Source organism: Mustela nivalis (assembly GCF_964662115.1).
Source record: "Mustela nivalis genome assembly, chromosome: 10".
NCBI classification, from domain to species: Eukaryota; Metazoa; Chordata; class Mammalia; order Carnivora; family Mustelidae; genus Mustela; species Mustela nivalis.
In genome coordinates this window covers 42,161,452-42,224,161 of record NC_139029.1, presented here as the reverse complement: position 1 = coordinate 42,224,161, position 62,710 = coordinate 42,161,452, and the positions used below count along the sequence as shown (strand labels likewise).

The 62,710-nt window shown below is 51.2% G+C and overlaps 2 protein-coding genes and 1 long non-coding RNA gene across 12 annotated transcripts; 1 reads left to right on the top strand and 2 right to left on the bottom strand.

The window, feature by feature from the left end:
* Positions 1–4,197: 4,197 nt before the first annotated feature.
* Positions 4,198–32,048, bottom strand: CIMAP2 (ciliary microtubule associated protein 2). 8 transcript variants are annotated; one of them, XM_082686138.1, is made up of 10 exons: positions 31,894–32,043; positions 29,455–29,542; positions 28,801–28,965; positions 28,555–28,677; positions 23,570–23,707; positions 23,237–23,392; positions 21,617–21,778; positions 20,486–20,611; positions 18,787–18,920; positions 4,198–6,248 (listed from the first exon to the last, which is right to left on the bottom strand). In XM_082686138.1, exons 1-10 carry the CDS (start codon positions 31,962–31,964, stop codon positions 6,176–6,178), a joined length of 1,236 nt encoding a protein of 411 aa, XP_082542264.1. In that variant the 5' UTR covers positions 31,965–32,043; the 3' UTR covers positions 4,198–6,175. The 8 variants fall into 8 exon arrangements, with proteins under 8 accessions (XP_082542264.1, XP_082542265.1, XP_082542266.1 ...); XM_082686139.1 differs by having other exon boundaries at positions 23,249–23,392; positions 31,894–32,042; XM_082686140.1 differs by lacking the exon at positions 31,894–32,043 and adding an exon at positions 30,303–30,452 and having other exon boundaries at positions 23,249–23,392.
* A 3,214-nt stretch (positions 32,049–35,262) lies between these two features.
* TTC22 (tetratricopeptide repeat domain 22) lies at positions 35,263–54,949 on the top strand. Its single transcript, XM_082686132.1, has 7 exons — positions 35,263–35,984; positions 48,593–48,648; positions 48,844–48,959; positions 49,245–49,363; positions 50,656–50,817; positions 52,417–52,569; positions 53,123–54,949. Exons 1-7 carry the CDS (start codon positions 35,418–35,420, stop codon positions 53,657–53,659), a joined length of 1,710 nt encoding a protein of 569 aa, XP_082542258.1. The 5' UTR covers positions 35,263–35,417; the 3' UTR covers positions 53,660–54,949.
* On the bottom strand, positions 37,158–40,382 carry LOC309842182. Of its 3 annotated transcripts, none has more exons than XR_014299540.1 (3): positions 39,672–40,382; positions 38,569–38,722; positions 37,158–37,796 (listed from the first exon to the last, which is right to left on the bottom strand). It is a non-coding gene; the product is annotated as an uncharacterized lncRNA (long non-coding RNA). The 3 variants fall into 3 exon arrangements; XR_014299541.1 differs by having other exon boundaries at positions 37,158–37,542; XR_014299542.1 differs by having other exon boundaries at positions 37,158–37,542; positions 38,575–38,722.
* Positions 54,950–62,710: the final 7,761 nt, after the last annotated feature.

The window sequence follows — 62,710 nt, the reverse complement described above, 5'->3', positions numbered from 1 at the left end:
CATTGGTTTTCCACACTTGACTTAGTAGTGTGAAAACTCACACTATGCAAGGGAAATGTAGATTGATTTTTAAACTAGGTTTCCTAATTCTGTCCTGATGATTAAATGGTCTACAGGTTTCATCTTGCTTGACTACTCGAATCATTCAGGGGCTCTGAGAAAGAGCAGTGAGGCTCTGTGGAGTTCTAGGGATCTAGGGAGGGGCATTTCGGTGGTGCTAGAGGCGTGTGTGCGGAAGCCCTGATGTCATGGTATTGGCAGGTGGGGCCTTCTGGAAGTAAGCAGGTCATGAGAGTGGACTCCCTGTGATGGAATCAGTGTCCTCAGAAGAAGAGACTCGGAGACATAGGCCTCTCTTTGATTGTTGCCATGTGAGGATAGATGTCCATCCCCAAACCAGGAGGAGGGCTCCTACCAGACACGGGATCCACCTGCACCTTGATCTTAAACTTGCCAGGCTCGGACTGTGACATGTAAATAGTTTAATTCACCCAGTCTATGGTAAGTTGTTCTAGCAGCTTGAACAGCTGAAGACAGGTAGTGTGAAGATCGTTGACCCAACGGACCCCAAAATAGCTGAATCCTGCTCTGTCCATCACCTCTCCTCCCCTACGAGGTTTCCTAGGGAGCAGTCCCAGGGAATGAGTTTCTTAGTGGGACACTGCAAGGTAATAGAAAAAACATATAATGGTCTCTATCCCTAGTTCTTGGCAGGGGGCTCCTGAAAAAAATCCTTTGTAATCTCCTAAGTGATAAGAGCACGAGGAACAACTTTGATTCTAATATTTGGCCTTTGACCTTGATTCCCGACTCTGAGCTCCTAAATCCCTTGGAATTTCCTGGGTGATAGGAGCATCTTTATGTCCCAATGAGGCAACTCTGGGTGGGCTCCTAGTGGGTTCAGGGATGGAGTGCCAAGGGTCAAGTTAGAGAAGGTGAAACCCTTTTGGGGCCAAAGGACCATGGCAGGGCCAACAGCAAGGGCCAGGCTTGCTGAGCCCCAGGGCAGGCAGTGAGGAGCCCGTTATCACAAGGATTCAGGATGTGAGCTCTGAACATGAGAGGCTTCCCCTCTCATCTGGCCTGGCTGCTTTCCCTGGGGTCACTGTGAACTCGAGGTACAAGGCACTGGATAGGATTCCTGATGGAATCCTATCACCCTCACTCTCGGTTACAGAGAGCCTAACAAAGCCAAGAAAATCCTCCTCCTATGAACTCTGCTAGCTAAAGCGAACATGCTGTGCAACCTGGGGAAACTCGTCCCTTCTCTGAGCCTGTTTTCTCTTGCAAAAAGCCAGCTGGGCTTGATCCTGCAGGGGTGTTAGACGACCAGCTACCTAGCTGCAACGAGACTGCCCAGGGGAGATGCCCACTCACTGTTATGTCACCTGAGATCCAGGTTGCAGGATGGGGCTGGAGTCCCAGGTCTGGTGACATGGCTTAGGAAAGGCAGTTTTTGCCCTGCTCAGGGCCAGTTGCTGGGACTTCATATTCAACTGGAAGAAACTGCTACCCTCCTAAGCAACCAGGGAGATGTCAGGTCCTGAGGTGACTTTTATAAGATGTACGTGTCAGAGGGCTTACCCCAGTCTCTTGGGGACTGCTGCAAGAGTTGGAACTGGAATTGAAGGTGGGCAAACCTTTCCCCTGCTGTGGACCTCTCTTTCTCCCAAGTTTTTAGTCTGACATAGCAAACAGGGTTTGCACTTTGGTTCAAGAAGGACAAAGCTAAGAGCCCCGACCTCCTGTCCCCCTTCCCCAGAGGTTCCTCAGCGAGCAAACCTCAGCTCTCTGTCTCTTATAGCCCTGCCCAGACAAAAGGGCAAAGGTCACAGGGAAAACGGATTTCAGCTGGGAGTCATCCCTAGGACCCTTCTGCAGGCATGGCCGCCCTGGGCTGGACGGGGCTGTCTTGCATGTGTGTAAGAAGCTGGACAGACAGGAGGAAAGCAGTAGTCTCCGAAGTGAGATGCCCAAGCCAGCGGTCTGGCAAGGTGACACAGTGAGATGCTGGAAAAATACATTAGTTAGTGCTTGTATGGGTCTGGGTCAGAAGCAGACCCCGAGACGAGGACTGGAGCGCAAGCTGTTCGTTTGAGTGGTGAAGAAAACAAAACAGTAGGTGGAGAAAAGGGGACAGCCAAAAAAGTGTGTGCTGTCACCGGGTTACCATTGTGGGCCGCGGGAATTAAATCGTGTGGGAGAAACTCTCAAAGCCAGAGTAAAACATACACGTCAGAGTTCTGGCCTGCAAGGAGCGAGTTTGCCAATGCCACTGGTCAGATTGAGGACAGGTCCTGGGGGCGTTCAGTGCCACAGGAATGTGGCACTTCCAACCTTCCCTAGAAAGGAAGCCTTCCATGGCAGCCAGAGAAACTTCCACTCCGTTATGGCTGGGCGCCCCTTCTTAGCATGCCTGACTTTTGTAACTCAGAGGAGGGCATGGGTATCTCAAGACAAAGGACTTACAGGAATCGCCTCATTTAAAGTCACACAGGTTTCTCTTCCCAAAAGGCAAGCATTCCAAAATTGCTAACCTGCTCTATGCTGACAGTGATTGTCAATAATGGGACAGCTCACAATTGTATTTGAAAAAATGTATTTATTCTATAAGGTTAAGCAATCTTTTTCTTTCTTCTCTTTTCTTTTCTTTTCTTTTTTTTTGAGAGAGAGAGAGAGTGCACATGTGTGGATGCCTGCAGGCAGGGGATGGAGAGGGGCAGAAGGAGATGGGAAGAGAGAGAATCTTAAGCCAGTTCCACACCCAATGCAGAACCTGACCTGGGGCTCAATTCCACAACCCGGAAATCAGGAGTCGGATGCTTAACCCACTGAGCCACCCAGGTGCCCCAAAGGTAAAGCAATCTTTTAAAAAGGTTTTATTATGTATATTTTTCTTCACTATTTTAAAATTTTGAATTACAGACTTACGGAAAAGTTGCAATGACCAAATAGAGTTCCTGTGCCCGCCTCACCCATCTCCCACCAACATTAGCGTTTTCCACATAACCACAGCAGAATATTCAAAACCAAGAAACTAACATCAGCACCCTGTTATTAACTAAACCACAGACCTTATTTGGATCTCACCCGTTTTTACACAAATGTTCCTTTTCTTTCCAGAATCCCATCTAGGATTCTGTATTGCACTTAATTGTTAATTATTTTCTTCCAAACTCTAATCTGGTCAACGGCACATAGTTCCACTGCAGAATTGGGTCAGGCTCGAAATTTGCGTGGACACATCACCATTGTTCATTCGTTCTCCTGTTGTTGGATATTTGGGCTCTTTCTAGTTTGCGGCCAAAACAAATAAAGTGGTTGGGAACATTTCAGTCTTTGTATGGATTTACACGCTCGTTTCTCTGGGGTAAATACCCAGGAGAGGAGGGACTGGATTAGGTGGCAGGTGTGCAGTTAGTTTTTTGCCGAACTCTTTTCCAAAGTAGTTGGATCACTTTATATTTTCCACCAGCAACGTATGAGAGTTCCAGGTTCTCCACATCCTCACCAACACAGGGCATGGTCAGTCTTTTTAATTTTAGCTTTTTAAATAGGCGGGTAGTGGTATCTCATTGTGGTTTTAATTTGCATTTCCTTAATGACTAATATATGTAGCCTGGAGATAAGTCCTGTATCAGATCTATGATTTGCAAATATTTCCTCCCAGCCTATGGCTTGTCTTTCCATTCTTTTAATAGTGTCTTTGAAAAAAACAGGACTTTTCCATTGTAATTAAGTCCAATTTAAGAATTTAACGAAAAATGAAAAAGAATTTAATGATTTGTTCATACCATACCAAAGCATGATCTATAGAAAATCTATAGCAAATAGAATATAGTTATATTGATATAGCAAATAGTTATATTGATATCTAAGAAAGATATAAGATATCTATAGAAAATCTATAGCAAATAGTTATATTGATATCTAAGAAATTGCTGCCTGATCCAAAGTCCAAAGATTTTCCTCCTAAGCTTCCTTTTTTTTTTTTTTTTTTAAAGATTTTATTTATTTATTTGACAGGTAGAGATCACAAGTAGGCAGAGAGGCAGGCAGAGAGAGAGAGAGAGGAGGAAGCAGGCTCCCCGCTGAGCAGAGAGCCCGATGCAGGGCTCGATCCCAGGACCCTGGGATCATGACCTGAGCCGAAGGCAGAGGCTTTAACCCACTGAGCCACCCAGGCGCCCCCCTCCTAAGCTTTCTTAATTTAGGTTTTATGTTTTGGGTTATGGCTCATTTTGAGTTAATTTTTGTATGATTTGAGTCATTGGTCACAGTTCATTTTTTTGCATACTAATGTTCAATAATTCTAGCACTATCTGTTGAAGGATTATTCTTTTTCCAATGAAACTGTTGAAAATCAGTTTCTGATTTCCTGTGCGTCTGTTTCTACCGTTTCTATTCTCTTGCTCTAATCTGCGGCTCTTGACATCAGTTTCATGCTGTGGAATAAAGTAATGCTATTCCTCCAGCTTTGTTCCTGTTTTGGCTATTTTATGTCTTTTATATTTCCTTGTGTTTTAGGATCAGTTTGTCGACATAAAAACAATTATTGGCTGGGGCGCCAGGGTGGCTCAGTGGGTAAAGCCTCTGCCTTCCGCTCGGGTCATGATCTCAGGGTCCTGGGATTGAGTCCCGCATTGGGCTCTCTGCTCAGCGGGGAGCCTGCTTCCTCCTCTCTCTCTCTGCCTGCTTCTCTGTCTACTTGTGATCTCTGTCTGTCAGATAAATAAATAAATAAATAAATAAATAAAATCTTTTTAAAAAAACCCACAATTATGGGGGTTTTGATTGATATTGCACTGAGTTTACAGATTTGGGGGGAACTGATATCTTAGCAACACTGAGTCTTTTGATCCTGGGTGTGGTATACCTCTCCTTCAAGTTTTCTTTAATGTATCTCTGCAGTATTTTGTAGTTTTCAGTGTAAACATCTTGTACATCTTTTTTCAAATTTACACCTAAATAAGGGGCACCTGGGTGGCTCAGTGGGTTAAGCCTCTGCCTTCAGCTCAGGTCATGATCCCAGGGTCCTGGGATCAAGCCCCACATTAGTCTCTCTGCTCAGCAGGGAGTCTGCTTCCCTCTCTCTCTCTCTCCTGCCTCTCAGCCTACTTGTGATCTCTGTCTGCCAAATAAATAAATAAAAATATTTAATTAAAAAAATTTACACCTAAATATTTCCTAGTTTTGCTATCATAAGTGGTATTTTAGATTTTCAATTTTTATTATCACTAATATATAGAAACATTTGATTTTGATATTTTGATCTTATTTCCTGAAAATTTGCTAAACTGATTTATTAGATCTAGTTTGGACCTGTTTTGGCTTATCAGCTTTTTTGAGGATTCACAGGAGTTTTTTTCACATAGGCGATATGTCTGACAATAAAGACAGTTTTACTTCCTCTAAAACAGTCATTTTGACATGAGTGAGAAAGTAACGATTTCATAAGGCACGCACGCTCTGAAGAGTATTTTACACCATTATTGGAGTTTTGGGGCTGAGGCTGTGGTGTCCCAGCCTCCTTTATGTCTAGGGACAACACAATCCTGCCACCTTACACAATCTCTTACCAACAAAAAACAGTGAAGGAAGTAGCTCGGGACATTGTGACCAACCCCACAGACCCATTTTTTTGGGCTAGACCTGTGTGCCCACAAGCCCCAACTCCAAGGATGAAACTGATTGCATCCAATGGCTGCACATGGCCTGGGGGCCAGTAACCTCCTCATAATAATGTTAGGCCCTGCTGGGCTTCCAGAAGCATCCTAGATGGAGATGGGGCCTACAGCTGTCTTCTGACATATGTTACACTTTTCTGCCTCTTTTTGGATTTTAATGATCAGGGAGTCAAGCAATTTGGCTTTAGAATAGAAGAAGTTCCATTAGTCCATCTGCTCCCATGTTTGTGCCACTGGCAAATCTGAATTCTAAAGATAGTTGATCTTCCTTATCAAAAGATAAGTGGCCCCAGCTGTCCTAGCAGACATCATGACCTCCAGGTGGATGTCGCCAGCAAAAGTATCCCTCCCCTCTCCCAGGCATTCCCATGGGTCCTTTCTCTAAGACCTTCCCCACCCTCCTGATTCCCACTTCTACCTCCCATCCCAAATTCGTCTTCAGGCCTTCGGGCCCTCTGGTCACCACAGGCTGTCCTTCATATGCAGCTTTAAGGAGTAGGATCTGAATTGTAATCCACTGTTGGAGGGCACCTCCCCTTAGTAAAAGGTGTAATCCTTTCCCTTTAAAAAGACAGAAAGAGAAAATGAAACTGGTCCCTTGGAAGGACTGAGCCCCCATCCCTGGAGAGGCACTCGGGGTTGGGGGGTGCGAGGAACAGGTACCTGCTGGCTGTGCTTCCCAAGAGATCCTCTATGGGTAAGAGGACAAAATGGCTGACCACCGGCAACAAAACAGCCTGATTCTAAAAAGATTTCCTTTCCTTTGCACCTACTTTGGTTCATCAGAGCCTCTAATTTGGTTTATAAGAACTTCAAGTACAAAATCCTAGCACTTGAAAGATCATCTAGGGGCACCTGGGTGGCTCAGTAGGTTAAGCATCTGCCTTCGGTTCAGGCCATGATCCCAGGATCTTGGGATTGAGCCCCACATCAGGCTCCCAGCTCAGCAGAGACCTGCTTCTCCCTCTCCCTCTCCCTCTGCCTGCCTCTCCCCATGCTTGTGCTTTCTCTCTGTCAAGTAAATAAATAAAATCTTAAAAAAAAAAAAAAGAAAGAAAGATCGTCTAGCTCACCCTGAGAGGGAGACTGAGGGAAACTGAGGATCTGAGAGAGGCAAGAACTGGCCTGAGGTTACCATGGTGGCCAGAATCAGGGCCAGAATTCCAGCCCAGAGCCCCTAACCTCAGTCTAGTGTCCCTTGCACTGTTCTGATTCTTTCCTCCAAAGGCAACCCCTGGAGACTCTGGCTCCATCCCAAGAGCCATCTGGAAGATGGCATTTCAAGAACCCTTTGCTTTGTGTTTCTGACTGCATTTAGCAGCCATTGCGTGATATACATTTGTGTGTTTGTTTATTGTCTGACTTCCATGTAAACTGACAAGGGTATAAAGCAAAGAGAGCCCACACACACGGCTGACAGGGGTACAGAAGAGTACAGCCACTTCGGGAAACAGTTTATCAGTTTCTTATAAAGTTATACATACCACCTGACCTTGACACACTATGGTAGATATTTGCCAAAAAGAAACCAAAGCAGGTGTCTACCCAAAGACCAGCATGTGACTGTTTGGAGCAGTTTCATTCAAAATGGCCCAAACTAGAAATAATCCAGATGGCCCTCACCTTGGAAATGTATTAAAAAAACAAAACAAAACAAAACACCTGCGGTACGTCCATACAGTGGAACACAACTCCGCATTCAAAGGGAACTACTGCTACACGCAACTACACGGGTGAACTCCAAGAGCGCCACGTAAAACAAAAGAAAAGATACACAAGTGTGAACCTATGGCACGATTCCACTTACACAACATTCTGGAAAAGGCAAAACTCCAGGAAAGGAGTCCTGGTAGTAGTTGCCAGAGGCTGGGGTTGGGGAGGAGACTGACTACGAATGGCACAAGGAAGCCCTTCGGGGCGACGGTAATATTCTACATCTCGCCCACCTTGGTCATTACGTGATCACAGGCATTTGTCAAAACTCATGGAATTATATTCCTATAAAGGGTGAATTTTACTGTACGCGGTTATACTATTGTAAATCTACTTTTAAAGAAATCCTCCTGTGGCTCTTTGCAGGCAGGATAAAATCCAAGCAGCTTAGCTATGCATTCCAAGTCCCTGAGGACTGACCTAGCCAGTCCCATCTGCCCTCTTCTCGGCTGTTCTGCCTGTACACACTCCACGCATCATCCAAAATGAACCATCTCGTCTTTTCCAGACGTCCTGAGCTTTTTTGCTTCCTGTCCTTTGCTCCGGCTCTTCTCTCTGTCCTAAACATGTTCTCCTCCCTGAAAAAAGTGAGCCCTCCTGGAAAGAACACGGCCGGGACCAGCTGGGCTGGAGATGCAGTCCTGTTCGGCTCCTGGCGTAGACAGAAGGCGAAAGGAATCCCAGTCTCCACTTCTCCATGTATCATAGCCCTTTGCATTGTGACTCGGCAGTTTCCCCAACCAGAGGTAGAGTCAGCTTCCCCTTGCCCTTGAATCTGGGCTGGACTTACAGCTTGCCTAGGCCAACAGAATATGGAAGAAGTCAGGATGTGTTACTCTGAGCCTAGGCTGCCACAGGCCTTGAACATGTCCTCTCTCAAAACTCTGCCTCTTCAGCGAGAACCAGCCCGGGCTAGACTGCTGAGGGGTGAGTCCCTGTGGAAGAGCATCTAGTTGTCCCATCCAAGACCATCCCAGACCAGCCAGCCCCAGCCAACCAACAGACCCATCTCCTCCCCTGACCCAGAGCCCATTTTTTTAGGGTCTACCACAAAGTATCATCACCCCTTAAGGTCCCTTCATTTCAGACACGAAGAAGCAAAGCCTAGTCCCACCCCCAATATTACATCTTCCCAGTGGCCCTTTCCAAAGACCTCCTTCTATGTGGACAGCACTCTGAGGACGGCTTGTGGGCTGCTTGAATCACAGGTATCTCTTTGCAAACTCCTGCATTAGAACGCCGCAATCCTGCTGTGCCTATCCATCTCGTTCCATCTCTTGCCATAGCCTCTGCTGTGCCCCACCCTCCCACTGCTCAGCCACCCCCAGCTGGCCAGGCTTGTCATCTGTCCATGCCCAGGCCAGCAGTCTGGGACACCGCCATCTTCCCATGCAGACTGTGGCTCCTCTCTCTGCACACCATGCTCGCACAGCATCTTATCGAGCCCTCTGTCATGGACCTGATTCTAAATCAATTCCTCCCCTCTGCCCCATGTGCCTAGGACTTTCTGAGCAAAAACCCCTGCCTCCTAGAAATTGTTGGCTTACTTTTAACCAGCTCATCAACCTCTATGCCTTTCCCACCTCCTGCCTTCATCCAAGGTCAACCTTTTTCTGCCCTTAGGAAACTGCCCCTCCGGCCCGAACAAGAGGTGGGTTCCACTACCTTGCAACTGAAACACCTGCTTCTTCCTTGCCCATCAGCCTGGAAGTAAGCTAAAGCCTCTATCCCCACCCACTTCTGCCAAAAATAAGGGAGGATGGAAGGAAGGAGGAAAGACAGATGGAAGATGGAAGGGTAAAAATATGACCTCCTCTCTTCTCTGCCTTCCTTTGGAGCTTAAGACCCCATATTTCCTTTGTGCCATGTTGTGTCTACAGCAGTCACCATCCTTCCACAGTAAATGTGTGGTGGAGTTGTGGAGGGAGGGGAGTCTGTGCTGAGCTTCCTAAGGGTTTCCTCTTCCAGTCCAAACTCCTAAATCTCCCACCAAAGCAGCATATACAAAGGCCCGGGAAATCAAAGGAAACTGACCTGTTGGGGGGCAGATGGGATGAGGACAGGGAGACAGTAAAGGCATTCTCTGGCTTAGCCTTCCTGGGTCAGAAGAGCCCTCCCTCCTCATCTCATCCTCCAGAAGACCATGGGGAAAGAGCAAGGGAAGTATCTGGGTTTGGAGACGGAAGTCCTGGGTCCTCTTGCCCCGATCCTCCTTCTCAACTGCCCTATCACTATAGGAAGGGGGAGTGTCTTCTGCATGAAGCTGAGCACCATTGTGGGGCAGAGCTGCTGCCTGGTTCTCTTCTGCCCTGTCCCAGCAGTCAGGATGGGGCTGGCATGCGGCAACTGCGCAGTGAGCCTCTGAGGACAGCGTGCATGAACGCCATTGACTGGCAGCGACTTTTTAGGAACTCTCGCTCCAAATTTCAGTCATCTCAACTGGAAAACATTGAGAGTGAGATCTCCCTTTTAAAGTCATCCTATGGGGGCGCCTGGATGGCTCAGTGGGTTAAGCCGCTGCCTTCGGCTCAGGTCATGATCTCAGGGTCCTGGGATCGAGTCCCGCATCGGGCTCTCTGCTCAGCAGGGAGCCTGCTTCCCTCTCTCTCTCTCTGCCTGCCTCTCCGACTACTTGTGATTTCTCTCTGTCAAATAAATAAATAAAATCTTTAAAAAAAATAAAAAAATAAAGTCATCCTATGTAGCAAATGCCTATGAAATCACTTTGTATGTCATAAACATGCTCCAAGAATAATTATCATTATTATTATTACAAAGAATGGATATTTAGGATTTCAACTTCAGATTTCTGAGCAAGGACTATGGCTTTAGTTTAAAATCCTAAAAAGGTAGTATGCATGCTGAAGTATTTAGGAGGAAATGTATTGATGTCTGCCATCTACTTGACACGTTATCAAATTATAAGGTGACTGACAGATGGACAGAAGGACGGATAGGCAGAAAGAGAGGTCATAAAGCAAGAAAAGCAAAACGTTAGTGATATAATCTAAGTGGTAGGTATGTAGATATACATGGTAAAAAATCCTTTGCATTTTTTTCTGTATGTTTGAAGTTTTTCATGATAAAAAAAAAATGTCAGGCAAAAAAGCTTAAAAAGGAAAAATAATCTACTGCCAAATCAAACTGGAAATTTCCCACATGTTCCTTTCATGGAGTCAACCAGACTCCGGACCATCTCCCCAGTTAATGCCCCGACTCCCCCTTTTACAAATACTCCTTGAGCACCTTCTGTGCAGGCCAGTGAGACACCAGAGCCCCAGAATCAAGAAGCTGAATTTGGAAGCTCTATCCGGTAGGGACCACAGCATGCGAGTAAGTAATTACAGCATAATGGGGAAAAGCCCCTCAACCTGGGGATCACAGGAGATTGAGGATAGTCACTAACCAGACAAATCAGGAAAGGCTTTGTACTTAAGCAGAGTTGTAGAGGATGAATAGGGGTTTTCCAGACAGGAACGAACAAAAGGATGTCCTAAGGACAGGTCACCGTGGCCAACCCATGGAGAGTGGTGCAAAGCATGGCCTGGCTAGAGCACAGAGTTCTCTTGTCCACACAGCAAGAGGGTGGGCCAGACAGAATAAAAAGACCTGGTGGCTGGGATCCTGGCTGGCTCAGCTGGTATTCAAGCCCCGTGTTGGGTTTAGAGCCTACTTACAGAGAAAAAAAAAAAAAAAGAGGGGCACCTGGGTGGCTCAGTCAGTTGAGCATCAGACTCTTTGTTTTGGAACAGGTCAGAATCTCAGGGTTGTGGGATCGAGCCCTGCGTTGGGTTCCGCCCTCAACGGGGAGTTTGCTGCGCATTCTGTCTCCCTCTCCTTCTGCCCCTTCCCCACTCACATGCACTCTCTCTAATAAATAAATAAGATATTTTAATAAAGAAAGAAAAATTAAAATCAAAAATCTGTTTTTCTTTTAAAAAAAAAGGCCTGGCTGTAAGCGCCAGAAAGGTGGTCAGATGGAAGCAGTGGTCATTGGTCAATCAAGCACATTTATGAAACACCTATTGCATACACAGCTCTAAAGAATGAAAACCAAAAGGCTGTCCTTTCCACACAGGAATTAAATCCCAGGCTGCTCAGCTGGAAGCCCAGAACCCTATGGTTGGGCAGGAGGAAGCAGGTGAGGGCAGAGGGTGAGAGGTGACACGAATTAGCTGTCACTCCATATCCCAGGAAGAGATTTCACAACTCTCCCACACACACCTTCCTCGCCTGGACTGCAGACAGCAAAGTGTTTGAGGACGTGTTCTGCCATCGGTGGCCTCCTTCAAAAACCAGGCCCAGGAGGAGAGGCTGAAGCCCAGGGTCAGAGTCGGGGCACTGCTTCTTCCCTGCCTATCCATGGTGGTCACTTCCTCTCCAAGCCTCACTAACTCATGCATACAACAGGGAAGATGGCACTGACATTGACCCTTTGTCTTCTATGGCTCCACAGCCCATGGACTTTGCATGCGTCTCCCCCAACGGGTGCATGTCATCACAACCAGCATGCAGGGGCCACAGGTAGGGGTCAACAAGAGCAAGTCAGCACTCAACTTAGTGAGGATCCAGTGAGAATGCCTCCATTCTCCCCGTCTCCCTTCCTTCTCACTCATTCTTGACTCTGGCTTTATTTTTATGTGTTTTGATTTTTTTTTAAACTTCTAGAGTCAAATGACTTCTTTTGCTTCTTTTGCTCTCAATCTTTCTTGTTCAATATCACAAGCAATTAAAGTTTAAATTTTGCTCCAACTGAATATAGGGTTTTAATTATAATTAATTTCTAAAGGGTGTGTAATTCCTTTTTTTATTTTTAAAAAAGATTTGACAGAGATATCACAAGCAGGCAGAGAGGCAGGCAGAGAGAGAGAGAGAGAGTGGGGGGGAAGCAGGCTCCCCACCGAGCAGAGAGCCCAATGTGGGGCTCGATCCCAGGATCCTGAGATCATGATCTGAGCTGAAAGCAGAGACTTAACCAACTAAGCCACCCAGGAGCCCCAAGAGTGTGTAATTTCAAACTTGACTCTCTCTTAGACCCGAGAGCTATTGAGAAGTGTACTTCCTAATTTCCAAATACTTGGTTTGGGGGACTGTCCTTTTATTGTTAACATCTTGTTTTATTGTACTATGTTTAGAAAATGTGACCTCAAATTTTCTATGTAGGATGTTTTAAACTTAGACATTTTTAACAAGATTTTCTTAGACGATTGACTTTTATACATATTTCATGAGTATCTGAAAATTAGATGGAGTAAAATTAGATTTCAAATCCTCCAAATAATTATTTATATAGCCTATCTGTCAAATCCTCAAACAAGTCTCTTCAGAACTCTCATTAAGATTGTGGGAGTCTGTCACTGTTATTTTGGGGTTGTAAAGGTTCAGTTATTATAACTTCTTCTTGGCTTTCATGGTTTATAATGATGAAATACCCAGTTTTGTCCCATTTAATATTTCTGCCTTGAATTCTACTTTGCTTGGTATTTGTATTACCACTTTTTCTTTCTTTATGGGTTACATTTATCTGGTATCTCATAACCAGATCTATTCTTACATATTTTGTCTTCCCCTTTCTTTGAGCTCTCCATGCTAATTCCTTTGCCATTTGATTGGAGTATATCCCCCAGTACTATTTTCAGAAAAGACACATTCAGTATATTTCCTAAATCCTTGTGCATCTCTATTTGCCTTACACATGAATGACAGTTTGCTTATATAGAGAACTCCATACACAGTGTTTTCTATCCATGTGTCAGAAGAGAAGCCCAAAACATGTCTGGTTGTCTTTTATTTAAGTTGTAGGTTATTTGTCTTTTTAGAGGTGATACAAAACTTTTCTTTTAAAGACTTTTATTTTATCTTTGAAACTCAGAAGTTCTACCACTCTTTAAGTGAGCTGAATGCATACATTAACTTATCTCCCTTGTGAAATCCCACTAAAACAAGAGTAAAGGAATAAAAGCTTTTAAAGTACATACTCACAGGGACAAAAACAATAGAAGAAACAGGTGGTAAAAAAAAAAATTGGAAGTTAAAAAACTGATGGAAGAGCGATAACTAAGCTAGCAGACCCAGGAAAGCTAAACTCTAAGCCAATAGAAGATAAATTTAGGAATTCCCTCACTCCAGAGGCTGACGAATTGGCAGCACCAGGTACCTCTGGAAGTAAGAGAGAAAGCAGAACCAAACCCAAGCTACTCATAGAGAGTCTGTGGAGTACTAGTTTCTTTCCCCACTCTCTGCAGCCAGATGAGTGCTTTCCATGAATGAAGATTGGAGAATTGATTCTTTGGAGACAGAGATGTTCTTTGTACAGGATGACACCAGGCACAGGTGATCTCATAGGTACCATATTTAAAATGGAAACAAATGGAAGTTCAGTCCCTAAATATGACCTCTAGGCTCTTCTCCACTTAGAGCTCTGGTAGCCAAGACCTCCAGAAGAGTTTTCTTCCACCAAAGTAAAAGACAAAACATCTCACAAAACTGACATTGAAAACAGTGAAAACACTCAGTTTGGTCATCCCATGTGCAGTCCATAATCAACCAGAGCTTTCAGTTGGATTTTTAGTTAGATGTGAATGCACAGCCAAGAAATACCAGACATTTGAGAAAAACCTCTGATATGGAATATTGAGGCCAAAATAAATATACAGGTAGGGAAAAAAAGCACTTGGTAAAAGGAGACAATAGTCAGGCAAACTTGTCTTAATCAACAATATCTTGAGAGTATGAGCACTGTATCCATGAAATAAGAGAATGACATTACTGAAACATTCAGAAAACAAAAAAGAGCAATTAGAAATTAAAATATGAAATTAGAGAATGAAAAAGTCAGTGAGTGAATGAGAGAACATTTCTAGTCACCTGAAAACAATCAGCAGCTCAGACATACCCAGGATGGAACCAAGCACAGAGCAGGCTTTTCAAATGAATCCGTGAAAGAGCTTATCCGGGAATCATTTTCCCACCTATGACCTCCCTACTATGCCTTGTGACACAGTTCTCCTGACCCAGGAAAGAGCCCAAGTGGGTCAGGGTTACAGGGACAATGTCAAACCAGAGCCCCAAGGCAAATCATGTCCCAGCCTGACAATTAGACACCCACAGGGATCTGCTGGTTGACTTCCCTTCAGTAACATTCATAGGCTTTGACTATGTCTCTGTCAGGTATAAATCATTCCCATTTTACAGATGGGAAAACTGAGATCTGAAAAACAAAGGGTGACTCTCGGCTGGAGTTGGGTCTAAATGGAGAACATACAATGTGTGTAATCTGTCTCAAGAGCACTTGTCCTCTATTTGCCTTATTTTTTTTCTGATTATAAAAATGTTATATGTTGGGACGCCTGGGTGGCTCAGTTGGTTAAGCAGCTGCCTTCGGCTCGGGTCATGATCCTAGCGTCCTGGGATGGAGTCCCACGTCGGGCTCCTTGCCCCGCAGGGAGCCTGCTTCTCCCTCTCCCTCTGTCTCTGCCTTCCACTCTGTCTGCCTGTGCTCGCTCTCGCTCTCTCTCTGACAAATAAATAAATAAAATCTTTAAAAAAAAATGTTATATGTTTTTCCTGAAAAATCCAAACATCTCAGAAATAAAACAAACAAAGTAGAATGCAAAAGACCCTAATAACACTCCAGAGGTAACCATGAGCAACAGTTTGGGGTCTAGTTCTCCAGAGCGTGTTGTCTATGCATATGGAAATATATTTTAATAGGTTCATTATACTTATATTTTTAATATTCATATGTATTTCATCTTTCAGATAAAGTTTATAATAAATGTATCAAGTTCCATCTACTAGCCCCTTGAAATATGCTAAAATAATATTAAATAAGTACATCAGTGGGAGAATTACTATTTTTTCCAATATCGAATCTTTCCATCCATGAACATGGTATTCCTTCCAGTTATTCAAGCCTTTTCTGACATCTTTTAGCAAAGGTTTATATTTTTCTTCATGTATGCCTTAACTACACCTTATTAAGTTTATCCCAATGCATTTTATCAATGGTGCTGCTACAAAGAATGAGATCCTTCCCTTTTTCTCAATTATGTTTTCTATTAGTTATGGCCACAGTATCAGAGGAAATTCTTCAGCTTTACAGTTTTAAAATGAGCCCTCCTGGATTGTTTTAGGTAAGCACATTATAAATTGTGACGATTTGCTCTTCCTTAAGAGTTTTATTTCCTATTTGTTTTTCTTGTCTTACTGCATTTCCTGGAACCTCCACACCAGTGTTGAACAATGCTGGTGACACAAGCATCCCTGTTTCGTCCTTGACTTCATGAGAAGCCTTTAGCATTTTACTATCATATTTAGTAGTTTGGCCTCATCTTTAAAAGCCCCCAACTTCCCTCAGGACCCAAGTGCCCTCCCATATCTCCCCCATCCCTGTCAAATTTCCTTCTTAATACTTTTCCTTCTTTGACAGCAGAGGGTGAGTTAAATTGCTGTCGTTTCTTCTCCTGGTTGATGTGCGCTCTAAAGCTCTCTAAAGAACTCAACCCTTATATAACTAAAACATAGAATTCTGCCCAGTCATAGCAGCTGCTAAGGGACAAGGAAGCTAGGACTTGCCACACACCTGCCAACCAGCATCCCCAGGCAGAGGACCTTTTCAAGCATCATCTCCTTCTGTCCTCAAAGCAGACTCTATGAAGTGGGTTGTTTCATTCACTCTCATTTTTCAGAGCAAAGTCTGTCTCCATGTGACATGTCCTAGGTCACACAGCTAAGCAGCAGACAGAATTCTAAACCAGGTTACAAAGGAAGTCCTATAACCTCACAAGACTGAGTCCTGGATATGATCACAGTGGTGAAAGGGAAGTTCAGACCCACAAGGAAGGCAGATGTTCAGGGAAGAAAGCTGAGGGTCTAATGGGGATGGGGCCTCCTTCGCTTCCCTGCAGGCGTTTGCTGAACAAACAGTATATAGACTGGAGCTTTGCTGACAGGGTGGCCAGGGAGGAGGGGCCCTGCAGGAACCCCCAAATCTTCACGTGGGCATGTGTGATGGGAAGGGCCCTGCCCTGAAAAGAAAGATAAGATACGGGTACCCACTCTATAGTTCACCAGCTGTGTGACCTTGGGCAAGATATTTCCCTCTCTGGTCCTGATGGAACACCCATAAAATAGACCCAACCACATTGGCTAGAAAGAGGAAGAAAGTGCTTTTGCACACTCACAGTGTTCCATTTGATTTTCAAGTAAACAAGGCAGATGAATACATGCATTTATCTCTACTCTCTCTGCTCCTTCTTCAGTCTCCTGAAAGGACTAGAAAGGAGTGTTTTAAAGATAGACAAATGAGAAAAGGAGACTAATATCAGGGGACCAGGAGTGTGACATGTTTTTTTTTGGAAAATGGAGCAAGCTGCTTAGAAGAGGGGAAGCCGGTGAGAAACCTGCCAGTTCCTACCACAAACTCCAGAGAGACCCAGGAATCGGAGGCACCAAAAAGCAAGACAAATGGCTGAAAACATAGGGAAAGTTAGACACACACATACACCATTCCTCGCCCACCCCGTAGAAGACTGGAGGTTTGGTATGCATAGTGACTCCAGGGGGGGAGGCTGGGCATAGTGGAAGCTAGGCAGACAGGCACTGTCATCAGAATAGAGGAAGGAGGTAGAAATCATACCCTGCTTCAGATCCCCCTGCCTCCTCCCTTAAATACCAGCAACCACATTTACCCTCCCCAGGATGTAGGATCCTTTTCTAGAGAAGCTGAACTGTCCCACAGAAAGCACCTAGGAACACCGACATGGAGGGTCTTCCAAAAGAAGGATCAGACCCCCGTCATCTCCTCACTCCAGGTGAAGCCACCAACTGACAAGCCCCACCAGCCCTGGTTAGTGCTCTTCAACAGTGCTCTCCTGGTTAGTCCTCTTCAACACGAACAAACATAGATCAAAGAAATAAGGAACTTGGAAGAACCACAGGGCATGTGGGGGACAAAAGTAAACTGAAGGGAAATTGTCATTGTTATCTTCAGATAAAAGAACATATGGCATATAAGACAATGCTCTGGGGGGCTAGGAAAAGAAAAGAGAAAAGAAAAGAAAGCAATCTACAACATTCAAGAGCTCTTGCAGACTATAAAATATGAAGCCAAAATTTCAAAAGGCAATAGCAGGGTTCAAAGATAAGGACAAGGGAAATTTACCAAAGAGTAGGATGGAAAAGGCAGAGATGGGAAATAAGAGGAAAAAGTAAAAGATAAGAAAGCTAAAACATCAAACCTTCATCTAATTAACCTTCATCTAAAAGAAGGGAGACAAAGCAGAGGGGAGGAAATCACCAAAGACACAAATGCAAGTGATTTTCCCAGAAAATTGTCCCAGATGGAAGGAACCCACTAAGTACCCACAACTGTAGGTGAAAACAAACTCACATTAGGATTATTTAAGACTAAATTTCAGCACACAAAGGACAAAGAGAAGATCCTAAAAGCTTCTAGAGAGGAAGACATATTCAAAGGACAGAAAACCAGAATGGCAAAGGAATTTTCACCACGCTTGAATTCTCAAAGGCAATGGAACAAAGTCTTCAAAATTCTGGAGGAAAAATATGTCCAACCTAACATCTTGTTTCCAAGCAAACTGTTAATCAGTTGTACAGGTAGGAAAATTTTTTTCTTAAAAAGCTCTCCCCGCTCCTCCGCAAAACAAGGGCATAAATCAAGAACAAACACACAACAGCACTATTGCTAAAAATAAGCAGTTAAAATCTGGGCTTTCCCCAAGCAATCCGGTCCTCATGCCCTCATGGATTTTCCAACAGCAGAATGATCTAGAGTGCATGTTTATTCACACTTGAACATTCTGAAATGGAGATTACATTGAACCTGATGGCCTCTTGGGTCAATAAAATATGGAGCAGCTCGCATTTACAAGCTGCTTTGTACTTAGCCGTGGCATCTCAGGCACCTTTTCTCCTTAGGCTTCACAACAGCTCCCTGAAACCAGTTTTAGCAACCCCATCACGAACACCAAGAAACTGAGATTCTGCGTGGGGAAGCCAGCCAAGGCCGCACTGAGACGGTGGGGGTTGTGGGTGGAGGCGTCAGCATTGAGCCTCTTTTCCTTAGCAGGAGCTCTAGACAGAGCCTCTCGTTTGGGGGCCCCACAGTCCTCTGCTCATCACAGTTGAAGGAAAGGAGGCTCAGAGAGGTCAATGGATGGGCCCCACCTCACACAGCCAGTAGGCAGCACAGGCGGCAGTTTGAACCCTCTCCACTGCTTCGCTGTCGGGCGGGCCCCAGGGGCTGTATAGTTGTGTTCCCATGGGAAGCAAGCACAAGCTGGTGGTAGGGAGAGAAGAGGGGAACCCCAGCCCGCCCCAGAGTAAGCCCTTGCCCCTCTGCCAGAGCTCCAGGAGCACTCACTGTAGGAGCCTGTCCCTGGCTGGGTCTGAGGGGTAGCGCTTGGATCCATCCAGGAATAGGGATCGATATCGCTGTCGATGGTCCTTGGTCTCTGCCAGCCAGATGTTGAGGTAGCGACCCACACCGACAGGGTTCTGCACAGAGGGAGAGGATGGCAGGACATTAGCAAGCCCAAGGCCTGACCTGGAGACTTGAACTCAGCCCCTCCCCCCCACCACCACACTGCTCCCTATTCCACCCGTTAGGGCTTGAACTGTGTCTTCCAAAGAGATGTGCAGAAGTCCTAACCCCTCGTATCTCAGCATGTGACCTCACTTGGGAACAGTCGCTGATATAATCAAGAGGCGCCAACAAAGACTTTCAGAGAGAAGCCACCTACCCAGAGTCACCAGGAAGGGCGGGACAATGGCGGACCAGGAACCCCAGCACCTGCGGAGCCACTGTGCCAACAGTGGCCTGGGAGATGACAGGAGCCAGACAGGGTCTGAGGTGCTGCCCACAGGGGACAGGCCAGTCTGGTTGGCAGCAAGGTCCCAGTGGCATGCCTCCCGCCTCAGATGGTGCATCTCACCTTATCCCTCCCACTCTGGAGTGGCCAGCCCCACGGTAGCAGCATCTGGCTCTTATCTAAATACCTTTTCTTGGGTCCCCAAGCAAAGACCCTCTCCTCTGCAGGAGGTGCCAGCTTGGGGTGAGAAAACAGAAGCTTGCAGAGAGCTGACTAGCAGGTCCTCCTGAGAATCAAGCAGGGCGACAGGGTGTGGGCACAGTGGCGGCCAAGCCAGCACTCCAGCGGGGTGAGCAGGTGGGGTGGAGTCGGGGTGCGAGGGGAGGCAGCGGGAGCATCATGGGAAGGTGGGTGTAGGGGTGTAGGGGTGCGAGGGGAGGTGGTGGAAGGCATCATGGAAAGAGACAGGTGAGTCCGTTCTGTGGCTGTTCATGGAGCCGTTCATGAAGCCGTTCACTTAGGATTCATGCCCCTCTCTGTGTGACTATTAGAACCCAATTAAAGGTGCACTTAAAGACTGAAGGGCAGGAGTAAGAAACAGAATGAGCTCAATGCCCAGTGCCATTTGTGTAAATGAAGAAGGCACGTACACGCAACCCGAGAGCTTAGCCGTTTTTACAAGAACACTAACAAAAGGTTACATCACACACGTGGGGATGGCTGCCTCTGGGGAGGGGGTCGGCGACCGAAGGGGACCTTGCTTCACCAAGCATGAGAAGGGGGCTAACTGCCCCAGAGGCCCCGAGACAAATACAAAGAGAACGGAGGGAGCAGTTCCCTGAGAAAATCAGAGAATGGGATGGCTGTGGGGTGACGTCCCTTAGGGTAACAGTTCTCAAAGTGTGATCCTGGGAGCAGCGGCGGCAGCAGCATCACCTGGGAACGTGTTAGAAATGCAGACACCCAGGCTCTACTACAGGCTACCAAGTTAGACTCTCTGGCGGGACACCCAGCAATCTGAGTTTTAACAAGCCCTCCAAAGGGATGCTAATACCCACTCAAGTCTGGAAACCATTGCCTTAGAGAAGTAAAACAGTGGGAATCGGTGTTCGTCCCTTCGGGAGAAAGAAGTGCGTTTGGGCTCACATAGAGCCTGTGTTCCTAAAAGCAAGGAGGGCTTGGGGCTGCCTGTAGAGACAGGAGGGAATTCCCTGCCCATCACCATGTAACTCCCACTCCAGACCCACTCACCCAGCTTCCCAAAACCATCTGGCAGGCCTTTATGCCCATCCGCTTGGAAGAGAACAGGAACGGTGGCTGGTTGACCCGTTTACATTCTGTCTTTGGAGGAAGCCATGAACCGGGACCAGACGTGGCCTAGGGGTAAGGAATGGGGGCAGAAAGCTGGAGGGGTCTGGCGGTGTCAGCCTGGGTCCGGGGCAGGTGAAGGCTCTGGGCGGCTGACCTCATGCTGACCTGGCAGCCCTGGGCCTTGAGCCAAAAACAGGGGCGGGAGGGGTTTATCCAACCACCTTCCAACTCACTCATCCTCTGTGAGGATGCCCTGTGGAGGATGTCCACTGGAGCCCTGTGGAGCCCTCATAACCCATGCCACCCACTCTAACCCCACTCTCAGCCTGACCCCTCTTTCAGGGCTCCCAAGGGCCCACAGGCCTGGGAGGGCCCCAGAGGTGTTTCCAGCCTGGGAAGTGAAGTCCACACAGATTTGGAGCTAGAGCAGCTGGCTTCTTCTCATACTTGCTGGGGGAGCCTGGGCAAATCCCTCCCCATCTCTGGGGCCTCAGTTTCCTTTTCTGAAATGCAAATGCTAACTCCTACTTTGGGGTGCTGGAAGATGCCTGGCCCAGAGCAGGCATTCAGGAAATGGTGGCACCCTGTTTATTCCTCTGGGCCCTACTCCTTCTCCCTGGGGGGCAGGTCCTGCCTGGGGGGCCGATCCAGGTCACCGGCCACCCCACCCCCAGAAAGGAGTGCCCCATTCCCTTGGAGGGAGCAGGGGGGCAGTCCCCTGTCAGGGTAGACCCCTTATTCACACTCTGCTCTGCCCCATGTTCCCTCAGCTTCTTTCCAGGGGGCACTTGGGGGGGGGGGTCCAAGCCCAACGCTGCCAGCTCCAGGCCTTCACCTCTCCCAACCCACCTGGGTATGCTCAGAGGACAAGCGAGTAAACTGAGCCTCAGAGAGTAGGGGGTTCTTACTCAGAGTGACAAGACAGGCAAGACCAGGACTGGAAACAACATGGGTCTGATACCCAAGGCTAACCCTTCCCCTGAAATAGCCAGCCCCATCCCATGCTGGCCCCGCAAGAGAGCCCCCTCCCAAGAGAAGAAGGAAGGAAGGTCATGCGGGGGGGACACTGACTAGTTTTCGGGGGCACTGGCTAAGGGTGGCCCAGTAAATCCTTTCTGTAGGGGTTTCCGGGTTGCGAGAAATTTTCGAAAAAACCCCACGCTTCTTATTGTGAGGTGAGTTAAGTTCTTCCACGAAGCTTGTAAAATTCATCAATTCCCTGGGCTTTCTTTTCTGGGAAACAGAAAGAAAAAGAAAAAAAAAAAAAGGTGTCTGTTAGGCCAGGAAAATTTGAGCCCTCTCTCTGGACCCTCAGCAGCAGAGAAAAGCAAGTGGCCACACAAGGAGGCATCACTGTCTATCCTGCCTCCCCATGTCCCCAAGCTGGGGGTGGGGCAGAGATGCAGCCCTGGCCAGGGGCCAAGTGAGTCTCACAGCCTCCATATCCGTGCACCCCGGACAACGTAACCAGCATCTGTTTGCACATTTCTTCACTTTTGTGCTCAGTTCAATGGCTTTACGGCCGGCATCTTGTTCTCAGCAGGAGCAGTGGTCCAAATATCTAAAAACCAGCGTGATGGGGTAACACAGCAGGTTTTTCAGGCTGTGATCTACTCTGTAGGACACTACCATGATGGAAACTTTTCTCCAAACCTGTAGAAGACACAATCCTAAGACTGACTCCTCAGGAGGACTATGGGCTTCGGGTGATAAAATGTCAGTATATCGTACCACATCTGTCACCCTGGGGCGGGAGGTGGCCAGTGTAGGAGGCCGGGCAGGGAGGGGACACCAAGGAGGTATAGGAACTCTGGGTTTGCTGCTCAAGTAGGCTGTGCACCTAAAAATGCTCCAAAAATTAAAGTTTATTATTCTTTAGATAATAAAACATATTCTTTCCCACGACCCCTGCTGTGCTGGAGGGGACCACGTCGGTAGCTTGCCGTGGGGGCATGCGGGGGGCCCTGGCGAGGAGCCGAGTGTGGAGGGCTTATTCTGTGGCAAGTCGCCCATCAGTCCGAAGCGTGTCAATGTTTCACCACCAGCAACCCCTCGTCACCACCTGCCAACGCTCTGTGAGGTGTTTACTCACGATTGTGTGTCCTTTTCCACTTGAAGTGCCACAGCAGCGGTCACGCCCGTGACTCTGACCTGCCCCTAAACTCGCACAGCGAGTGGAGACAAAATGAGCGGGCCGGGGGACAGAGACTGAACTCCAGTCGTCACGAACAGGAAGAAAGCAAAACGCCGTGCCAAGGATCACACGACCAGCGTGATGGGGGCGGGAAAGATGGGCTTCGAGTTAAAATCCGACCTCAGTTTCCCGGCCCTTCCGGTCCAGGTCTCTGGCTCGTTAGCAGCACTGCTGGGAGCTGGGCCTGTGACGCCTGGAAAATGCTTCCAAAATAGCCAGGCACCCACACCTGTGCCGTCGGGGGCCCTGTGGCATCCAGCCCTGGCACTGTGACCCTCTGTGCCCCCTCTGCGGTCCATGCAGGTAAGCCAGACAGACGTGCTGGCATTCAGACCCCAGCTCTTCTCCTTCCCAGAGACGCGGACACCCCACTTCCTCACCCAACACAGGGTGCCCCGGTGCACCCCACAGGGTGGGGAGCGCACAGACTGGTCGTGCTCCCAGTGTGGGGAGTGAAGCTGGCCACGCCGGCGGGGAACACCTGCTCCACGCCTCACCTGGGTACACACCTGCACCGAGAAATGCCCGTAAGGCTGCGGCTTGCTGCGGTCACCGGAGAATATGTCGTAGAAGCCTCGGGTGCCCACAGATTTTGCCAGGTACGCCTCAATGCCACTTTTGAAAGAGTAGGTGCCTGGTGCCAGACCACTCCCCTAGAACAGAGCACAGATGGCAGTCCCCCAGGAGAACCACTGAAGCAGGCCCTTCCCACCCCCTCCTCCACGGGGGCTCAGTTTCCCCATCTGCCCTGGGAGTCCTCTCCGTGCCCCCTCTGGTCCAGGACTGTGCAGAAAGGCAGGCCAGGCCAGGCCAGGTGAGGGGGGGGGTACCTGTTGAGCCATGGGGGGTATCCTGTGGGTCGTCCGGCACGGGTGGGCCTCAGAGTGAGAGCGGCTGCAGGACTTCTCCTCCAGCTTTGTGTATGGGTTACCCTTCACCCCATAATTTCCGGGGCCTGGATAGTAGTTCTGTCAGGGGGGAGGGAGGGACAGAAAGGTCATCCGTCCCTCTGCTCATGCGGAGTATGTCTGAGGAAGGGAAGCCCCTCGGAGGGGAACGGGATGTTCAGGGCCTCTGTGTGTTAACCACACCCCAACACACAGCGTGCTCGGTCTCAACAGTTCCACCACTGCTCGAACCTTCAGTCCCAAGTTCAAGCTCTTCCCGGGGGCCCCACTGGCCTGGTCAACTCGTTTCATGCCGCTGCCTTCCTCCATCACACACTCCTGCCAGAGGGGCTCCTTGCGGCTCACCAAATACCATTCTGCCAACCTCCTTGCCTGTGTTCGCTTGTGCTGTTACCACCCCCCAAAATGCCCTCCCTGCCTTCTTGGCCTCAGAAAATTCTAATTCTGGAGCACCTGGGCAGCTCAGTCAGTTGAGCGTCCAACTCTTGGCTTTGGCTCAGGTCATGATCTCCCTCTGCTAGGAGATTGGGCCCTAGGGAAGGGCTCCTCGCTCAGCGGGGAGTCTGCTTCCCCTCTCCTACTCTCTCTGCACCCCCCATCCCGCTCACAGGCATGTGTGCTGGATCTCTCTCCTTCTCTCAGATAAATAAATCTTAAAAAAAAAAAAAAAAGAAAAGAAAAGAAAAGTCTAATTCTGCAAACCCAACTCAAATGCCTTTTCTCCTGGGAATGAAGCCTTCCTTCCCTATCACCCCAGACAATCGCAGTCTTCGGTGGTCTTAGAAATACCATCTGTTAGACCCATTTTATAGCCCTGCATTTGCATGAATGGGGTTCTCACTGTGCTATGAACGATGCCGTGACCTGGAAGGGTCTGGGGTCCTGGGTTTGAATCCTGGTTCTGCTGCTCCACAGCTGAATGACCTTGGACATACCCCTTCGTCCTTCTAAGCTTCAGGGTCCACCATTGTATCATGGAGATAGTAATGTTTTTCTTCCAGGACAATGAGGAGGAAATTTTAAATGATGTCTATAAAATCTCCTGCACAGCGCTCAGCCCATACTGGGCATCAAAACCTAAGTCAGGGTGGGATGCCTGTCTTGGGGGTCAGGAGGAGAGTTTGAGGGGAAAGGAGAGACAGAGAATTGCAGCTGGAGTGAGTATTTGGAGCTTCCACTGCCAGGGTTGGAACTATGGTTTCTGTAGGTGGGGTGAGGGGAGGTCCCCTGCAGTGCAGGTGGGTGGGTGGGTTGGTGTGGGGAGGTGGTCCTTGTAGAGAGACCTGGAACGTTTGCTGCTGCGCTGCTTCTCTCTGCCACACGAGGTCGCTGCCGCCCCACAGATGGCTCAGCCCGGTCGACTGCCCACCGGAACCAGCCTGGGGAAGCAGCCCCACAGGACAGGATGGAGGAGGCAGGAAGCCCTGCTCGGGATCTGTTTGCCCTCAGAGGACAGGACGACACGTTGCCTCCTTCCAGGGCCCGGGGTTTGCAGGTGTGCTTCCTTCCAGCCAGGGAGGAAGCTGGGTCCTTGCGTGGTGTGTGAGGTGCCTCAGAAGTCTCAGCACGTTGGGCCTGGAGGTGACCCAATGAGAGCAAATCAGCACCATCCGCAATTAACAGATGGAGAAACAGTTCAGAGAGTCAGACCTCAAGTCCAAGGTCCTACCTCCAGAAAGGAGCAGTGGCTAAGCTTCCAGCTGCAAAATCTAATCTCTTCCTGAGCTGATTCCCAAAGCCCTGTGTAAGCTCCAGGGTCGGGAGCGCCACGAGCCCGGGGGCACCTTCGAGGTGACCTTAGAAGCGCCTGTTACAATAGGGGTGCCTGGGTAGCTCAGTCATCTGCCTTTGTCTCAGGTCATGATCCCAGGGATTGAGTCCTGCGTTGTTGGGTGGGAAGTCAGCTTCTCCCTCTGCTTATACCCCTCTTCCCTGCTTCTGATGAATAAATAACATCTCAGATGAATAAATAACATCTTAAAAAAGAAGCAGCAGCAGCAGTTACAACAGAGAGTGACTGCTGTGCTTGGAGTCCATGGACAGCGCCCAGCCCAGAGCCCTGGGCTCATCTCTACTTCAACCCTTCAGGTTTCAAGGTGGAGTAACACACCTGAGCTGATGTGAAAGTCCATGATTTTCTTTTTCTTTTTCTTTTTTTTTTTTTTTTAAGATTTTATTATTTATTTGACAGAGAGAGAAAGAAAGATAGAACACAAGAAGGGGGAGAGGCAGAGGGAAAAGTAGGCTCCCCACTGAGCAGGGAGCCCGATGTGGGGTTCGTCCCAACACCCTAGGATCATGACCTGAGCCGAAGGCAGACACTTAGCCAGCTGGGCCACCCAGACACCCTGAAAGTCCACGATTTTGACTGGAATGTTTGGTTGTCAGCACTTTGGGGACCCAGGAAGGAGTGATTAATTCTGAGGGAGGTGTCTGGGAATGTAGGAATTGGCACAGCTTTTTTTTTTTTTTTTTCCAGCTGGACCCATGGAGGGGTCAGCATTCTGGACAGGGGACAGCTGTAACCCAGAGGAGGCCACCAGGCTCCCAGCCCAGGTCTCACAGCAAGAAGACAGAAAATGGGCCTTGGACATGAGCTTCCCAAGGGATTGCCTTCTGTACCCACCAGAGCAGGGCCACCCCCTTGAGCTTGCTGTCCAGCCCTGAGCCCAGGAGAGTGGCTCAGAGAAATCCCACAGGGCCAGGGAGAGGTTACTGCAGGAGCAGATAGGGTGACAAAGTAGGAGAAGAACCAGCTGGAAGCGAGGGCCAGGCAGTGGGACATTTCACCCTCACTCAGCCAACACTCACAGATGCCCCGGGGTTGGGGGCTGGAGACACAGGTAGGAAGCATCAGGCTTATTTCTCTGTCACCATCTGGGTGGGGCTCTGGCCAAGACTGTCACCAAAGGGCCACCAAGGAACAAAATCCCAGTGAACCCACCTAGGTGTCAAGTACACTGCTTATGTGCGGTCGCCCTTGGATCCAAATCCTGCTTGTACCACTCATAGCTCTGTGACCTTGGACGGTTACTTTAGCTCTCTGGGCTCTTTTTCTCATCTGCAAACTGGAGATAATGACAGGGTTGACCTCACAGGGGTGTTGTGAGGATTAGGCTAATTGGTACACTCAGGTGCTTAGGACAGCACCTGGCACGTGGCATACCTGTCAATTATTACTACTTTAGACTTGAAGGTAATGACTCAGTTTGAAATGCCTCGGGGCAGCCGTGAACAGCCTCTGTGCCTAAGATACAAAGAGCTATAGTTTCCAGGCTTCACCGAGGTAAGGCAGAGAGAAAGGGCCTGGCTTTGGGGATGGGTATTTCCTGCTTGCCTAAGGCAAAAGGCTTATCTATCCTCTTGGAGCCTCCTGGGCCTCACCTGGAAGGTTTGCAAACACTGAGAATGTTTTGGGACACCTTGTACTTAGCAGACAGGCCTGCACTTATTCAGTCTACAAATACCTACTATGTGCCCACTGAGTGCTAGGCACAGCTAAGGCCTGAGAGTCCCACAGTGAGCCGACCAGGCAGATGTCATCCACCCTCCGGGGCTGATGTCCAGGGGAGCAGAAACACTAGACACAACCATGAGCAGGACTCCTAGGAAAGAAGCTATCTGTCACCTAGTGGGGGTCAGGGAGGCTTCCTGGAGGAAGTCACCTTGGAGCTGACAGCTGAGGGTTGACTTGAGGGACAGCAGGGGAGGTTGACCAAGGGAGAGGGAGAGGAAGAACACTTCTGGTGGAGGGAATGGCAGGAGGAAAGCCCCCGTTGAAAGAGCTTGGCCCATTTGCGGAGCTGGAAGGAGACCAGTGCATCCAGTGCAGAGAGCATCAGGGCAGGGGAGGAGGGCACTTAGTAAACCTCAGAACGCACTCTGCTCTGGGAGGGTGTGACTTCTGCCTTCTCCCGCATGCCCAGGACCCCACTCTGTTCTCCCCATATGGGATGATCGCCCCCAACCCACACGGATGCCGCTCCACCCCTTACCACCATCACCTCCCCCATCTGGATGCCTCTGAGCCCCACCCCCAGGAGCAGGGTGCTCCTCTGAAAATGTAAATGAGGCCCTTCCATTGTCCAAACCCTCCGCTGTCTTGCCACAGCGCTCAGAGTCAATCCCCAAGCCCTGCCTTGCTGCAAGGTCCTGCGCTCTGGCCTGGCCCTCACTCCTCTGCCGTCTCTCCTCCTTCCAGCCGCACTGGCCTCCTGCCCGCTGGTTCAACTCCCGGTCTACACCTGCTGTTCCCGCTGCCTCAAACTCTCTCCTGCAGCTACTGTGAATTTCCAGCGCTCCTGTCCTGCAGGTTTTGCTCAAAGGTCACCTCCTTCCAGAGGTCTTCTCTGACCACCCTATAAATTGCACCTCCCCCACTCTGTATCCCTTCCTGGTCTCAATTTTCCTCACGGTCCTGATTGTACAGGATTTGCTTCTCTGTACCGCTGTGCCTTCCACTAGGGCCCCAGTTCCATGGCGGGGGGCGGGGGGGACTCGTCTTCCTCACTGCTCGGTCCCCAAGCCCGAGAAGAGTGCGTGGCAATTAGTGGGTGCTCAGCCATTATTTGCTGGCTAGACCGAAGGACATACAGGTGGATGGGTTTGTGGAGCACCTAAAATATAGATGTTTGGACTCTGCTTGGGACTCAGAGATGAACCAGACCCGTTCCTGCTGGCTGGAAGCTCCTGGGCCAGTGAGGGACAGGCACGGGGATATATGACAGCCCTTGGACTCAAGGTTGTGATACGGGGGGGTTGGGAGACCCAGAGGAGAGCTTGGCGGAGCCTGGGGAGGACATGGCACCAGGAGGGGTGTGTCCAGCACCAGCCAGGCTGCATGCTCTGTAGATGGAAAGGAGCATGGTGGGGGGGGGGGACCCTCCCCAGTAGATGAGAACACCTACCCCAATGAATCCTCGGAAGCGAACCTCCCCCGAGCTGAGCAGCCCCCGGGTGCTGCAGGGCTTCTCCTTCAGCTCTTCCAGGAAGTCTTTGAGGTTGTAGGAGCCGGGCCCCAGCTTCTCCTTCTGCCCCAAGAGAAGAAAGCAGAGGGTGAGAACCTTCAGCTTGGGAAGGTCCTCCCAGGAAGGAGTCTGGAGGGTGGTGGCATTCCCCAAGGGAGGAGCCCTGCAGGACCTGGGAGGACTCACCTGCAGCTGCTTCTCTTTCATGATGGTCTGGTACTGGAAGTGGGGCAGCTGGGTCAGCCGGACGGCTTCCTGGGCCCGGGCCCAGCCTGTGCCCACCTCCCTTCTGAGCTTCTTCTTGCTAAAGCAGGTCTCCTTGGAGCTGTAGGTCCCAGGTCCTATGTGGGACTGAGTCAGAGCACAGTCACATCCACAGAATCTGTCCACAGAGCAACTTCCTCCTCCTAGAGGCCACCCTGAGCCGGGGGTGGACAGGCCGAGCCCACTGCAGCCCCTACCCCTAGTCCCCAACCAAGCACCGAAGGGCATGGCCTCACGGGACCATCACAACACCCTCTGTCATTGATCCCTACACTCCCCTATAGTGGGGAAAGGTAGTATCATTGGTATAGCCTGCAGCCAGTTCTTGCCAAAAAGGAAATGCCCCCCCGGGGCTCTGTGGTCCCAACCCACGTGGTCCTCATCCCAGTCCTGCGCTTATCAGCACATCTAAGGCCCCCGAATCTGAGCCACACTCTATGCTCCCAACTAGGGGATTGGAGAGGTGTTAAGGTACAACAGTGACACAACTCAGCTCTTCCCCAATGGCAAGGCACTGGAGGGGGGCATGGGGGAGAGGAAGGGCTGTAGGGCCGTAGGGAAGCTACACAAACTTACCAGGTCCAAAGAATGAAGCCTGGAGTATGGGGCCTCTGTGAAGGTGCTGAATTTCTTCTGGCTGGGGTAAACTGCAGAGACATCAAACCTAGGGAGGGACAGAGGCCCAGTGAGAGCCCAAGGCCTGGCCCCCAGACCCCGTGTGGGGAGGGTTCTGGGGGGTGGCCGTGTTGGCTTCCCAGAGGACCTGGCTGCTGGAGCAAGAGCAGGGTTGCTGGGACCCCAGGGTCTCTGTCCTTCCTGCTTCTCTCCCCCTGGACACCACCCTTGCCTGGTCCCCTCCCCTCTGCTGGGGGCCTTTACTCAAAAGTCATCTTCTCCTTCCAACCACCACCTGCCAGCTCCTCCCAGCTTCTCCTCCCAACTTGCTTCCTCTCCTTAGCCCTATCACTACTCAACATTTTATACCTTTTTCCTTTTGGTTTATTATCTACTCCAACCACCCCTCCCGACGAGAACTGCCAACCCCAGAGTCCGGGTTTTGCCGTATGCTCGCTGTTATGTCCGCAAGTGCTAGAACTGTGCCCCGCACAGAGTAGGTGATACACGTAGATGGCGTAAATGTGGGGGGTGGGAGGAACCCCTGCACTGAAACCCTGCCCACTTCTCTTGGGCGGAGTGACAGCACCCCCCCCACCCGCGCTGGGCTGCCAGCATTTCTGCACAGGGCCCACAGGAGGTGCTCTCCAAACGCTTTCAAAGCACTTAAGGATGGTGAACGAGCCCCGGGCCCAGAAGGGCAGCCGGTGTGACCTGGAAAGACGGGCCCCCGTTCCTCACTGCCTGGCCCCCTCCCGTCTCTCCCTCCTCCCCCAGACTCCAGCCGCTCCTCCGGGGGGAGCCCCCACCTGTGGCTCTGCACCCCGAAGGGTGCCCCGCTAAACCATTTGGTGCCCATGGCCCGCGTCCCCCCTTCCCCCCGCCAAGCGAGGTCTTCAACTGGGACTCCCGGCGAGGTAACTCTTAGGGCTGGGGCCAGCGGCCACGGCTGCCGCGGCAACCCCGCCTTGTGACCTGTGATTCGGCGGAGATTCTGTGCGCGTCTGCGCCCCCTGCCGTTCAGCTTCCGCTCTGCACATTTTCCGCGCCGCCTTCACTGAGATCCTTCTCTGAGCCCTGCAGCTTTAATGGCTTTCCTGGTGGTTCATATGGATGCCATTTGGTCGGGACTTAGAGTCATTTGTGAAGGAACCCTTTCCGATGTCTTGCTTTATCCCGGCAGGCCGCAGAGCCTATTAGAGCGAGGCTCCCAAATTCCTCGTACTGTTAACGGACGTTCATGGGGGCGCCGGGGGCTGCAGAGAGGGCTCGTCTTGGGCGAAGAAGGCATCCCCATTCCTTCTCCACTTCGGAGAGGGAAGGTGGAGAAAGTGGGAACCAACAAGGAGAGCCAGAGTATGGAGGGCTGCAGAGAGGGAGGGAAGGCTTGCAGGGATGGAGGCCGGGCTCATCTGTCCCCCACAGACCCCCAGACACCCACCCTGGGCAGATGCTGTGTAAGATGCCTAATCCTGGCCCTGAGAATCTACTGGGGGAACCAGTAACCACACCTTCCCTATGAGAGAAGGAGTCCTCAGACCCAGCCCGTAGGTGGGTAGGCCAGGGAAGGCTTCCTGGAGGAGGAGAATTCCAAACTCATCCTTAAGTGTGTGTATGCAGTGCTAGTAAAGAAAGGAGTTGAGAGGCGCCGGGGTGGCTCAGTCAGTTAAGCGGCTGCCTTGAGCTCAGGTCATGATCCTGGAGATCCAGGATGGAGTCCCACATCGTGCTCCCTACTCAGTGGGGAACCTGCTTCTCCCTCTGACCTTCCCACCTCTCGGGGTCTCTCTCTCTCAAATAAATAAACAAACAAACAAAGAAAAAAAGAAAGAAAGAAAGAAAGAAGAAAAGGAAAGAAAGGAATTGAGTCCCCCAGCAGGGTATGGTCAGCTCCCTTTCCTCCTTTTCCTCCTTTATCCCTTGATCAGTGCCCCTTGGTCATGCTACATCTCTTATCATCTCTCATGATTACATTTGATCCTCCCAGTGGTCTAACACTGAGGCACAGCACAGAGCCACACTCCATTTGATGATGACAAGGCAGAAGCCAGAGAAAAGCAGGACTTGCCTGGGGTCCAACATCCAGTCCATGGTGGAGCTGGGCTCCCAGGACAGTGTGTCTCCTTTCAGGGTCCACCCCGTACCCTTCTGACATCCCAGTATAGCACTGAACTAGAAGTTCAGATGCCTGGCATAGCTGTGGACTGGATTCTCTGGCCCCAGGTCAGGCAGGCACATGGCCATGTCTGGCACAGTGCCCACCCCGCACCCCTGAGCTGGCGGTCAGAGGTGCCAGGCCCGGGGACACACACCCTTGGTCATCTAAGCACAGGCTCCACCCCTTCCCAACGGAGCAGATGTGGACAATTCATTTCCTTTTCCAATTCCCCACTTTCTTACCTATAAAAGGAAGCTAATAATCTCTGTTTCCCTCCAGACTTTGAGCAGGATTGAGTACGCTCCTGGCACATAGCAGAATCTCAATGAGAGGCCATCCCCAGCCCTTCAAAGGGGCCCTAGCAAAGGTCCAGAAGCAGAAACTGTATCTCACTCCCTTCCTGGTACTGTACCTGGCACACAGTAAAAGCCCAGTAAATATTTGTTGAACGATGAGTGCACAATAAAGGAATTCATCTAGAGTAACTTCCCAGTCATGCAGAAATCCTCAAAGAGAGTCACATCTGAATCCTGGCTCTTGCTGCCTTCCAACTGGCGGCTTTGGGCACGTGATATTGGTCAGAGTTCAAGTTCTTTGTCTGTGACTTGGGCAGTGACTGCTGCCTCGCAGAGGAGCTCCCGGGAGGTGTCCATGAAGTGGGGTTGTGTCCACGAGGATGTCCTGTGCACAGGAGAGGCCCTGTGACCAACCCCTCATCTGTCCAAGTGTCGTCAGTGGGGCCAGAACCTTCCTGAGGATGCATTGCAGCTTTGCTCCTGGCCTGAACCCCTTGGCTCCAGGACTCATGAAGGGGTGACCATGGAATATAGGCCAAGGTCTGTCGGGTGGGGAATCCTGGCTGCCAGACAGGCCAGAGCAGGCACAGGCAGGGGTGAGTCAGCTCTGCCACAAGGCAGCCGCCCAGCCGCCCACCCACATCAGCCCAAAGCCTCCCCATCATAGCAACACACTAATCCTAGCAACCAACTCATTCCTTCTTGAAAGCCCCTCCCATGCCATTACACAGAAGAAGAAACCAAGGCTCAGAGAGAGAGAATAACTTGCGCTGGTCAGTCTAGTGAGGTGTAGGGTCCCACGGCAGATATGGGACTCCTCCACCGGGCTTGGGAGCTCTCTGGCTGCAAGATGTTCCACCCACCCAGGATGAGGACCAGCTGTTATATCAGCGGAGTCAGGTCAAGAGTCTCAGGGTTCAGGCCTCCATGATGATGCTGTCCCCGCTGCCTTCAGTCTTGATCCCCTCAATCTCTGGCCCACGCTCTGTACATTTCAGCCATATGGGTGCCCTGAGTCACCCTCTGCGCCACAAGCCTCCAGCCTTTCCCTGTGGCCCTGCCTGCCTCTGAAATTCACCTGCAACCTACACTTGCCATCCAGCTCCTACTCACCTTCTCAGAGGCAGATCGGAAGTCAAACCCACCCCTGAGGAGGGCCATTACAAAACGTAACATGAAACAGAAAATAACAGGTATTGTCAAAGATGCAGAGACCTTGGGACCTTTGTGCACTATTGGCGGGAGTGTCAAATGATGTAGCTCTTATGGAAAACAGTATAACAGTTCACAAATAAATAAATCAATCAATAAACATAGGATTGATCTGAACAAGCAATTCCACTTCTGGGTGTATCTTCAAAAAGAACTGAAAGCAGGGACTCAGATACTTGTATCCCCTTTGTCTATGCTAGCATTATTCCCTAGAGCCAAGGTGCAAACAACCCGAATGTCCACTGAATGCATACACATATGTATGATGAACTATTACTCCCCTTTGAAAAGGAAGGACGTTCTGACACAGGCTACAACATGATGAACCTTGAGGACATTAGGCTAAGTGAAGTAAGCCAGGCACAAACGGACAAATATTATATTATTCTATTTATGTGAGGTCATTAAAGTATTCAAATTCAGAGAGAAATTCAAATTCAGAAAGTGGAACGGTGGTTACCAGTGGCTTGGGGAAGAAATGAATAGGAGGTTACTGTTTAAGGGGTACAGAGTTTCACTTTGGGGGAGATGCAATAGTTCTGGAGATGGATGGTGGTGATGTCTGCACCACGTGGAAATATTCTTTTTTTAAAAAAGATTTTATTAATTTGAGAGAGAGAGCATGTAAGCAAGGAGGAGGGGCAGAGGGAGAGAGAGAAGCAGGTTCCCTGTTGAGTGGGGAGCCTGATATGGGGCTACATCCCAGAACCCCAGGATCATGACCTGAGCCAAAGGCAGAGGCTTAACCAAATGAGCCACCCAGGCACCCCAGCAATGGGAATATTCTTAATGCAAGTGACTGTACACTTAAAAATGGTTCCAGCGGTCAGTTTTGTGTTAAGAACATATTGCTGCAATAAAAAGAAGGGGGGAAAAAACCCAAGCACTCTGGGAATCTGTCTCTGATGCCCCCAAGAAGGTCAGAGGCCAAGTGTCACCTCACAATCACCAGGAATTTATAACAGTAATTTTTATTAAAAAGTATTAAATTTTATATTGTAAAATTACACATAACACCAGAATGGTAGTTTTAATTTACCTTTTTGTTGCTCAAGTCCATTTTTTCCCAGGTTTACTAATTGGCTCTATTTCCACTTTTGAAAACGCTGGCCTATTTGTCAAGAAGATGGAGGGACAAGGTGTCCGGAGCCCTGCCCAGGTGGAATGAGCGGTGGGTCTCAGAAGCTTGGACTTGATACACAGCCCAAGCCCTGGAGAATGAGCAGCCTTGCAGCAGGGAGCACAGCCTGGACTTCTAGAGGGAGGGAACCAGTATCAGTCCTCGGAGACTAGCAGGACCACAGGTGCTATACAGGATGGAGAGGGAACCAAGGCGGAGGAGCGGGAGCTGATAGTTACACGGAGTGACATTTACCAGATTTACCCCCAGATATCTACCTTACCCCTGGGGGATAGAGAATGTGACCCTCATGTCACAGATGAGGAAAGCATGAAGTGTGAAATTATGAAGTGATGCACAATTAGGAAGGTCACAGGTTATTAGGGATGAAGAAAAAATATTAGAACAAGCACATGGAGCCCCAGTCTTTCCCGACGGTGGCCAGCTGCAGAGCAGAGAAGAGTCAGGGCAATCCTAAGTGGGGCAGCCTGATAAATCATGGCCTAAGGAGGCCTAAGGAGAAGTGGCAGGCTCCCCTCGGAGGAAGGGGAGCCCAGGAACTTCGGAGAGGACGGGAGAAGAAGCAAGAGTGAGGGGGTTTCCACAGTCCGTTGGAAGGGCCAGTCCCCACCCTCCCAGTCACTAGCGAGCACACGCAGAGATCGTGGAGGAGCGCCTACGGATGAAAGGGCCTGCCTGGGGTTCAGCCAGCTGGGTTCCGGGCTGCTTGGGCACAGCCTGAGTTCTGTGACCTGGGCAAGTGCTTATTTCCTAAGCCTGATTCCGCATCAGCTGAGCAGAGAGAGTAAAAACAGGTCTTCGCTCTGCACCACGGTTTGAGCGCCCTGCACTTGACAATGCACCTGTATTTCGGGCACACCTGGTTGTGTAATGCAGGTGTCTAAGAGCCACTGAGCAGCGAAAGCCCGACACGCCCACAGGGCGCTCCCAGGGCGCGACGCTCAAACCCTCCCACCAGAGGGAGGCGCCCCGGGACCCGGAGGCGGCTGGACACTGGGCCTTCGCGCGCTCGCGCTGCCCCTTGCCTTCCGCTTGGGGCTCCCCCGGGGGAGCCTCAGCCACTGCACCCCTGCAACCTCCGGGGCTGGGGCGAAGCCCGGAGAGCGGCGGGGCTGCCATGGCGGAGCCGGAGGCCACGGCCGAGGACCTGGACGCCCTCATCGACGACCTGGACTACCTGCCGGGCCACTTCCACCTAGAGATGCAGCTGAACTTCGAGCCGCGCTCGCCGGCCTCGCTCCGCGCCCGGGACCTGAAGCTGCAGCGGGATGGCTTGCAGCAAGAGCTCGAGCTGGCGGCCGCCCCGCAGCGCCCCGCCGTGCGCCACCTCTTAGGCGTCTTTGCCTTCTACCTCGACGAACTGGGCGAGGCCCGCGAGTGCTTCCTCGAGGTGGCCCGCGAGGACCCGGGCAACCTCAACGCTTGGGCCAACCTGGCGCACGTGTACGGGCGGCTGGGCCAGGAGGAAGAGGAGGAGGCGTGCGCCGGGCGTCTGGCGGACCTCATGGGCCTGGCGGCGGAGCGCGAGGCGGCTGGGGACCCCAAGCTCCGTGCGGCGCGCTGCCTGGCGGAGCAGGGCTATGCGCACGGCTTCGACGTGGGCTGCACCAGCCCGGAGGAGCGAGCGCAGGTGCTGGCCGCCGGCATCGCGCTGTACGACAAGGCGCTGGGCTACGCGCAGCAGGTGGGTGACCCGTCCCCAGGTCGGGAGGGCTGGTGTCGTGGCCCCCAGCGTCTTCAGGGACGTGCCCGCACCCAGACTGTCCCCAAACCCTGGCCCTTTGGCTTCCGGAATGCCCTGCCAGGGCGCCTCTCCCAGACTGGCCTGTAGCTTTTCTCTGCTAGGGCGGAGACCTGCTTCCTAGCGGGACAATCTGCCTAAGTTTCTTTTCTGGCAACGCTGCAAATTCTAAGTTGGCCAGCTCATCCTTCTTGTCTTGATTCTCCCAGCAAACACATGCCCATGCGCCTGCGCACACCACCCAAGTAAATGACACACCCAACCCCACAACACAACTTGGGTAGCATTCTTAGCTCCTCTCTCTTCCCCTTACCCCACCTTCCCCATCTGCTTAGACCCCAAATCCCTGTCCATTGGGCCTGCTCATATCTCTAAGATCTAGCCACGCCTCCCCAACCTCCCTCTGCCAGCTCAGCCTCATCCTTTCCTGCCTGACTGGTGTAGTTGCCATCATCCTGCATGGGTCCTTGCCCTCCTGCCTGACCCTTCTGCCTTTTCTTCACCTTGTTCAGTCTTACCGGCCATGTTAGCTGCTTCCACCCCTGGCAGCTCCCCACTGCCCGGCAGATAAGTCTGAGGCTCTCCAGTGGGCACCTGAGACCCTCCATGTTCTTCCGCTCTGCTTTCTCTCTCCCATGTACTCCCTTCCAGCCATGCTTTGCCACAGCCTTCTTCCCTGTGTTCCCACAGTGGGCAAGTCTCCTTACAGCTCACCTTGCCACTCCCTTGGCCTCCTTCTATAATGCCCTTCTGCTCCATCTTTGACCGGAAGGTTCTCCCCAGTCTTGGGTTTGTCTCAGGCATCCCCTCCTCCAGGAAGCCTCCCCTAACTTCTGCAGAGGGGATCAGGTGCCTGCCCTAGGCTCCCACAGCACTGCTCACCCTGTCCGTTCACAAATCTGTGTCCTTAGTTCAGCCTTGAGGTCTTTGAGAGCGGGGATAACATCTGTCTGGTTTATCACTGCAAACCCTATACCAGGCACAGTGCCTGGCACACAGTGGTGCTCAATAAATATATCTTGAATACTTGTATGGGCAGAATAGGGCCTTGCACTGAGTAGAAAAACTCCAGGTGTATTGGTTACCTATAGCTGCATAACAGATACCCTCCAAAACTTACGGGCTTAAAACAAGAAACATTTATTGCCTTGTAGTTTTTGTGGACCAAGAATCCAGGCATGGCTGAGCTGGGTGCCTCTGGGCTGTGTTCTCATCTGAAGGCTTGCTCAGTTGCGGGGAACACGTGCTTCCAAGTTCCCTCGTGTGGCTGTTGGCAGGATTTCAGTTCCTCACTGGCTGTTGGCCAGAAGCCCCCCTGAGGTCCTGGCCCCATGGACATCCTATCACTTTTGCTATGGTCTGTTCCCTAGAAGGGAGTCAGTCACTAGTTCTAGCTCACACTCAAAGAGATGGCACTACACAAGGACATGAACACCAGATGGGGATCCCTGGGAGCCATCTCAAAGGTTAACTGCATTGGATGACAGAGGGTGTTTTCCTCCTGTTACAGAAAAGGAAACCACGGTTCAGAGAAATACCATGACTTTTCCGTGAAGGCAGGGTTTAGCTGATAACCACGATGTTTTATAATGGCTTAGATTGGTGATAATTAGATAACAACAAGCCTTCACACAGGACTCCATTCACAAAACTGCTGCACACTCCCTTGGAGCCTTTTCCACCCAAAACCCCTTCCAGCTTCAGAGAGGAAATGTGGAGTGCAGGCCTCAGGGGATGCCGGGTGGAGGGCACAGACTTGAGTTCAAGAGAGCAGCACAAGGTAGAGGTTAAAACAGGAGACTGCGGGTCAGACACTCCAGATCAAATCCCAACTCCCCCACGCTCTCTCCCCTCCAGCCCATCCTCAGCATCACGGAGCTTCTATTTCCCTCCTTGTAAAATTGGGATAATAATGGTCCCCATGTCCTGGGCTCCCTCCGCCGTCAGAGGAGGGCATTCTTAGTTGGTAGGCTTCATAATAAAGCGCTGACACTTGGAAAGCACTAGGAAAAGAGTGTGCACAGAGCCAGCAAATAGGACATGACGCCCGCCGCTCCTGGGCAGGCCCGGGGAGTCTTCTCTACCTCAGGGAGGGGGGTTTAGCTATGACCATCCCGTGGAGCCCATAGGGACCCAGGTTTTGTTTAAAAGCCAGAGCCTGAGGCCCTGAATACCTGCTGCCATCAGCAGGAGGCACGAACAGTGTAGTATGTACTGACTGCAGTCCCAGCCGCAGAGGAGGGCATAAAGGGCCCTAAGCTAGGAGCCAGGAGGCCTCCTAGGCCTTCCCTTCTGGGCTGTGGTTTCCCCCTATGTGAAATGGAGGCAGAGAGAGGGGGAACTGGATGGTCCACAAAGCCCCTTCCTGCTCTCAGGAAGGCTGGGGGAAGGCTTCCTGGAGGAGGTGAGCATGGAGGCAGAGGTTTAGCCTTAGGGATCAGGCAGGGTCCAGCATCTCTCTCCCTAACACCGGTCAGCCTAGCCATGGTGGGGGCCACCCCCCACCCCGACCTCCCCACTGGCTTACCCTCACCATGAGCAACCCCCAGAGGATGGAATGTCAAGCAGAGAGCTGCCCAGGGCTTCAGGGAGGGAACTGATTGCTTCAGGTGGGCAGTGGTCCAGCACCGAGCTCCATGCTCTGTCCTCAGGTCTCTGGTCAACGCAACCTTGGCCAGTGCCTGCGTCACAGGAGAAAGTTGGGGATTTGGAGCTCCCATTTTTCATCTGAGACTTGGAAGAGATCATGACTGCAAAGCACCTGGCACAGAGTAGATGCTCAAGAAATGGCCACGTTGGGGTAACAATGATGATTCCATTGTCGTTAGAGCAGGAGGCTTGGGCTCAATCACCCAGCTCTCACGCTTTTGCAGTGTGGCTTTGGACAAGTCACTTTTCGTCTCTGGTCTTGGCGTCTGCTTCATGAACGTTAACCATAGTGATCTCTGCCTTCGATCAAATCACGGGATGAAAGTGCCCATAAGCTGGAAAATCCTGGGCATGTCTGAGAGGCAGGTGCTCGGCACCTTCACATTTATGGGACACCTACTGTGTGCCAGGCCTTGTCATTAAGAAGCTCATGGACAAAGGGAGGAGCAAACATTTGTTCTTTTATTTACCCTTGCCTGAGCGCTCCAGATATTGGAGTTTGCAGTCCAAGTTCTGGAGGTAGAATGACAATGACTGAGTTTCAGAGAAGGAACACTTCCTTTCAGCACAAGTGAGTGACAGAGGCTTCCGGAAGAAGCCAGAGTGTACTGGCAGGAACGAGGTGAGGGCACTCCCAGCAGGGGCGTGGTGTGTGTGAAGGTCCTGGGGCAAGGACCTGCAGAGCTGGTGTTAGTGAAGGCTGAATGGCTTAGAAAGAGGGCAGCTAGAAGCTTCCCACGGAAGAACCGAAGCTGGCCCAGGAACTGCTGACTCGGTCTCTGAAATCTGCTTCCCGCCCTCCTCTTCAGCTGCTTCTGACCTCCCAGCAACCAGAAACCACCTCTGCTCCTCCCAACATGCTGTGCTCTCTCATACCTCCCTGCCTGGAAAGTAGACTCCATCCCTCAAAACCCCGCTCAGATGTCACCTCTGCCTTGAAGCCTTCCTTCACACAGCACACACCTTCACACACCATAATACCTGTGAACGTCTTCTGTGCATGTCTTCCAGACTCCATCTCAGTCCCCACAAGAACCTTCTGATCCTGTGTCACAGAAGCGGGAACTGAGGCATAGTTGGGCTCAGTAACTGGCCCAGGGTCACAGAGCTAGTAAGTGGCAGTGGAATCCACCACACCCTGTCTGACAACAAAGCCTTTGCTGTCTCTGTGGAGGTCAGAGAAGGGGGTGGGGAGCACTAAGTGCAGACGGCTGGTGGGTGGTGAGGGATTTTGTGCACGGACCATGTCCTGGAGATCTAGGGCAGAGGAAGCTTCGGGCAACAGGAGGTGGGCTGCTATGTGTGGGAGGGAGAGGGTGGCAAGGAAGGGGGCCAGGGAAGGAGGTGGTGGGACTCCTGCTGAGAGGGTCTGACCCGTGGGGGGACAGCCAGGGGTGGGCAGCTCGTGGTCTGGCCCCATCCTGCGCTGTCGCTAGGAGAGATTTTTCTATCTGCCTGGGGCTGGGACTGTCTCAGGCAAGGAGGAGCCCCTGGTACTCAAAGCTGAAGAAGGACTAGAGAACCAGGGCTCGTTGCTAACTGAAATGACCAGAGAAAACCTTGTACAGTTAATAATTCCGCCCGTAACCCAAAAATAAGCCCAGCGTGTATGCACACGCGCGCATGTGTGTAAGGGGGTGTTTGTTACTCCTGTTCTCAGCTCTTCACTCCCTCCTGTTTTTCTTCAAGTCACAACAATGTGAGAAGGCAGGTTGCTCTTACCTGTCATTTCTGTCGTCCTGCCATCACCCCCTTCCCGCAGGTGCGGGCTTGCACACGCAGAGTCATGGGGGGATTTCCTGGTGACAAATCTCAAAGTGGTGGTGGGGGGGGCGTGTTAGGAGTTTTGGAGGTAGAGAGACTGGGTTAAAATTCTTTCTCCATCACGGTAGTCCAGGTAAGCCATTTTACTTCCCAGAACCTCTGTTTCCTTATCTGCAAAATGGGATTCTAGCATTCATCTCACTGGGTGGCTACGAGGACTGAGAGAACGTGGAAGGCTGTGTCAAGGCCCAGCCTTCTCCCTGTGCCCTGGGCCTCTCTCTAGCCGCCCCACCATCCAGTGTCCAGCATAGGGTGGGACACCCAAGAGGTCTTTGTAACTGTTACTAAATTCCATTTCACTGAGTCACTGGACTTTGAGCCTTCAAATCCCCATTTTTTTTTTTTTTAATAAGGTAACTTGAACCTTTGTTTCTTTAAAAAATACCCCTATCCCAAGCTAGCTCCGGTATATCTGATTGTCTCCCCTTTGCCGATACCGGTGACTTGACACACACATGCCCACGCATGCGTGCACTCCCTCAGGCCTGTCCCCCTGCCTATGGTGGGGGGTGGGTAGCACGAGGGGTTCCAGGCCCGGAGTTCAGAATTTCATATTCATTAGTGCATTTGATCATTGTTCAGACTCACAGACACACTGCCCGTTGAGAAGTGTGATTTGCCATCACACCAAGGACATGACAGGTTCAGAGAGGGCATCGAGGGCACCATTGGTCAGAAGCCTCAGGGGCCCCTGCGCACACGTGGGTATGCACACGCATGCACGCAAGCGTACACACACACACACACACACACACACACACCCTCTGTACCGCTGCAGCCATGGGGAAGGCCAGCTCCAGAGCCAGGAGTAAAGAACCTCCCTCCTTACACAGTTTCGGCCTCCCACGTGGCCCCCCTCTCCCTCAGCCCCCCCCCCCCCCCCCCCCCGTCTCCTCCAGCACCACAGCTGCCATGAGACCCGCAGGGCCCCGGGGGAGGTGGGGGCGGCGCAGTGTGCGTGGTGCAGGGCAGATGCACAGATGTGAGTGTGGTCAGAGGGTCTGCATGGGAGTCCACAACCTGGAGGGGATCCCTGCTCTGCTGGCAATGTCCAGGGTGCCCTGGGCCAGCTGCCTAGCCTCTCTGTGTGTCCGTGTCTGTGAAATGGAGACAGTGGTGCCTGCCTGACCGGCTTGGGGGAGGTGTAACTGTGCTCACAGACAGAAGGCCCAGCCCCAGAGACATCGATGGTCACAGGCCTCCCATCCTCATCCCCCAATGGGGCTGCCAGGAGCCAGGATGCAAGGGAGCCCCAGGTCTCTCCTTCCCAGAGAGACCCCACTCTGTTTCCTCCAGCCCTTCCTGTGGTCTCCCTCGCCTAGCCCCCAGCCAGGCTTGGGAAGGGAACAATGGCATTGGGGAGGACCCCACTCCCAAGTCGGGAGCCAGGATGGGGTTCCTGCCCCAGCTCTGCCCCAACTCACTGTGGGTTAGTGGGCAAGTCCCCTCCCTCCCTGGGTCTCTGTTTCCTCCCCTGTCAAGTGAGAGCACTGGGCTAAGGTGGCGGCCAGAGTGACTCAGGGACAGGAAGGACTTTGAGAAGCAGAGAAGTGGGGGAAGAAATGAACCTCCTGGGAAACCACAGCTTGCAGAACATGGAGGACAGTATCTTCAGGACTGAAGAGTTGGAGATCGCGGCAGGGTTTTACCTCCCATAGTGCTTGCAAAGAGACACACGCACGGGCCCCCACAAATCTGAGTGATTTGATTGGGTTCGGTGAGAAAAAAGAGATGGATCACCCTAGAGTGAGCTAGGTACTGTGCACTCATGTGCTTTTCATAGATGACCTCATCGGGTCCTCTCAGAAATGCTGGGAAACCAGAACCAGTATTAGCCCATTCTACTGATGAGCAAACTGAGGCTAGAGAGGAGTAGTGACTCGCCCAAGGGCATACAGCCAGGAGGGGTTGGCAGGAACTGAACTCAGGTCTCTTGGACTTAAAGCCCAGGCTGGGGGACAGTTTTCCTGGGCTCTGGCTCCAGCCTTCTGAGCCCTTGGAACCACTCACATTTCTGAGTTTGAGGCTGGCTTCTCTCCCTCTGTACCTAGCAACTTCGAGAACTGGGTTTCCCCTCCTCATTGATGTAGGATCCCAGAGTCCAGCCTGCCTTTAGCCTCACCTGGCCCAGCCATCTCTTTTATAGGAGGAAAGAATGTTAAGGGCACACACAGCAGGTACATTTCACCTTCTCAGGCTGCTGGGAGAATCCATTTCACGAATGTGCTAACTGAGGAACTGAGAACATTCGGGCATCACCGTTATTACTACAGAAGGCAAGAGACTTCTTCTGACCCACCCATCTCTGCTGGTTCCAGGGCTGGGTTTGGACCCAGGACTAGAAAGGGTCCCTCTTCCCTAAGGATAGTGGGGTAGAGAAGTGGCTCCATACAGTTCTGCAAGTCTAGGCAACCAGAGCAGGGAAAGATGACTCTCCTCGGTGACATGACAGACCTAGGATCAGAAGGGCAGTGAGAATGGGAAGCTGTGGTCAGTCTGCTCAAATCTTAAATTCCATGAAGACCATCCAGAGAAGCCAGGACAGGGAGGCAGAGTGGCTTACTACCATGGCACAGCGCCACCCCTTCAAACCCCTCCCACCAGTCACCTTGACCACCCCCACCAACCTGCCTGTGACACAGGAGGGGGAAGTGGGATCATCCCATTTGTGGATGCAGAAACCGAGGCCCAGACTGGGCTGGGGGCCTTCTAGGAGCCCCGGGGGAGGCAGAGGCAGGAATGGGCCATCCCATCCCTGTTTATCTCGACAACCCCTGTGACAGGAGCTGGGTCAGGGGAGGGAAAACCCTGCCCTTTCTGGTGCACGTCCCACAGGTGGGGTGGGGGCGGGGCTCGGTGTGCAGAGCCAGGAGGCTGCTGCCTGTCATCACGAGGACATTCCAGTGAGGACATTCCAGTCGTGCAGGAAGAACGCACTGCACTCCCGAGGCCTGCCACCTCGTGACTTTGATTTCTGCAGCCTCAGCCCTCACAGGGTCAGCGTGATGAGGTGGAAAGAACAGGGGCGTTGGAGGGAAGCAGATGTGAACTTGAATCCTGGCACTCCCACCCAGGGCTACGAGGCGGGGTGGTGGCTTTTTTTTTTTTTATTGGGCTGTTTCCTCACCCAGGAAAGGAGGCAGGTACATTTCACCTTCTCAGGCTGCTGGGAGGATCCATTCCCCGGATGTGCTAACGCCCAATGGAGAGTTCATGCTCTTTGCTCCTTCAAATCCTCCCTCTCCCGAAGGAGAACTGTTCCACTCTCAGGAATCAGAAATGGAGGGTACAACATCATCAGGAGCAACATTCAAATTGCAAGGCAATTATTTTCCAGCAAGGTCTCTCTATAGCCTGTACAGAGGCATAAAAATTCATTACTCATTGGTATACTAAAAGATCTCCTGAAATTCTTGAAAAGAGCCAATTTCCAGGTTTCAGTCTGGGCTTACACAGGCCCTGACATAGTCACATCTCAGTTTTCCCATCTGTGCTAAGAGAGTAACTTTACAATCCACACAGGATGGTCTGAGGACCAAATGGCATCTGTGTGTGTCCACTCTGTAAAGGGTAAACGCTGTGCAAACCCTTGCAGCTGGATGTTGCGGGAAGAACACAAACTTGAAGTCAGAGAAACCTGGCCTGAAGTGTCAGATTAAGTGGGCAAGCCTCTGCCTCTTCAAGCCTTCCTGCTCTCTCAAGTGAGGGAGATAACAACGAGGCCCCGACCCGGGGAGCAGGGAAATGTCCTGAGAACCCCTTGCCTGAGGGCTGCACCTTACTCAGTGAGTCCCAGGGTTTGAGGACTTCACTTGAGGGTCAGCGCTGGTGCCTGGGCCTTGCCCAGCTCCCTCCCCCCGATCTGCCATGGAGTGGTGACCTAATGTGAGACCCCTTCCAGCCTGCAGCCTGGGCAGGCTCCCTCTCCAGACCCCGGAACCCCCAGTTCGAAGGGTTTTGAAGGACCCAACAAGAGAAAGGGTGGTGTGCTGCCCAGAGCCCACACCCAGCAGCCCCTTGGGGAACATGCCTTCTCTGTTAGAAGCCCTCTCCAGGCCTCCCAGGCTGCCTCCACCACCTTGCCTCTGGGAGCTATCAACTCTGGAAGTGAGAGCCTTGCAGCTCTAAGAGGTTTCAGGGCAATTTTATTCTCTAGGAGAGAGGTGGAACAGCCCCTCCCTTCTCTAGGAGGAAAGAGGGGAACCAGAGGCCTGTTTAATTTAATTTAACGCACGGTAGCTTGCCAGGTTGCCCCTGGTAACAACCTCAGCTGCTGCTTTAGTTACAACCGGAAGGATTTTTAAAGAGACAGCCCATTTTCCGGCCAGGAGCCTATGGCAGAGGGCATGGCGCCCACCATCTTCATCATGGGGTTAGAGGATTAAAGCTCATGGCAGGAGAGGCCTCAGGCTAGATCTGTTTGGGCCACTCACTCCAGTCCGAATCTGCAACCCCATAAGCCCTCTTGCAAATGTCACTCTTTGGCAGAATCTGAGGAGGGACTACGTTTGGGATTTGTCACAGAGCGGTCACTCAGCTAGCGACTTTTCTGAAAATCTGTTTTAGCCTTCAAGTTGAAGGGAACCAGATTGGAGTCACCCTGCAATTCAGGCATATCGCCACCAGGTGGTAGTATTGCCCGCGTAGTGCAAACCACAACCAGGCTCTTGAATTACTCAAGGATACCAATGGGTTTTTAGCCCTGATACTAACTAGCGTGTTACTGGGTAAGTTGCTTCACCTCTGTGGTCTCGGTGTTCTCAGAGGGAGAATGAGAGTGATCAAGGAAACAGTGCTGAGGACAAGGCTTGGGGCTAGGATGATGAAGGCATGATTGGGGCGTCAGCTCTCTCTGGTACTAGCTGTGATTTGGGCACATAACTTACTTTCTTTCTTTCTTTTTTTTTTTTAAAGATTTTATTTATTTATTTGACAGAGAGAAATCACAAGTAGATGGAGGGGCAGGCAGAGAGAGAGAGGGAAGCAGGCTCCCTGCTGAGCAGAGAGCCCGACGCGGGACTCGATCCCAGGACCCTGAGACCATGACCCGAGCCGAAGGCAGCGGCCTAACCCACTGAGCCACCCAGGCGCCCCCATAACTTACTTTCTTGTGGCTTAAATGCCAAACAAGAGGAACGGGGAGATCCCTGAGGATACCACGTGACTCTCCAACACTGGGGGTCTGTGAAGGGGTGAAAGGTGCATGGGACCCACACAGGGAATCCGAGGCCGTAGTAGCACGTGGGTGGGTGCAAGGTGCAGTGGAGAACGGGGTGAGCCAGGACCCCTCTGGGATCCTGAGAGGTCATTGCCCCAGAGGGATATGAAATGAGGCCAATGGACAGCACAGCCTCCTGGACTCCCCCAAGCCTGCTCAGCTCTAACCCAAGCCAGGAGAAAGGGGTCCGACACTTAAGGATCATGTACCCTGGGCTGGACACTGCCTTCACAATGCCTGCGAGTTCCATATTATTATCCCCTTTGCAGATAAGGATACAGCTTCCGAGAGGTAACTCATCTGTCCGGGGTCACCCGCCTCACATGGCCAGGTCTGTTGGCCATCTGAGCTTCTGCTCGCACTCATGGCCATAGCTCCTTGTCGGAAGGCTGAACGAGGCAGCGGTTTCCGTTTCTCCCCACCAGGACTCAGCTTGGCCAACCTCAAAGTGGGTATGTGCCCAGAGGTCACAAGATCATCCCTCTAGACAGCCAGGAAGCCTGAGGCACTTCACACGATCACACACTGACATTACGTCTCGGTCTTTGGCCAGTGTGGCCCACGGTAGTGGCCCCATGACTCTGAGTCCCCCCTTCCTATGTCCCAAGTGCCGTGTAGGTACAGCAGGTATGGTTATCCTAGCAGCCCATCCTAGGCTTTTGCTTTAACAAATGTTCCCCACTGAAGTCTTGAGGATGCCATTGGCAACTGCTGCCCTCCACTCCAGACAGCCCTGTCCCCAGCCAAAGCCCTATGTGTATATTCCCACCTATGTGACAGGAGGACTGTCCAAGGTGGTATGAATGTAAAACACACTGGATCTGGGCACTGCCCTTTCTATGGCTTCCCATTACCCTGCACAAGAATCCCCGGGCCTGAGCCAGGCACTCGGGGGCCCCTCCTGATTCTCCCACCCCTTACAACATGCCGTGCTCCCTCACCTCCAACTGAGCTTAGACACACAATGTTCCTCCATCTGCTGTCTTCTCTCATGGTGTCCACCTGGACGGTTCCTCCTTGTCCTGGAGAAGCCTGCTCCAGCAACCCCTCCTCTCGAAGCTCTGTGGGCACTCCTGTATTGTGCAGGGCACTTCCTCCCATAACCCCTGGCTTTCCTTCCGCTTGCACTGTGGTATGATCAGGCTTTTGCCCCAGACTGGGAGCTCCTAAAGGTGGACCGGCCTTTCCTCTCCTGTCCCCATTGTGCCCAGACTGGGCCAAACAGAGAAGGTACTGGGTGAATAGTGGCTAAGAAATGTGCTTAGCGGGGACTCCTCTGGGGGCTCTGGCCTGAGCCCTGGGTCAAGACCCTGCCCCGATGGGCAGTCACACCTCTCAGTGGGACTGGACTCCCAGGACCCCCTCTCTCTTTTCTCCCTCCAAGCTCATCCACAGTCTCCCCAGACCACCTGCGGCATAACTTGCGGACATTTTCTCCCCACCACGCCCCACTCACACATTCCATGCTCCATGCGCACCAGGTGCACCCCGTGTCTCCACACTAAGCCCTCCATCTGGAATGCCCTTGGCCCCCACCCCACCCTCTGAAATACCACTGCTCTTCAAGACTCACCTGACAGCAGGACCTTCCTCCGCAAGACCCTCTTAGAGTCTTTTGTCTGGGAGTGGCCTCCCCATCCTAGTGCATCTTCCCACATCTCTCTCATGGCCTTGTTCAGACTTGGCCTCTTATTAGTGTTACAGGAAACCTGGTGTGGTAAGCAGAGCATTGGGCTTTGGACCCTCACAAAGGGAGTTCAAGTTCCAGCTCTGACACTTATGTGCTGTGTGACCTTAGGCAAATCCCTTAACCCCTCTGAGCCTCAATATGTTCATCTGTAAAAGGCAAATGATACCTACCCAATAAGTAGTTGAGAGATTGAGAGGGTGGGTGTCGGGATCCTTGCACATGATGGTCACCCAGTCAAGCTCTATTATTTATGCCTGGACCTGTTTTCCTAGCTAGGTTGTGACCCCTTTGGGCCAGGATGCAGGTCCAATTCAGTGCTGCATCCCTATAGCACTCAGCACAGGGCCTCACACCACAGATGCCCAGGAATGCTGGCTGGAGTACATTCACCCAGATGCTGGGAGTAGGGGTGAAGGAATGATGAGCTCCTGAGCTAAGGAGGCCGTGGTGGGCGGGGGGCGGTGAGTGCAGAATCCAGCCTGGAGATCCAGGCCAGGAGGCGAACGTGGAGGGAGGGACCAGAGCCCGAAACAGAGCTGCCGATATGCACTAGGGGTTTTATTGGTTTTCATTAAAATTCCTTCCCGAGGCAGCAGCAGCTACTCCCATAAATAACAGCATAAATATTTTATCTGGTGCCCAAGTCAGTCTAAATGCCTGGCGAGGCTGGCAAGAATAACAGTGGGAAAACCGTTCAGGGGGGTCCTGGGCTGCGGCTGAACTCCATCAACAAGCCCAAAAGGGCTTTCTCAGGAAGAAAGGAAGCTGAGGGGTGGCGCTAAAGCGGGGAGAAGTCAGTGGACAGTGGGGGAGAGTGAAGGTGACCGGTGACAGGCGGGCACTGGAATGGGGGTATCCCAGGGCATGGTTGGGGACCCAGGGAGAGGGGAGCCTAGCTTGGAAAGCAAGATGGAGGGCAGAAGTGTATTCCCCTCCTGCCCCGTGATGGGCACCTTACAGAGGGCATTCACATGGATTATCTCATCAAAACCTGTACAGTCAGAAAAGTGAGGTGATTCGCCCCAGGTTACCCGGCCACCAGTGGCAGATCCAGGACCACAACAGAGGCGTACCTCCTGTTTCTTGGGGTTCAGGACAAGTGTGGGAATCTGTGAACAATGGCCTGCAGGCCTCAGTAACAGCACCACGGGCCATGCTCTGCTTTCCTAGATCCCCACGGAGGAGAAAAGGGGCTGGTACTTCACCATGACAACGCTCTTCATCAGGTCAGGCTGGGGAGCCAGGGACTGGACAGCGGGAGGGCAAGGTGGCCTGGGATCCGGGGAAGAGGTGGCTGAGTCCATGTATGTGGCAAGGGCTCCCCAAGTTCCCCGCCATGCCACTGGCCTGGGGATTGCTCACAGCACCCTGGGGACAGCTGGGATGGGTGCCAGCCACCCACATCCCCTTCTTGGCCACAGGCTAGATGGCATCTTCCTGGAACTGGGCAGCGAGGAGCAGAAGAGGCTGCCCGCCTTCAACCGCACCCTGGCCCTGCTCCGGCAGGTGCTCAAGTCCTCGGACCCCTACCACCAAGGTAGGGCTTCCTGGCTCCCCCTTTACCTGTCATCAGCCGTGCCTGTCACTGTCATTGTCCCCACCTCTAGCATCGTCTTCCTTTGGGGACATCCTGTCTCTCTCTCACCCTCTGTCCCATATACTCATTCGTTCATCTCACAGAATGCAGGCACCTTCCCACCGAACACAGGCACCTTGCACCTTGCTCAGTGATTTCCTGCCACAGACCCTTCCTCTTCGTAGGCCCCCTCCCTTTCTCCATCCTGCTGCTTCCTAGACCCCCTCTCCCACACTTCACCCCCAGCTCTAGCCTGGTGCTACCTCGGGATGCTGCTGGAGAGGAAGGACACCTTCTCCACCACCCCCATGGGTGTCCACGACTGCGGGTACTCGGGAACGGATCCCCTGGACTGCTTTGGCAAGGTATGTCCCCTGGCCACACCCACTCTCCAAACTGGGATGGAGCGTGATCCCCCAGCCTCTGCTCCTGGAACCCGCTGCTTCTCTGGGTGGTGTCCCATCTCCATCCGCCACCGCGTGCCCTCCCCCAAGTGCATGACCTGGCTCTCCCTCCTCTCTTCATTTAAAACAACAGTGATATTTGTCACCGTTCCTCTTTGCTAAAGAACCAGACCCTCTCCACACCCAGTCCCCGATCCTGCTTCTCCAGCCATCTTCTAAGCTCTTCACCATGTCTCAGACATACCCAGACTTCTCCCTTTCGGGACATGGTTCTCACTGTCCCTCCCCACCCCCAGTAACATAGTGGAAAGGAGATGGGCTTAGCTGGGGTCTTGTGCCAGCACTGCCTACGGGCCATGGGACCCTATGCAAGTCACTTCCATCTCTGCACCTCATTATGTGTTAATGATGTCGTCTACCTTCTAGGTCATTGAGAGACTCAGAGGAAATAGTGTTTGAAAGAGTTCACTGTAAACTGTAAAGTGCTGTTCAAGCCTCATTCTTGGGCACCTTGCTTATGTGGTAGTTCCCACACTTAGCTCAGTTTTGAAGTCTTTCCTGAAGGCCAGGCACCGTGTGATATCCATTGACCTGTGCACTCAGCACAGTGCCCTGCATGGGGCCCATCCCTCATATTTGCTGGCGGGTAGATTAATGAGCAGGTCCTTGATGAGAGATCTTAAAACAGAATAGAAGCGCTGGTTCATGAGGATTCTGAGAGTTGTGTCTAATTTAACAAACACGAGCCTTCACCCCTCCTTAAGATCTTATCCCATGCCCTGGCACAGAGATGAGTCCCTGCAGGAGTTCACTATCCTGGAGGCAGAAACACACAGGACAGGCAGTGGACAGTAACAGTAGAGAGAGGAGGTGCTACGGCCCCGATAGAAACACTGCTATAGAAGTATGGGGGAGGTAAAAGACTGATTCTGACCCTCCTTCCAACAGCCCTGGGAAACTGGGGGAGCATACACTGGATGTGTCTGAGGAAGAGAGGTTTGCCTGGGGTATGCAGGGATTCACTGGACAGAACACATGAACATGGCAGAGAGCATGGGAGTCGGGCTCTTGGGAGTTGAGTGCCCATGAGTTGTCCTCTAAAGTGTTGGATTCCATGGTATGTCCAAACTTACTGGCAGGTGGATTTAGGGAATCAGAGCATTGCAGTGACACGGCCCTATCCAGAGATGGGAGACCTAAAGGTCAGGCAAATAACCCAAATCGTTTGCTCTTACCCTTTCTCCCTTCCCTAGGCCATTGAGATAGCCAAGGACCACCCCACCGTCCTGAATCGCCTGGCCAAAATCTTCCACTTCCTAGGAAAGCAGGATATGGCTATTGGAACCTGCAACATGGCTCTGGATAGCCTACGGGATCCAGAGCTCAACTGGCAGGCATACTGCACTAGGGCCAAGGTGAGTCAGCCTGCAGGCTCTGCCTCACCCTGCCACCAGGAATCAGAGAACACAGGCCAGGGGTTAAGACTGTGTTACCAGAGCCCAAAGGTCACAGAGTGAGCCTTCCCCGGCGGAAAGGAACTTAGGAGTCATCGAGACACAAGTTTTGTGTTCTGTAAGGTTGTTGAGTGAAAGAATGAAGGAGGCTCCCACCTGCGACAGGCACCACGCTACAACCACCTGGTCAATGACGTCCAGCCTCTACTCGGTCAGCACTCTGTACAGGCTGACTGACCTTGGTTGAAATCTGGCCCCTCAAGCTATTACTCTGGGACTGGGGACAAGTCACTTCTCTAATACCCCATTCCCTGAACTGTAAGGTATGGGTCATGACTTCTGGCTGGAATGCTCTTCTCCCTGATTGGCTTCCTTCCTCGATTCCTGGAGGTCTTGAAGAAAGGAAGCTTCTAGCACCATCTTACCAAAAATGTCAACTTCTCACCATTTTATGTCCTCTTTCCTTGGTTTACTTTTTCTTCTTAGTGCTTACTACTCCCCAACATACTATTCATTTACCATGCATATTGTCTTTCTCACTCCCACACTAAAATATATGCTCCGTGGGGGCAGGGGATGTTGTCGTTTTGCTCTCTACTGCATCCTGGGTGCCTGGAACAGTGCTAGCACATAACAGGCTCTCGATCAATATTTGTGGAATGAATGAGGGCATGAGCTGAGCACCTAGCATAGGCTAGATCTTGGCTAGAGTATGTTCTCTCAATCATCATGGGCACTCTCCAAGGAAGAGAGCAGCGTTCTAATTTTTCAAATGTGGAAAATAAGGCTCACAGAGGTTGAACAGCACATGCTATTAAGGGGAGCAGAGAGGGGCTGGAATTCCGCCAAGTCCAACTGGCTCCAAAGCCAGAGCTCCCCCCTCCCCCACCTTATGATGCTCTCTTGGAACCAGAGCCCACCCAGTTGGCTATAGAGCATTAAGACCTTCGGCAACAATGAGCCCTTTTTACCTATTTCCTCCTTCTCATGCCTCCCCTTCTGAACCTCTAGATTTTTTTTTAATGCTCCAAGTATGGCGGGAAAAGAGGGGTGGGGATGAAGGTAAGAGTCTGGAATCATTTATAATCTGATGCTTGTACATTGGGGCCACCTTCCATTCCTTCCAAATTGCTTATGTGGACTCTCACAAAATCGGGGCTGCCATCCTATCTAGAATAGCCTCCCCCCCCCCCCGCAGTCCCCTCTAGTCCACCGCCCTGTTTATTTTTTCATAGCCACTTGTCACCACTGCATGCCCAGTATCTAGCACTGGGCCTGGCATAGGATGGGTACTCAGTACATATTTGCTAAAGGAATGAGGGGCTCTTAACTTCATCCAACCCCCTCATTATACAGACAGGGAAACTAAGGCCCAGAAAGATGTCATTAGCTGGCACAGAGCTAGGACCTAGGACTCTGGGGTCCCAGTCTCAGGGGCCTTCTCCACCACAGAACTTCCCTGAGTTGCTGTGGAGAAAAAAAACCAGCATCATTTAAGGTAGAAGGGAGGGCAGAAGCCCTTGCTTGGAGCATCAACCCTGAACTAACTCTCTACGGCAGATCCACCTCAGAGCCTACCTTCACGACCTGGAGCGAGCCAAGATGGGGCTCGGGGGCATGCCTGACAGGGACCACCTGTCCTGTGCCAAGGCCGACCTGGAGGAAGTGGTCAAGGTGTGCCCAAGCCTCAACACCTACCTGGACATCGGCCAGGTAAGGCAGCCTCTTGGCTTGAGTACCCAATGGCTTACTAAAAACCTATTTACTCTCTACCAAGGCAAGCCTGGGCACTGAGGACACAGAGAGAAATATAGCTGTCCACCCTCCCCCCCCCCACCACCAGATACCCTGCCCACGTCCTACAGCCATGGTGCGGATTATAGGAGAAGATGCACATACAGCATTTAGAACAGAGCCAGGCTCTTTCTAAAGCACTCAGGAAGTGAGGGCTATTAGTCTTTATCCAAAGTGCCTTCTGGGCGCAAGGAAATGATTACCAGGAGGTGACAATATCATAATTTTACATGCGATAAGACTGAGGCCTGATAGAGAGTACCTGGCTCAAGATTATATGGCCAAGAGTGGTGAGGCTGGCACTGGAATCGCTATGTATGTTTTCTCCTTTTCCCAGGGCGGGACCAACATTTGTCGAGAACTGTTGGAGGGAGGGTGGGAATGTCCAAGTGGAATTTTTTTTGAAAGCAAGTATGCGAGCGGAATGCCCAGGAAGAAAGGCTCACCGCTCCCCGCCCCACTCCCCGCCCAGGTCTACTACTACATGGGTGTGGATGCTGTGCAGGAGCTGCTGGCGGTGGACGAGGCGGCGCTGAACCAGGCGCTGGTCTTCCTGGCCAAGGCCGGCGAGTCAGAGCTGGGCGCCACGCTGCCCGAGCTGCAGCTGCTGCGCGGCAAGTGCCTGCGCATCAAGGGCGAGGAGGCCAACGCGGCGGCCTGCTTCAAGCGCGCCGTGGAGCTGGACGACGCGGGCTCCAGCCACACCGAGGGCTTCGGTTGCCTGCTCGAGGCGCTGCTGGCGCAGTGGAGGCAGGCGCAGCTGAGCGACGCCGAGCTGGGCCGCGATGTGGACACGTGGTTGCGCCGCGCCCAGGGCAAGTACCCGGCGGCGCGCCTGCGCCAGGAGCTGCAGCGCGTGTGGCGCGGCCACACGGGCGAGGTGCTTGGGCTGGCCCGGGCCTTGGTGGCCCAGGGACGGCCGGCGCTGGTGCGGCTGCTCTTTGAGACCATGGAGCAGGACGGCGACGTCGGGAGTGGGCCTCGGGGCCGCCGCACCTTCTCCCTGTAAAGGGCGACGAAGCCCCGCCCCACCTACAGCTGACTGGGCGCTCAAAACGGACCTGCCCTGCCATAGGCTGACTGGTGAGCAGAGCCAATTAGATCCTCCTGCAGGAGTTGGGACGTTGGGACCCGGCGATTGAGACGCGAGGGTCAGGTGGCATGCCCACCGAGCTACAAAGGCATGATTCCGGCGACCAGCGAAGGCTGGAGCAGACGCGAGAGGCCACTGAGAAGCTGCTATATGAAGCACTGAATTGTACAAATACGCAGAAAAAGTAAGATGGATGCAAGATACAGAAGGTAACTGTCTCCGTTTTGGCGGCTTTTTAGCCCCGGTGCGCCATCCTTGAGGCCTGAGATCCTGTCTTGGGATTGCCGTGAGCCACATTCTACCCTTATAAAAAGCCGCCTTTACATAAATTGATTGGAGTGGGTCTCCAGGTCCCACAGCCAGAAAAGCCATTCAAGAGCAAGGGAAAGCTGAACGGTGAGCAGGTAAGGGCAAGACAGCCTACACGTGGCCGCGCAGGCCTTTGCCCACCTGCCTAGCGGTCTTCCAGCAGTCCTCATCTTTGGCCAGTTCGGGCTGAAAGGCCCCCAAAGTCCCTGACCTAAAGCCCATCCAGTAGAATCTTTGCTTCATTTCTCCGTTCTTAGGAGAACCTAGGGGCCCCCTCCCCACCTATCAGCAAGTGCTACCTGCACCTGGTCGTGATCCTTCCACAAAAGAGTGAAGAAAGTTTTGGAATTTTACACTCGTGAACTCGTAGTCATAGAGTCCTAGATATGGAACTTTATTGTCAAAGACTTAGGCTCTAATCGTCAGTAAATCTTAGAAACACCAAGTTGGATTCTTGCGGCCCTACCTACAAGAGCCAATTTAACCTAAAATTCCAGATGAAGATCTTGCCAGACTCTGGGAATGCTCGTTGTTCATACCTGCGATGGCAGGACCCCCATAATGGTTTATGATTTATTTTTCATTTTTTTTTCCTGTCTTTGGAGAGTTAATACCGATTGCTTTGCTCCTATCCCTGACCCTCAGACGTTACCAGGGAAAGGCCAGCACCCCTGCATTGCTTCTCATGTCTCCAGTGACAGATGGAGAACAGACTGAGAAGTGAAGTCCTTAGAGATCATGCACGCCAGTCCCATTAGATGAGAATCCTGAGGCCTCCTGGAAGGGGATGGCTCACCCAAAGTCCCACCGCCCAGCCTCCCACCCCTGTACTTCAGACTTACTGTCAGCATTTTACAGGTTTGGAAAAATACTAATAAACTGATTAATGCTAAAGCATTAAGGGTTTATATGTTAAGGGTTTTTGTGTCCCACCCAACACGTGGGGGCACAGTGATATCCATCAGGATAATGCTCTAACACCAAAAGTGAAATCTGTGACGTCTGGGCAGTGAGACCACCCCAAAGCCCCCAAACTCCCATCTCATGGCTCACCATGGCTCACTGCTGTGGGTGGTGACCTCTCTCTCTTCCTTCCTCTTACCCCCACTGCAGCAGAGTGCCGCAGCTGACTCCACAGCCCTGTCCCCTCCTCCCCCACGTCCTTCAAACCCCACAACTGTGACCTTTACCCTTCCCTAGGACAGAAAAGCAACTCTTTCTCCTCACACTTCCCCAAACAAACTGAATTCAAGGCAGTTTGTTGGCAAAATTGGGAAGCTGGTGAAGTTTGTCTATGTCCCCAGGCTCCCCAGTGTGCTGCTTTGCCTTACTTTACCTGTCTGCCAGTTTGTGTATTTCTCCCTCCATTGCCTCCTACTCCTGTTGAACCTTTCCAGTAAACTCTTTCTGACATTCTCATCCATAACTAGCTGTATAATTAACCAACATACACACGCTAGAGTTTCTTTCAGGGGTATCTGCATACTGGCCAAAAGACAAAGAGAGAAAGGAAACCCCATTTTCAGGACCATCTCCTATGTGCAAGGCAATTCATACATGTAAGCTCACTAAATTCCTCATGAGCCCTGAAGAGTAGGCACTATAATCCTCAACTTTCTGGATGAGGACACTGAGCCACTGAACAAGGTCACAGATAAATATGGGAAGGGCCAGGATTTGGACCAGACCTGCCTTTGTTGTGTTCTGCCTTCTGGGACAAAGCCCTCCTCGAAGATCCATCATCTCCGGTCTAGAGGTAGGCCTGTGATCAACTCCTCCCATCATTTTACCCCTGTTCCCTCCCCAGCGGGTACTGGTCTCCCTGCCCAAAGGGCCTTACCTCTGTGCCTTTGTATGTGCTATTCCTCTGCTGGCTCTTTTTCCTGTAATTTCTGTCCCAAGTGCTTGCCTCAAAAGTGTCTCCTCCAGGGAATCTTGTCAAATCCTTCCAACTGTCATTTTTCACTCTCTTCTATGCAAGGAGTGCTCTCAGGGCATTGCAACCCACTGTGTTACATTTGTTCTCCTCTCTCTGGGTCATAAGTCAGCTCTGGAATTTTTACAGCAGGAACCACATCTAATTCAGCCCTATAGCCCTGCTCTGAGCTTGGCACACAAGATACGCTCAGGTTTCTTGTTGAGCTGAGTAAACTCACAGCAGTGATATGACTACCTCAGTCCCAAATGGGTGACTCCATTACCACCAGGAGCACAAGGGCTGAGGTTGGGGCCAGGTCTGCAGCTCAAAGACTTGGGAGGCTTGGAGCTCAACCAGAAAGCTTCAGCTGTCTCTCCACCTTCTCTCCACCTTCTCCCAATCCCCAATTCTGTGACTGGGAAACCGAGGCAAAAGAGCAGGACTTGGGCATGGTAGAGCAACAAACTGATGACAGATGCACACTTGAACCCCAGACCCAGACCCATTGGCCAGTGCTCTCTCTCCTTTTGGCGCTGTATCCTCTGCCAAGTTTACTTGCAGTAAATCCAGAAAGACTACAGGCTTTCTCTTCATTCACTCAGCAAATACTTACCAGGCACTGGCCAAATGCCAAGAATAGTGCCAAGCTCTGGGGCCACAGTGGAGACCAAAATAGGCCCTTGCTTTCAGGGAGCTCACAGTCTCGGCCAGGCAGAGCAGGTGGCCTTGTGGGCCACACTGGGGACATTGGAAGACAAATGGAAAACTATCAAAAGTTTTAGCTGGCAGCACTGGCTGCCCATCCCCCACCACACCAGTCATACTCATCCTGTGTTAGTGGCCTTTCCCCACTTCCCTGGCTGTTGGATTCCCTGGCCCTTGGCTCCACCTGTTCAGCAAGTCACTGCCAGGTGTGGAAGCCCCCAGGAGGAAGCTAACGGGAGGCTGATCTTGATTTGACTACAGCTTTGAGCCCTGCAGAACACCTCTGTCCACTAGGTGGCCATGAGAACGTCTGTCATATCGCTGAAGCAGCAGGAGCTCCTTAGGGGGGAGTGTTGGAGACTAAGAGCTTTAATGACTCCATCATCGGAGTAATGAAGATGAATCCCACTGGTGCTGCTTGCCCACTCCTTCCTGTGGGTCCAGCAGGCAACATCAGGCAGCTGGAAACTCCCGCTTAGTCTGCGTGAGGAAAGCACGTTAAAGATCGTGAAAACAGATAAGATTTTTCCATGATGGGTTTCTAGAATCTCATGTTGGAAAGAACATTAGCCGTCACTTCTTTCAGCCTCTCCTTCTAGATCAGAACTCCTCTCATCAGTGAGCATTCTCGAAGGAGTGTTTAAACCATGTGCATGCCCCTGGAAGACAGACAGTTCACTGCCTATTGAGGGAATCATTCCATTTTTCAGCAGATCTTTAGTCTGCGATGTATGTCCTGCTATTGAGTTGAGATGTTCTTTTCCGGGGCGCCTGGGTGGCTCAGCCTGTTAAGCATCTGCCTTCAGCTCAGGTCATGATCCTGGGGTCCAGGGATCGAGTCCCACATCAGGCTCCCTGCTCAGCCGGAGTCTGCTTCTCCCTCTGCCTCTCTCCACCCTGCCCCCTGACCAGTCGTGCTCTCTCTTGCTGTATCTTGTCTGTCTCTCTCAAATAAACAAAATCTTTAGAAAGAAAAAGGAAGGAAGGAAAAGAAAAAAACTTTTCTTTTATTACTACTGCCACTATCAAGTTCATCTTCAGGGCCACAAGGAACATACCCTAATAAGGAAGGTGAACTTGAACAACTCACTTTGGTCTGACTACTCTGCCAGTGGGCGGGCTGAGCTGTGACCCAGCCCTCAACTGCTGGCCCCCATCCGAGAGCCTGCACAGAGTGGGTGTTGGCAGCTGAAAGCTGAGCTGAACTGGGCTCCTCCTCATCCCTAATCAGGCCCCAAGGGAGCACCCTGTGCGGATGGTGGTGGCTAGATGCCAAATGAAGTGAAATATCTCCTTTTCTCAGGCTGTTAACTTTTTTTCTTGTTTAAGGAAGGGGAGGATAATGACATTTAGCACTTTACAACTCAGCAGTAAAATGAGCAGATGGAAACAGATCCCCAGCATTGCGGGCGTGCTTCCAGGGAAAAACCCTCCCCGCTCCGTCTCAGGCTGGGCTCCGTGGGGCCAATTCAGCGGCAAGGCTTGCTGATGGACCAAGCGTGTACCCGAACAGCCAGCTCCTTCCTGCCCCAGCTCCTCCCTACTCCAGGCTGCCCATAGGTGAGCCATGGCAGGCTCACCCTGTTCTACCTACTCAGGCACATTTCCCATCTCTCCAGTGTTGCGAGGAGGAGGAGGGGGCACAGAGGTGAGCGAAAACTCCTCTGGAGAGGTGGAAATGCTCCACCCGGCCTCTAGGCGGCCACAGAAGAACAATTTGACTGAGCTGGGGAAGTTCGACCTGCAAGTCAAAGAAAGTCATTGTCATCATCGCCACCGAAACGACTTAATGAGAACTTGTCATGGGCCATTCTGGCACACATCTCACACACCTCGCCCCATTTAATCCCCACAAGCCCATTAGCCGTGTATCAGCACTGTCTCCATTTTACAGATGAGGAAACTGAGGCTCCGGGAGGCGAGATGACTTTCCTGAGGTCCCTCCATACTCCTTGGAATGTAGGCAGGGTGAAGAGTACTAACAAATGGTTCTTTAACTATTTGGGGTCTAGACAACTCTCTCCTCTATCACATATGTTGCTCTATAAACTGAACACTTAAAAAATCTGAACGTGTTTTTCATGTTTGTGTTTCCAAAAATAGTTAATAGCTCGTTGACGGGGCTTGTTCTATTTTGGTGTGTAAATTGTGTTATTAAACTGAAGCTCCTCTATAAGTTTTATTTGTCATCCAGGAAGTAAAAGAAACAAACAGAACCAGCCCTACTGTGGTGGAGATCTATTGTTTCGTCTGCCCCATGCCCTGCCTTGCTGGGGACATCTCTTCTCTCCTATCTGGGCTTCTTAGGAGTCCTCCCCAACTCGGAGAGGTGCAGAGGGCTGCCAATCATTATATCCCGCCCTCCCCCCAAGTTGGGCCGATCAGAGTCCTTCCCACAGTTTTCCTTCTGGGTGCAACGGGACAGAATACGCTCTCTGTCTGCTGGAACAGCTATTAACAAGTGTCCCCGTTAGGATTAGGCTTAGCCTGGTCATCAAAGACGTGAAAACAGTACCCTTTTACCAGTTGGCGTGCATTTATCTTGCAAGGCCAGCTCAAGCAACACCGCAGTGCCTGCCCATGTTCCATGCTCCCCTCACCCACTAGGTACCCACCCACTAAGACCACCCTACAGCATGCACCTGCCGCTTTCCACCCAGCGAGAAGCTCGGGGCTAGAAGCCTCAGGGAGAAACCTTGAATCAATGGGGAGTGGAAATGGGGATAAAACCCCCAGCCTCATAAGCTGGGTTGGGGTGGGAGGACAGGATAAATCTGAAGCATATTCCACAGTCTCCCTGTGGTCCTGTTGGGGCTGATGCCCCACTGCCCACAGCAGAAAACTGCTAGTCAGTTGCCATACCCTGGATTCACATCCAGCTCCCTCTGCTCTCACTCTCCGCACCCCACCAGTGCTTCCTGGGATCACCTCCCAAATAATCTACTTGACCTAGCATTCTTGCCTCTTCTGGGGGAGTCTGGCTTTAGACACCTTTAAAGTCCTCCCTCATCCCAAGAGGAAGACTTTACCACAGCAATATCCCCAGGGCACTTTCTTCACACCTCTGCTGCAGCACATCATGTCCCATCTTGTTGTATTAAGTATGAAATAGGAAGGGATGTGCACTTATTGAGAACCAGATGTGTACCAGTCACAGCACCAGATGTTTGGTGCTCCTCCATTCATTCATTTATTCACTAATTAATTCATTCGACAAATATTTCTTAAGCATTTGCAATGTGTCAGGCAATTATCTAGGCGGAAGGCTGGCAAACCATGGCCCACAGGCCAGATTCAGTCAGCGGCCCGTTTTTATAAATAAAGTTTTATTGGAACACTGCCATACTCATTGTTCACAAGTCTCTATGGCTGCTTTCATGTTCAAACAACAGAGCTGAGTAGTTGTGACAGAGACCATAGGGCCTTCAAAGCATAAAATATTTACTGCCTGGGCCTTTACAGAAAGTTTGGTGCCGATTGGTCTAGGCAAATAAAAGAAGTAGGTAAGGCATTTACTGTGTAAAATGGTGATCAATGCTGTGAAAGAAAAAAAGCAGGGAGAAAGAGAGGATCGGGAGTGATGGGGGCAGGGGTGGGGATTGCAATGTAAGTGAGGGTGTCAGGACGTCCTGGCTGTGAGGGTGACATTGGACCAAAGACCTAGAGGAGGGGAAGGAGGGAGCCTTGTGGATGTGGAGGGAAAACGCTGCTGGCTGGAGGAGCTCACAGCAGCGGCGAGCCACACTGAGCTATTAACAATAGCTAATCCTACACTGAGTGCTGTGTACCAGACACCCTTGCAGCACTTCACATACATAATCTCATTTAATTACTTAAAAGTCATCATCTCATTACACATTTAATCTTGCAAAAGAATGATCTGAATGTATTTCTTTTTTTAAGATTTTATTTATCTGAGAGAGAGGAAGAGCGTGAGTGTCAGTAGGGAGTGGAGGCGGTGTTGGGTGGGGAGGCAGAGGGAGAAGCAGGCTCCCAGCTGAGCAGGGAGCCCGATATGGGGTTCAGGGCTCAATTCCAGGACCCTGGGACCATGACCTGAGCCGAAGGCAGATACTCAATGGACTGAGCCACCCCGGCGCCCCTGAATATATTTTTGTTACTAGTGTTCATATGGGACTTTCAGCTTACAAAGTTGTTTTGTAATGTTGTTAACTTGCTTTTCATAACATTTCAAAGAGTTTACTGACCCCATTGTATTATACTCAAAGACCAGAAAGGTCAAGTCCTTTGATCCAGATCACACAGCCGGTAAGTTCCAGAACTGGAAAACAAACAGGCGTATTTAGATCGAGACACCGTCTCCTTCGCTCTGAGCCAACGGCTTCAGAAGGCACAAACTCCAACTCATCCCACTCACCCCTAACCCAAACAGTGCACCAAAGAGAAAGTGGGGGGGGGGGACCTGTTGGAAGGAACTCAGTTCCCTCACCCTCCCAGATGACAGTGACCAGAGAGCCTGCTGGAATCACAGCCACACTCACAGAGGTGTGATGATGGTTCACGCTGTCCCAGGACAACTACACTATGCCACAGTCTCGAGCCTGTGTGCCCGTGCTCTGCAGAGGTCACCGTGAGCAGGTACTCGAGAGGGAGTTACTGGGTGACAGATTAACAATTGCTGGTATTTTTTGTTGCAAGTTTAACAAGGCATTTCTATGAATTGATGGAATTATTTAGAAAGACATTAATTTGGCAAATAGGTATTGAGATTTACTGTGTGCAGGAAAGAGCAAAACCTTTCAACATAGTAAGCGGATTTACTGCAGCAGGGCTAGAAATGGACATGACATGTCCCTCCACCCTTTGGGAGCTCATGGGCTAGCTGGGGGTGTGTGTGGGGAAGAGATGCATTTTTTGTATCTGGCCTAGCTACTGACCTAGTTGTGTGTCTGGCACTGTGCCAGCCAGGGCTCCTTCCTCTTCAATAATAAGAATAATAATAGCAAGCCCTCCTGAACCCTGACTCTGCACCGGGCACCGTGCTGAGTCCTTTACATCTTCATCAGACTCCCAGGGAAAGCTGTCACTGCTATTTGAAGGCTGTGGCATGTGAGCCTCAGAGAGGTTGAGTATCCCCCACAGGTACATGGTAAGAAGGCAGCAAAGTGAGGATTGGAACTCAGGTCTGTTTGCCTCACTGTGTGTGCACACTCAGCAGTAACCCCAGAGAGGGAACAGACACAATTTTGAGGGGGTCTCAAGAGAGGGAGAGTCCCGGCCGGTGGGTGCTTCAAGGAAACATCCCTAATGTTACATTACATCCCTAACGTAACATCCCTTGAGCCAAAGTGCCCAGACAGAGGGGCCCCAGCAGAACAGAAGCGGTCTGTTTGGGTGATCGCTCCTGCAAATCTGGTTAGGAGTCGAGGCATGTCTGATACAAATAAGTTGACACTGGGATGCTGTGAGTGTGGAAATCAGGTTTTACGCCAAAAAGACCTGGAAATGATCCTTTCTCCCCCTTTCACTAGTTGTGTTGAACGTGGACAAACTAACCAATCTTTCCAAGCCTTGGTTGCCTCATCTGTAACATGGACATAACAGTGGTACTTGTACCTCACGGGACTATCATGAGATTTAATCAGATACGGTGTAAAGCATTCAATACTGCCCCTGGCTCAGAGAAAATGGTGTATAAATGTGAACGATGATGATTAGTAGTCACACTCTTCAATTCTGAGGATTCTGGATAAAAAAGGGGCCCACTAAAACACCTGGGTGGTTCAGTGGGTTAAGTGTCCCACTCTTGATTTCAGCTCAGGTCATAATCTCAGGGTTGTGAGATCAAGCCTCACATCAGGCTTCACACTCAGTGAGGAGTCTGCTTGAGATTTTCTCTCTCCCTCTTCCTTTGCCCGCCCCCCACTTGCTTGCACACTTCCTCTCTCTTTTCTTTAAAGATTTTATTTATTTATTTGACAGACAGAGATCACAAGTAGGCAGAGAAGCAGGTAGAGAGAGAGGAGGAAGCAGGCTCCCTGCTGAGCAGAGAGCCCGATGCGGGGCTCGATCCC

What these genes read in the sequence shown, in the direction of transcription:
- CIMAP2 (XM_082686133.1), bottom strand. Translation starts at nt 31,964, where the DNA reads ATGTGCCAGGAGCGTACTCAATCCTGCTCAAAGTCTGGAGGGAAACAG. An exon ending in CGGTGCAGGTGTGTACCCAG is followed by an intron (nt 21,779 to 23,236) that starts GTGAGGCGTGGA and finishes TCTGTTTCCCAG; the next exon opens with AAAAGAAAGCCCAGGGAATT. An exon ending in GCCAGTGCCCCCGAAAACTA is followed by an intron (nt 20,612 to 21,616) that starts GTCAGTGTCCCC and finishes CCTTACCCCTAG; the next exon opens with GCCACGTCTGGTCCCGGTTC.
- TTC22 (XM_082686132.1), top strand. Translation starts at nt 35,418, where the DNA reads ATGGCGGAGCCGGAGGCCACGGCCGAGGACCTGGACGCCCTCATCGAC. An exon ending in CGCTGGGCTACGCGCAGCAG is followed by an intron (nt 35,985 to 48,592) that starts GTGGGTGACCCG and finishes CTGCTTTCCTAG; the next exon opens with ATCCCCACGGAGGAGAAAAG. An exon ending in CTCGGACCCCTACCACCAAG is followed by an intron (nt 48,960 to 49,244) that starts GTAGGGCTTCCT and finishes CTTCACCCCCAG; the next exon opens with CTCTAGCCTGGTGCTACCTC.